We start from the raw sequence: 72,089 nt of genomic DNA on the forward strand, positions 1-72,089 counted from the left end.
TGCACGCAACACACATGCAGAAACAGTCCCGGCGCCTACAATCAACATCAGCATCCATGTACAAGGGCCTCTGTTAACAAACATGTTGCCTTCAAACTCACATGCATCATGGCTCACACTGGTCCCATGCACACACATCACCGGAGGGTCATCCATCATGGCTTGTACACCACAGACACAGTGGATAGACACAGTGGATACAACGGTGACGGCACTGCATGAGTGAATCTACACATCATCACAGACATGTGTCATGCATCCTTGGCGTTTCAAAGTCACAAACACACACTTCTCAGACACACACACATGTGCACCATACATGTACATGATAGCAGCACCCATCCCTCACCCCCCTCCGTGTCCAAGAACTGAGACTGGCATGCATTCATGTGTGCATTCTGCATGCAGCTCCCCATGTTGCATTGGAAGACATGCACCATCCATGTGGTTCACACATTACTGGTCTCACATGCATGACCATGATGTCCCTGCACACACACATCCATACATGACCTATGTCACAAATACAGGCAAGTATCAGACTACCAGCACACTGCAACATGCCCTGTCTCACAGAGCAATGCTTGGCCACTTACCGCTCAACTCCAGATGGGTCTGCCTCTGAAGGATCTGGGCGTGGAGTGCTGGGGCTACGTGTTCCAGGACCCTCATCTGGATGTTACTCATGCTGCCCTGGCCCCCCTCCATGAGGTGCCGGGACTTGTAGAGGGTCCTGGACGTCAGGTCCTCCCAGCGCTTCTTGACGTGTTTGATGTTGCGGGTTGCCACCTCCTCCACGTTGATGGCAACCACTGCGTCCTCCCAGATCCTCAACCATCCTTCCTTGTTGGCGCGTGATGTTCCGAAGAAGGCATCATAATGCCCCAGGACATGCTCCACCAGGACACCAACTTCCTTCTCACTGAAGCTGGTGGCCCTCTGCGTGTCTGACTGGGGGTCGCCAGTGGTCTCAGATGGTGTTTGCCCCGGAATGGCGACCCCCAAGGCAGGCGTGGGTGGGCAACTGGGTCCTGGGGCTGGGCTGTGGAGCGATGGTATCCCAGTCGGGAGTCTTCTGTTCCAGCAGGGGTGGACACAGCAACTGGACCCCTTGCAGATGGCTGACGTGCAGGCACCAAATAGCAAGGCACGTGGGCAGCAGGCAGGCAGCAGCAGATGGCTGGTGGGAGTGTGCTCGGGGCTCTTGGGGGCAAGAAAATGGCCTTTTGGGCAGGAGCGTGGTCTTCCGTGTGTATTCACGTGGCCAGCTTGATACAGAGTGACTTGGCACGTGAAAAAATTGCACATCACTGTGTAACTCGAAGAAAGGCCTTTAGCGCGTAAGCGCGTCTGAGACGCGACACGCGCGGGCATTTCCCTCATAACGTGGGCATAGTGGTTCAGCGCGCGTGTGAAAAAACTGCACGTCCGCGTATGAATGCGTGTAATCTGAGGAAAGGGCCTACTTGCGTAAGTGACGTGACACGTGCAGGCGTTTCCCCCAGCACGGGTTAAAGGTGAGTGGGGCCAGCAGTTCGCTGTACGTGCCTTTCGTGGAGACCGACGTGTGTTGCTACTTCGTGTTGTTTTGCGCGCCATCACAACTTCACAGCGGATCAAGGACATATCTCTTCATTTGGCGGCGGTATTAACTACGCGTGTTTTTCATTATCACGCTAGTCAGACGGTGAGTCGCTCATGCTTTTTTTCCACTGCGGGTGCCCCTGTGTGACGCACCTGTTTTCGAGGTCATAGTAGCCTGTGTGTCCCACGCGTACGCGTTTTTCGTGTTACTGGGTGCCACCACGTACTGCGGGAGGTTGATTCCACGCACGTAAGCTGCAGGGTTGCGTGCACGGTTTTACTGCAGTTTTGGGGTGCCTGAGCATTGCGTGACCCGGCACTACATCATCGGGGTCACATACAGCCTTGCAGGTGCAGGGGGGCTGTCAACATCTTGCATCCCTCCCCCTTCACCCCAATTGCCCAGGACAATTGTGGTGTACACCTCCCATTGGCACTCCTCCATCCGTGCCATGGTTGGGAGGCCACCAAAGGTGAGGGACGCCTCAGCTGGGTGTACTCCTCATGGCGGGCGTGGTCAGGGACGTGGCCGGGGTGACCAGGGAGTAGGGGGACTCCAAGGTGTCCAGGGTGGCCGCAGAGGGGGAAGAGGCAGGGGTGCGCCACTTGAGCACGATGTTGTGCCATGTGTCGGTGCAGTCATGCCACCACCCCCTGTGGTTCTGGGAGATGCAGCTTCTGCATCTGGCACTGGCGCCCATGTGACCTGGCAGTCTGTTTCATCGACTGCCACGTGCTCATGGGTAGTGGTAGCTGCAGTTGCAGCTGTGGACACCACCACCCAGGCTCAGGGTCTGCCAGCGCAGACTGCGTTGGCACTTGAAGAACCCTTGGAAAATTTCCTACAGGCCAGGAGGGAAACCGTAGGTGCACACAGGGCTACCCTGACCAAGACACGTGTCCCTGGGGCAGTAATGTCATCTGCTGCCCCGAACAGTCGGGTGTTGGCAAGTGCAGGGGCAGATGCAGCCAACAACACCCCGATTGTGAGTCTGCCAACCAGGACAGTTGCAGTCAATGACCCTGCCACAGCGGATGTTGCTGCGCAGGGTCCATTAGAGGGCAACCAACTGCCACTGACGCAAGTCAGGCCTTTGGTCGTCCCTCCACCTGCCACTCCCTTGGCTCAATCCACCGGTGCTACTGGCCATAGTGATCAGGGCAGCATTTGCCAGCCAGGGTCTGCGCCACAATCCAAGAGGAGGAAGGTTGCACCTGCAGCACAGGCTGTGACCCCACACACAGCCACGACCTCCAGCACGTCGAGGAAGAAGCCTTTCTGCAACCAGGAACTGGACTACCTCGTGGACTACGTGCTGGGCCACAGCCGTGACATGCTAGTGGGTCCTAATTGTCAGACTACGGCTGCCCACAGTGATACCCACTGGAAGCAAGTTGCGGAACATATGAGTACATTCGGCCATGAGGTGCGCACGGCGCGAGAGTGCAAAAAGCGTTGGAATGACCTCAATCACAGCGCTAAGGCTAAGCGTGTCTCAAATTACAACTTGACTCTGGTGACTGGCAGTGGGCCTGCATGTAAAGACTGGTAGGGGGTGTCTGTACTTCCGCTCTCTATATGGTAGAGGAGAGGCACAGAGGACCCCAGCCAAGATTCTCTATTATTGGTACGTGGTCGAGCAATCAAGGCCTAGCTTCTCAGGAGGTGATGCGGGCTGGTTCTTAAGTACAGTGTAGTCCCCGAACCCCCACAAAGGAATGTCCACGCACTGTATTACTGAATACACAGTCTTTATATAATTAATATTCAAAGGTATGTACACGATCACAATAACGCAATTTGTACTTGGAAGTCAATAATGATAAATATATACACGTCTAGAGTGGTACCACTAATGTTATCAAATCTCATTAAAGTGCATCAACTGTACGGTTAAAATGTCACACAGATCAATAACGAGTAAACCAGCAATAGAGATACGCAGGAACGTAAGATGGTTGGAACAATAGGCAGAATACTGACCCCTACCGCTAGGCGCAGTTCTGAGTGGAGATCCCCCCACCTGGGCAACCTGTAAATAAAGATATATAGCACAAGCCCAGTCCAAATGTTCAATAGTCATACTTCTTCCTGTTAAGGTTTTACCCCCCCAATGTACCTGGTGGAGTAGAGTTCTCCGACGATGCGCCGACCGATCCTTCTTGAGTGCCTCCCTTTCAGGAGGGAGCCACGGATCGTTGAGAGGTGTCGAGGAACTTGATGTTTGGTGTCGGGGAATTGACGGCCCTTCTTGAGTGCCCTCCATTTAAGGCCGGAGTCATGGGTCATCGAACGTCCGACGGTGAACAGGGTGAACTATGGCAGGGAAGTGGCAGCTTCGTTCCTAGCGGTGCTCGTCGACGACAGAGCGTTGGCGTCCTGCAAGGAGGAGGCGTGCGGGGCACCTCGATGACAATAGTTCTGGACCGCAAAGAGATGGTGAAGAACTGTGGCCCAGCAAGGGCGTCGAGTCGTCGGCGTCTCTGTGGTCTGTAGGTGGCGGGAAACCCACTGGTGGATGCTCCTCGGCGCGTCGATGGTCGGACCTTCTCTAGCGGGAGACAAGCGGATGCCGATGCAGACAAGAGCGTCCGATGATCAATTGAAGTTCTTAGGCAAACGGGAGCACGGCGGCTCCGGTCGGCGACGGCGGTCGTCGACAGTGGCGGACAACAGTCCGAGTGCTTCTCCTTGGAGTTCCGCAGCAGACCCCGTATCGGGTCGGCAACCTGTCGAAGGTCTGTCTACCAGGGAGCGTTGGCAAAGATCAGCTGTGCACGATGGTCCCTCGTAGCTCGGGAAGAGGGTGCCTTACCAGGTCCTCTCTGGGTCAGTCCTTGGGGGCTCAGCAGCTTTCAGATTGTGAAGTAGAGCAACAGCAATTCTTCTCGTCCAGCAGGGCTTCAAGGTCAAGCGTCAGTTAATCCAGTTACTCGTCGTAGTAGACTTCAGCTTCTGAACACGATTCCTAGCAGTGAGAGGTCCCCAGATATACTGTTGATCTCCCATTCATTCCGCTGGGTCACACTCAAGCATCCAATCATGACTACGGGCATTCATGCGGGCAGGCAGCCAATCAGGCACACAAGGTATTCAGGCCATTCACTTCTCTCCAGACACTCACAACAAGTTATGTGTATTGGGACAAGTACCGAGCCATTCAACACTCCAAGCTGCATTCATACCGGTTTAGGGCAGGGTTGTCTCAGTCATTGTGTCAACCACCAGATACTAGACACCCACAACACAGAATGCATATTCGTCACACACTCTATTCACCCAGGTCCCACCCACAGGAGGAACCCACAACATACATCACCGGGGAGGCTCCAGCTAGTCTGACTGGGCCTTCACAACAACACCATATATGGCACTTCCATCCAACAGCCAGTCAGGTGGAAGGGACAGAGTCAGGGCTTCCCAGGACTTTGGGAAAACAAGGTAATGGGTAATAGAAAGCAAGAGGCCACCGGGGCCATCTTGTTTTCCATCAGGAATCAACTGACCCCAATGGCAGGGCCGGGGTATCCCAAAATGGAGGATACTCTGTGCACCTGTCAAATTCAGCATGGAGCTGCCACCAGCCCATACCCTGCTCTGCGGGCCACCCACAGGTGCCCAAAAACATACACTAGGGGCACAGGGTTGTACCCCCACCCATGGGTGCCATAAGGGTATCCCACGGGTCTATTCACCAAACCAAAAGAACGAGAGCTGCACCACCAGGAGTCCCACATGAACCCCTGTGCGGAAAACATGACAGAACACACGATAAAAAGCAGTAAAGGACAAGGATATGGAGGCCCTGTCCCTCCGATGCATTTCCAGCATCACACTGCACCTGAGGAGGAAGACCTCACTCCGCATGAGTCATTCGTTGCGGAGTTCATACCATGTGAATCGGTCGAAGGAGTGGGAGAGATGCCGGACTTTGATGCCCAGTCCAGTGAGTGTTGCTGCGTGTTTGTTGTGGACATGTGTGTTTTACTTGTGTGATGTGTTGTTCATGACTGCAACTACATGTCACGTGTACATGGTTCTGATGTGCAAGTAATGCAATGCTTCCCTGATGCATGTCTGCTCTGCTGGATGGTGGACATGTGGAGCGGACTGGGACTGTCCACATCACCACTATTGCACCCTACTCACATGCTGGTCACAAGGATGCCCCTCAAGTCCATGTTCCAGCTCACTGGCCCTTCTGCATGTAGCATGGGGTGACTTTCCTCTCAGCCCAGGGACTATGTCATAGCATGACTGACGTGCATGTGTCCTCTGCCTGCATGCGGGTACTCCATGTAGGCATGCTCCCTTGCCCCTCCACCCCCCCTCTGAACCCCAATTCCACCTTAACACTGGTATGCTTCAATTTTGCCATTGAGTACTTCCCTGTTCATGTGTCCTGTGTACATGCTAACTTCCAGCAGCCAATCTGCCAGACATATGCTGTGTGGTACATCCTTTGTACTTGATGAAGGGTGTCTCACTTGGACTGTGCAGAGGTCAGATGCCCGCAGGGACATGAGTGCCCATTCATGCTCCATGTGTATTCCAGTCATGCCACTATGTGTCCTTGACTGGATGATCATTGTAGTAGGAGTCCAGGGGGACCTACATTGCATAGCATTTCATCAGCCTTCCCATTTCCACTGTTGCTCAGTCCTGCATCGCACACATGTTTAGGGTGTGACAGTCTGTGTGGGTCACAGGCCTCAGACTGTTTAATGGCCAATGACTCTGTCCAACTGGTGTAGTGTCTTCTTCACACGTGGGTGTACTCCGGAGGTTTCATAATGTGTTCTGCTTACTGTCCCATCATCATTTGCTGTGTTGTCTCTTGACTCACATGATGCAGTTGATGCTAGTCTACACTGTCTGTCAATACACAGGTCTATGGTCAGCCTTTTGATACCATGCTAGGCATCCCTGCATTTACACCTGGGGGGAGGGGTGGTTTGCTTGTAACCATGCTAGCCATTGAATGCACATTGCACGTGATGGCTGAAGTTGACCTTGCAATGCTTTCACATTTTCAGATACACATCATGAAGTACTTGTACATGTAGACAGTGAGTAACGTACAAAATTGACGCACTTCATCAACCCACTTCTGTGCAAAATGACACCATTCTACATGCCTAATCACATAAGCAGTGTCAAGTTGACCCAGCATACATGGCAGGTTCTCTTTTGTGTGTGACATGTCTGCTTGATGTGTTTGCTGTCTGTGTGATGTCTGTGTGTGTGTGTGTGTGTGTTGTGTACTTCTAACATATGTAGTGACCTTTTTTCTCTCTACTTTTCAGATGATGACGCAATGGAGCCAGAGGATGGTGTTGTCATGCCAGGCACAGGGTTGTTATCACTACAGCAACCCAGCACAAGTGGGGGTCGTGGGGTGGTAGGCCACGACAACCCACATGTGCTACAGTCCATCTTGTCTCTGGCTGGCAATGAGTCCAGCCCTGATGACCACTCTGACGTCCATGTCGAGTTAGATGAGCATCAGGTCCATATGTCAGGGGTGAGTGATTCTGATGTGGGCACTCCTCTGTCCGCGACACCTGCACTGAGGGGTCAAACCATCTTGGAACCTCCGCCTGTGGTGGATGGGGATGCCGGGTCACCCTCCACACCAGTCACTGATGTGCCTGGGCAATCACGTCGATGGGGGCATGTAGTCGTGCAGCCGCGGGTGGAGCCAACACAACAAGAACACCCAGTCCTTGGGTCCCGCAGGGGTCAAGCCCAGCAACGCGGTCGCAGCGCGCAACCGCTGTATACTGAGTGGGAGAAAGACATGACTGCCAATTCTGAATGCCAGGGGGCAGCAATGGAGAACATTGCTGTGAGCATGGAGCGTGTGGCCCAATCCATGCTCCCCCCTGCTAGACAGGTACTTCTCCAGCAGCAGGCGGCACGGTCCATGGTCCGCTCGCTCAGGCTGGGCATGGCGGCTTCAGACAGGGCACGCCAGGCTGAGGTGGTGTCTTTGCATCGAGCAATTGCTGCTCATGCAGAGGCACACATGGAGGCCCTGAGGGAGGAGTATGCTTCTCTCAGATACACTCTGGGTGTCCTTATGATGTCCCAGAGGGAGCGGGCAGAGGAGAGGTTTGCACAGCTTGAGCGTACCATCTCGGCTGAGCTACGTGCTTGCCGGGAGGTGCAACAATTGTCCAGCAAGGCCTTGCAGGAGGAACTCTGTGTTACATGTGTTACCTTGCAAGAGGAAGCACGCGTATCACGTGAGGTCCTGCATGCAGACCTACGTGTGATCGCCGCACAGATCCAGACTCACCCATCCGGCAGACTTGCTGCCGACGAGGGGCAAGCTGCGGCAAGGCGTGGTCAGGCTCCTGTGCCACATCCTCCTTTCCAGGAAGAGCCAGACTCGGACGACAATCTATCTCCCACATAGGTCGGGCTGTGCAGGCGTTGAGCCCAGGGAGGCTTTTTTCTCCTCAACATCATTGCATGTGGGTGTTGAGCAGTACCCTGTAGCTCCCCCCTCCTGGGTGCACCCCCCCCCAGGTCGTACGTGGCCATTTTTGATTTTTCTTTTAGTTTAGTTAGTTAAGTTTTTATTTGATAGTTAGTTTAATTAGGTAATGTAGGTTTTTCATAGTTAGTGTAATAAGTTAATATAGTTTAAAATTGCTTGTCTATTGTGCTTTCATGTGACGGTGTGGTGCTTTGTGGCTTTTGAAAGCATCCACTGTCTGTTCCAGCTGGGCCCTTCAAGCCTGTCTTGTGTATGTGTTTGCAGCTTGGGGTCCTTGACTCACATATGCCACTCCTGCTTCCCTTATCCATGTGCTCGCAAGTTTGGTTCGGTGTCACAGCCTATTACACAAGGGCTTTGGACTGTCATATCTGTGGCATGTCTGCTGCTGCCGAACTTGTGTTAACACCCTTAGTGGGGATGAAAGGGGTGTTATTGACCGCTGTTCTTCTTTCGCTAGATGGGGGGTTTCATGATTCATGTGTACATTAATTGCTATGCATTGTGTAGTATGTTTCTTATCTTTACTGTACATGTGCTTGTTGCAATTCATGCCGTAGATAGTGTGTTCCACACTTTGCCTGTGAAAGACGGACTGATGGTGAGATTTCTGATGTACGTCTCTGACATGGTCCAGTCATTAAATGCCTGAAGAGACACACATAGATGAATTTAAAGCATTAATCATGTGTTTCATGCCGTTTCTGCAGGGGGATGAGCCTGCAGACCACCTTTGCCAGCAGAAATGGGCCATTGGACGTCTGCAAGCTGGCCACGTTTGGTGGTGCCGACATGCGCATGTGTGCGCAAGCAGAGGCACAGGGATTGCGCTCATACATCCGAAAACAACTGACGTGTTTCAAGGGACTCCAGGCAAGGTGAGCAGCACAGGGGGGCCACAACACAGCAAACCTTCCACCTGGCCAGTTCCACATGCATGCTTATTAGCAGCACTGACTGTGAACTTGGACAAATATTGGTGTTGAAGCGCACAATACAGCTGAGATGTGTTGGTGGACTAATGGCTAGTTGATGTGAAAGTTGTCTGGGGCACCTGCAGGGGCAGTGTCACATACCCTATGGTCCACCATGGTCCATTGAGGCACTTGTATTAGCCATGTAGCATTGTGAGACATGGAAAGAAGCAGCTCACAGGGACAGACATCAAGGGACAGACTCTTGTGCAGTGCATTTCATTTCCATGTCGAATTTGACACATACACTACCTACTTTATTTCGGTCATGGTGGAACACGACTTGTTCTGAAGTCATACCTTGCTATATGCGTCTGGATGCTTACCCAGGGAACATTGCATGTTGTGTAAATTGTGACACATTGGTCTTCCATTTGCCATGCACCCACCGGCGCCTGACTTACTGTATTGACTGTATATGAACCATCACAGGGGTAATGTTACGTATGAGTACGAAGCATCCGAACAAGATTGTTTGTTTGTAGAGTAGTTTGTTCGTTTGGGGCATAGATCGTGGTGTGTTTGTGTGTTACGGGCACGCACAGATTAGTAACTGTGGCTCTCTTTGCAGCATTGAACTGCTCCTGTTACCGGACCTGAGAGTGCGCAGACAGGAGGCCAGCACTCACCCCAGAGATAAGTTTCTCTTTGTCTTCCATTTGATTAATTTGTTGCTATGTGAGTGATGATCAAGTTTGGTGTACTTGTGTATGTGATAATGTGAGTAGTACAGTTTTGTGCATTTCCTACTTTCCCGTGTCAATCCTACTCCCCTCTACTGCCCCGCATTCCGGTTATCCAGTATAGCAATGCCTGTCCCGACTGCATATCCCTGACCCTCCTTCCCACCAGGGTCTCAGAGGCCTGTGTGAGTTTGACCTTGCAGGCACCCAGACCACGGTGGGGGTGGTTGGTTTGTGCCACTCCTGCGCCTGTACACAGGAGCTGTGACAGTACACATCAGTTTGTGGTGCTTCATTCTGTGTTATGTACCACACATGGTACACATCCTGTTGTGACATTGTTTTACTGTGCTACCTTGGTTGTTACGTCATTGTGGTAGTACATGGGCTATGTGACGTACTGCTACTTCAAGTCATCTACTGTAGGCTATTCTGGTTTGTTTTGCTGCCTGCAGGCTTTTTGCTTGGCTTCTGTGTTGGCCTGCTTTGAGTTCTCTTTGATGTGATATTTTTGCAAGTCAAGGTGGCCTATGAGGGTGCTGGACGCTTTTTGCACACAAGGTGGGAGATGGTGACAAAGGGGAAGGGTGATCCTGTGGCCAGGTGAAAATCAAGGATGAAGGTTACATAACCCAGGTGCAGTTGTTCAGTGGGTCATGGTGATTTGTGAGGGAGGGGGGTGTTTTGTTGTTGACAGTTGGCTTGCCCTACAGTGTGATGCACACACTGACATTGTAATTGCAGTATCCTATGTACATGATGTATTCTGCTGATCAATGCCTGTTCATGTGTTGTGTTTACCTTTCAGGTGTGAGGGAATAGTTGTGGCTTGACATGCTGGGGTGTACACATGGTGAATGTTCACATGTGAGGTGTAGAGGAAACTGATGGTCAATTGATTGCACATGCATATATTGAGTGCATGTCCCTACTGACCCACACACTCGCAATATGATCCACTACATGTACAACAACCCTTCCATGTCCACATGTACACTCTGTTTGCCTTCTGGTGCCCACTGTGTCCCTGCAGCACATGATCTACGACCAATTGTGGATCCTGTACATGCGCATTTTGCTTTTTGATGTATTTTGTACGCTTAGATGTGATGCTCAGGGTGTGCGTCACACACAATGGCTGTTCACTATGCTGTGCGCTGAGCAGTGTGTTGCAGGAGGTGGGCACGGCACACAGAAGCTGCAGTGTTGATTTTGCAATGCACAATGTGCATGTAGACAGGCATTCATTGTTATGTTACAACTACAACTGTTGGAATGCATTTGCGTATGACTTCTTTTGGGTGGGAGGTTGTTGGTTAGTCATTTCATCTGATTCCATCTCATGCATCATTGTGTGATGCCACTTTACATTTTTCGCATGTCAATGTGTACTTTATTGGTACTGTGTTGGTGTATAGCTATTGCTTGCCATGTCATGTTGTGGGTTGGGAGGGTTTGCGTGACATACCAGTGATAGTCATGGCCTGTTTTGCAGGTCTGTGTGATTCACACCTTGCATGTGTGCCTTTTGGTCACACAGGATTGCTTATGTTTAAGTAGCTCGGGATGCACACAATGTGGCGCTTCCATGGCAATATTCTCAGGGTGGTAAGGTTGTGACAGTTGAATGTCTCTTTGTCATCATCGATTGTCACCTGGTATGTGCCAGGCCTGTGTGCACTCCGCAGGGGTGGGGGTATAGGTGAAAAATGTGGCCACAAGCTGGATCCGGGCTTCCTCGCCACATGCCCTGTCCCCTCCCATGGGCAGCGCCTGTGCCTGTGGTTGGGGATGTGGGGGCACCACCATGTCCACCGGTACGCCCTGCCGTGTTGCAACATTGTGTAGGACACATGCTGCCACAATGATCCTGCACACTATTGGGGGTGTATAGAGTAGCTGTCCGCCAAAGCGGTCAAGGGAGCGGAAGCGTGACTTGAGCACTCTGAATGTGCGCTCCACTATGGCCCTGGTTGCAATATGGGCTGCGTTGTATCTTACCGGGGTGGTGTGGTGGGGTTCCGGATTGGCGTCATCATGAGGTTGCTCACAGGGTAGGCACTGTCCCCTGGAGAGGTGATGATGGTTGTGATTATTGGGGTTTGTGTATTTGTGTGTGTGTGTGACATGCATGTGCACAGGCATTTGTACTCACCTAGGAGCCATGTGTCGCCATGCTGCCCAACTTCCAGGGCCCGGCTCAGGGTGGACATTCTGTATATGAAACTGTCATGGGTGGAGCCAGGGTAGTTTGCATAGACAGAGGTGATGATTCCCTTTGCATCACATACCACCTGCATGTTGATGGAATGCCAGTGCTTGTGGTTTCGGTAGATGTGCTCAGTGGCACTAGGTGGACGTAGGGCCACATGGGTGCAATCTATGGCACCAAGCACTTTGGGGAAGTATGCCACCCTGTAAAAGTCCTGGACAACGGCCTGCCTTTCTGCGGGGTGTTCTGGGCATGTATATGTGCCTGCAGACTGAGGGGCGCGCTGTCATGATTGCCAAGACCTGGTGTAGGCAGCGTGACTGCATGGCCTGTGAGACCCCACCCCCCACTATGGCAGTTGTCCGCTGAAATGACCCAGTGGCCAAAAAATGCAGGACATTGAGCACCTTCTCCAAGGGGCTCAATGCTTGGGAGCAGAGGGTGAGGGATGTAAGGTCATCTTCCCACTCCCTGACCAGGTCTAGGATGATACAAGGTGGAAACCTATACCTGCCGTAGACCTGGTCATCAGGCATCCCAAAAAGGCTTGTCCGGGGTGAAAAAATGCATGCCCTGGCTATCTCCTCTTCCTTCTGCGGTGTCCCACGATAAGTGCTGCGACACATGGGGCATTCATTTTAGCGGTATATACGTGTTTGTTGTTTGCGCGCACTTTTATACTGTACGCGGGGACGCTTCCACCTGCCTTCCTGTGGCGGACGCGTTGACGCCTATGCGCGTCTTTTGCCATGCGCAGGTTTCCCGTATTGAAATCCATGAATACGGGTTGTTCACGTGCGTGTGGGCGTTCCGTGTAGTTCCCTGCAGTACTTCCCCAGTTATGCCTTCTTTTTCATGTGTTATTCCCCATTCCACGTGTTATGCCCACTGTTCCGCCCACTTTTGTTGTGTGCGCCGCGCTATGTGCGCTTTAGCTGTGCGCGTAGTGCACGCCGTTTGATGACGTGTGCGCCTGCGTGCGCCACGCACGGATTTGGTGCACAACCAGCGGTATACACGCTCAGCGCCTTCCTTGAATCGCACGCGTGCGCGTGCGCTTGCTTTCTCACGCTTGCGCCTGCTTGCGCTGGGATTTTCGGCGCACATTTGTTCCATGAATCGGCCCCCAAATATTAAAACACTGTATAAAAAATACAATTTAATTGTGACCAAAAAAATGCTGTATATAATAGGTAGCTATCATAGTAAGTTTAAATGTTAACTACTACTGAGATTCTGTTGAAAGTCTTAGTGTAGTTTCTGTCCTCAAATTAGGATTCATACCTTTATCTGGTTAACTTTCTAACCAAATTGATGAACTCAACATGTTTCAGTTCTCGTCTACTATTCTAGTTGAGAGTGATTCCAACTCTTGTTGACAGTGAAAAAAAATTCTGTTTTTTACAATGTGACTGTTGATAAAAAACAACAAAAAGAGAAGATAAGCTATTATTGCTTCAATATATCTCTGTGATTGAATTTAATCCATAACTAGAAATACAGGAAATAGATTACCTGGTCTAGTCTGTGGAGGAAGCTTAAGGGAGATGTAGTCCTGATTCAAGCAGGGGATATCATCTCTGGTCCAAGTTAAATAAAAATTGATTCATCTCGAACTATAAAAATGATTTACATAAGTTAAAATCCCTAACATCCATGATTTGAAGCTGCTATTTTCGATTGCACCGGAAAATCGCAGTAACGGAGTCAGGAAATTACCTGCATGTACAGGGGGACATTGTTCCCGTGGCATGTAGTAATAGGTCTAATCCTGGAGGCATATATTGATCAGCATGAAGACTTCAAAAGCTTTTCAAAGGTCAAAACTCTACAGTAGAGGGGGAGAAGAAAGGAGATGAGCGAATCAATGTTCTATAGATTCCCAATCTATAAGGAATAGTAATAAACAGCCTCAATCATTTATGCCTACCTTTGTTTTCATAAACTGTTTGTCGCATTAATAAGTTGCGTCTTTGTGAATCCGGTATTTAGAAACTGGAGTTGCTGTCACATGATTATAGATTATGCCTATCCATCTTTGTGGCGACGACCGCCACCTGTGTCATTAAATGCGAGTTGCACTAAATCACTATGTTCTGATGGGGCTACTACAAAATTCAAAGCATTTTACGAAATAAAGCTAAAGGTATTTAGTGTTCGAGCAGCATCTAGGAATGCCACCTTGGGCCTTACCTTCGAATCTGCAAGCCTTTGTTCGTCAAGTAGAACCGCAATCCTTTAGTGAGCACCTGCCTTCTTCAGCAGGTTGGATGCCACCCAATCTCTGCAAACAGATGCATAGTCCACGACTGCTGTCCGCATTAACATGGTGCCAGCAGTTTCACTATGTTGCACAGTTCTTCTTTACAAACTAAGTCTATCCTGCCAAAAACCACTGATATTCACTGACAAAAAGCATTGTTAAAGGGACGTTATGGTTAAGTTGCACTAGAAAAGACCTATGCAATTCAATGGACAAGATTACATTTGCAATGTCATCTTTGATGTCATGGGTGTTAGTCCTTGCAGTACACGGGGATAGCGTGAGTTATGGTTGCTTAGCTTACCATAACTGGTGAATTTCTGGGGGTTTTTGGTTTTACCTGTAACCATAATGTCCCTGTAACAACTAATTTGCCCGAGTTCTGCTAAACTCTTCCATTAAATTATACCATGTATAATACACTTCATCTGAGTGATGCTCCTCTACAATTTCACTTGATTTTGTGTTTACTTGTCTTCTGTGTTTAAAAATAACATTATTCCTAAGTGAAAACACATCTTCTACTTGTGTATCATTTTTCTTAGTACCTTTCTGCTCTAACCTCAATAGCTTTACTAAAAGATCGAAAGAAGAGAAGAGAGAAAAACAGACAGCCTATTCCTATAAGCACATTTCCACATTTCTACCATGTCTTTTTAACATTATCCATGTTGACAGTAGCCTTTGCTCTGTTAAGTCCAAAACGTCTTACTATCATCCTCTGATAATGTAGTGGTACTCAACATGTGTTGCTTATTCTGATGTTAGAGACAGTTGTTCATCCAAGTTGAGGTGTTTTGCTTGTCTTTTCCTTGTCGCTGTGTTGTAGCTGACGTGGAACCGTGTCGTGGCCCTTCCTCTGGGAGTACTCATGCTTCAGCACGGAAAATAACTGTGCACAGATTGACATACCTTTGACATACATATTACATGAATGCACTATTTCTGTACTGCATTGGCTTTGGACCATTTTGGTGGGTGATGGGACACACCCTCTCTTTTTTTAATACACATGTTTCCCTTGCTTGGGTTCTTTTCCTCAAATGCAATTATATATTCTCTTAATAATTCACTTCTGTGCTTTTAGTAACTTTATTTGTTGGGCTGTGGTAACTAGTACTTTTATTTTCTTTCAGAAAGGCAAACAAGCTGCCTGTTTTTCTGGCTGCATATGCAGTAGCATTTTCATGTGACGCTAAGCCTGCTGAAAAATTATAAAATGTTACATGGGCAGAGCCTTTTAATGCTTCAATGAATCTTGTTAATAAAGTTGCATACTGAACTGAGACCATCTGCTCTTTTGTATCCCCTTTTTTCTTCCATCTTAATAAATTTGAATGTGGTGTACATTTAATGTATGCATAATTACTTTATATGGTAACATCTTCCTATGCTGGCATTTCAACTACTTCAATGAGTAAAATTAGTTATACTGTTTGTGCTGAATACGGTGAGAGCAATTTCTACTGTAGGACTATCTGAACATCTTCCTCCTGGTCCTTCATATAACCTTCTGTAATTGACATATTTTTTACATGTCAGATTTGCACTCAAAAAGTCTCTTCATGGCAAAAATAAATGTCACAATACATAGATAGTAATGTTCCCCTAATCATGATGGGTATGTGGCACTTTTGCATAGACAGGTTATTGCACGCGCGCTATGGTCTTCTACACTTTAAGCAAAAATGAATGTAAAATGTGAAAATGTTGACTCAGATATCTTATTTAATAATTCATCAGCTGCCCAACTTTCTGATTCAGGACATTTCCGGGGAAGCTAGTAACACATTTTACATTGTAACTAAAATTCCCCAAATTGCATTTGAATGCAAGTCATATATACACACCACCTTGAAATTAGCTTTAAATGAAATCTGCCCAATCCTCCAAGTATCATGGTTCAAAGGTTACTCAGTAAAATGACATTTCTAATGTCTACGGCCACACACTTAACATTTGGTTGAATTTCTTCATTTTATGTTACAATGAGGCCATGGAATCTTTTAGTCTGTGGGCCCTAATGCTGACTTATCGCTGGGATAAATATGTTAGCTCTTTGTTCTCTGAATTAATGGGTGCTGAAGACATTCTTATCCTGCAAAACATGGCTCACCTCTGCCCTCTGACACCATGAGACCATATTAGTACCAAAGCTGGCTCTGTTGTCCATCAGCCCATACTAAATACCTAGGTATGTGTGAGCTAATCCTTCTGCCCTAGCCTCAAAGAGATCTGACTTCCAGATACATAGCCAAGCAGACCTGTCAATGGGTAATGTCACTTGCAAATTCTGCCCAGCAACTCACCTGGCTCTGTCTTTCTTGTGCTCATAAGAAATGTGCAAGTGAAGCCTTGTATACCCTTTCAATAACCTGCATCTTGCCATCATTATTCTGAATCAGTGTATTTTTTCTTTCACACAGCATGTGTTTCTCAATAGGACAACTGAAGGTGAGACCCTGCTGTTTGTGTAGAATTACACTTTTATTTTCATTTGCCTTATGCATGCAAGGCCCTTCTACATCAGTGTCTTTTCCTTGCATTGCACCTTTGGTATTTTTTAACGTGGCGCCTGGATTTGAAAGGCTGCCCATCCTTTTGTCATTTGCATTGTTTGTTTTCCATTTTACAATGTTCCTGTGTCACTTTCAGCAAGACACACACTCTGCATTAACTAGGCCCCTTTGCTGTGTTAAGGGTGTGGGCTGGCAGTTCATGTTTCCAGTGAGCACTTTTCCATCAGACCAATGTATTTCCCATTAGAGGCCAAATCCAGTCTTTCAGTTTTGACATTCTGGGGCTGTCATTAAACCCCACAGGTGGAGGCACCTGAACGTTCCGCTAAGTAGTCAAAACATGCATTCTATGCCTATCCTGATCCTTATGTTTGCCAAATTGTAGGCTGTCTCCTGTGGTGTACCAGGGTTCCTCGCTGGTGTCAACAACCACAGTAGCAGCAGATAGACCGAGACACCAAAGTAAGAAGGGAGAGCAGTGTTTAGCATTACACTGTTGCTTCTGCATGCTAATTTCATTCACTATCTATTTTCCCTGTGGCCTTTGTCTGCTGAAATGTGTGTAGGGCTGACTCACTGTAGTGCCTGAGGAGTGGAAGGGTTGTAGTGGCTGTGTGTGAGCACATGCAGGAGTATGCAGTATATTCTCAGGTGCCTCTGTACCCAGCGTTAGTTGGATTTCGGGGCATGGGCTACTGAGTGCCACATGGAATATGATACATGGTACATGGAACATGTAGTTTCCTCACGTGATCTCATGCCTGTCTCCATGTCTGCCTCTGTTCTGTATCATCAGATGCCGTACTTACCCAAGAGCCAGGTATTGTGTCCTCATTGTGTGTCCATATATGCAAAGAGAGTGTCGGGGGGAAATTCTGCCGGGGTCGGCCGGGCCGTCCGCAGACCTCCGGGCAGGGAGGCCCCAACTCATCCCGTATATCCCAGATGAGATAGAGTATGAGACACACACAAGGAGCAAGGTGACTCTGCTGTTTATTTAGACAAAACGGCAGGGATGGGTCAAGGAGCGTACGCGTTCGTCCTGACACACACACAATCGTGGGGCTCGCAGGCCCTTTTTACTGCATTATGACGCGCTACTTGCGTCACTTCAGAAAGTTAACAAAAAACCTATCGCCACTCTTAATTGGTTGCTCGAGTGGTAGGGTTAGTATAGTACACATATAGAGAATGATATTAGTGGACAAGGTGTAGTCAGGTGGTATATCTGGGTTGTCCCTACAATTAGATACATAAGAATTGTTACATGAAGACTCCTGAGGATTGGCTAATATTACTGACGTCTGAGATAAGAGCCCCATGTTCTGATTGGTGCACTCGTGAGCTTCCCAGCCTGGGACCACCGTTGTTCCCAGCTCTCGGTGTACCTGTGATTGCAACAATGTTTCAATATGGGTACGTGCAGACAATGTGAGGATTTATTCATAGGTGGAAGGCTGACCGCTCCCACTGTAGCAGATGTCCATTGATCCTTTCAAGTGTATCGGCCTGTGTCTCGTAGCGAGGGACCCAGACGCCTTTTCTCTCCTGGGTTTTGGCATCTCGTCAGGTTCGGCTTGGTCACGTGGGGAGGGACCGTGAAAGAGGCAGAATTCTGCACAATTAATATTGTTTTTTATACTGCGCGTCTGGTTTAATTTGCCGGCGTGACTTTATCGTTTGGGGCGCGGAGTGCGAGGTTGCAACATCGTGCCTTTCATGATTTGTTCTTGGAATGTGGGTTTGCAACATTGCGACCTTGGCTGGTTGCTCCTCCGGGTTCTTTCTGCAGGATCAGCAACCTGACTCTTGCTTTGTTAATGTCCATGGGAGCTCTTGGTTGAGGCCTACTTGGGCCTGGTGCATAAGTAGTCCGTTTGGTGCATAGGTGCTTTTAGGTTATAATAGCATATATTTCCATGACCAGTATCGTGTTTCCATTATACCTCTCATGGTGGTAACGGGTTTCAAGAGAAGCGTGAGCAAGCGTTATAGATGAGTTCATGATGCGTCTTGCGTTTCTGCATTCTGAAAGCCTATGTAAAAATAATAAAGATGCACGTCAGTGAATATGCCTGTCGCCTACGTCAGAGCACTGAGTATGTTCTTCGTGTAGATTGGTGTGGAGATGTTCAGTGTGTATATTTGTACAGATGTGCTTCCCGTTGTCTAGGTCGTCATGGCATCTCTAACGACGTGTGGATTTTAGTCTAGCTGATCCGAGCCGCAGGTGTCGGCATGGCCAGTGCGGGCTGCTGGGCAGGCAGATGGACACATCCGTATGTTCCTGTACCAGGGTACCTGGTCGTCTGGTAAATGGACAAACTCTTCTCGCGGCGGGTGTCTGGGCCGTGACCCTCTAGGACAAGCGCGAGAGGTGAAGGACGGGAGCCTGGTCTTCCATTCTCCCTCTTCAGTCTCCCCTCTGGTCGACTTGTCGACCACAAACATATCCTTCTCGTTATCTCCTCTTACCCTCCATATCTTAGTTATCCCTCCGAGATGTCCATAATGGTTTACATGATCTTCAAATGACCAATACATATATTCACATGTTCCTCCAGGAGTACAGTATACCCATCTTCCTATGTAGCTCCTGGGGTTCCTTGGGTTCTCGATCTTCACTGATGGTGGGTCTAGATGGTTGGTGATGATTTGGGTGCGCAACTTCTCCCTCTCTTGTATTATCACACCTGTATGCTGGCCGTCATCTGCTGGCATTAAGGGGTGCATTCCCACCATTTCCAGCAACTCGTCAGTCGTGCGTGCCTTCCGGGCCTTCCAAAACCTAATTATGATCAGAGTAGCTCCAGCCAAAATAGTACACCCCACTATTATTTTCAGTCCATCTGACAGCCAAGATGGCATCCATGACCATAATAGTGAAAACCAGCTCTTATCCTTGTCTACACCGTTACTTTCATCCATCATTTTGGAGTGCATCTGGGCCAATTGTGACACTGCTTCTGTCAGTGTACCATTGTCAGCATCGTTGGCAGGTATGAACGTGCAGCAAGATTGTCCTATCTTTGCACAAACTCCTCCTTCCATTGCTGTGAGAAGGTCCAATACATATCTATTCTGGAGTGCTACCATCCTTACAGCTCGCAGCTCCTCTTTAATTGCGTTGAACCCATTTACTGTTGAATTGATGGTCATCATTAGTTCCCATCTGGTTATTTGGAGCCATTTTGCGTTTGCGTATGCCTGCAGTCCCGGATGTATTATTGAGGAGAAGAACATTGCTGCTCTGCTGAATAGTCTGTGTTCTGGCGGTATTGATGTTAGTTCCGTTTCCGACCTTCCCCACAGGTAATTTCCTGTCAGTGGCTCTCCTTGTCTTTTTCTCCTATTTAGGACAGTATCACTGCTGTTCTCTTGCTCCTTCTGAAGTGGTGCAGATCTCTTTCTTCTCTTATCCCCTTCATCCATTTTAGGAAATTTCGCCACATCGACATTCTTCTTAGGTACCACTAGTGAGGGTACATTGACGTGTACCATTGTGCACACACCATTCCACAGGGGAGGCAGTGTATGATATGCCTTTTCTCCACAGGCCCAATAATGGTCCATTATTACTGCTGTTCCCGCTCCCCCCTCAGGTAACTCCATCACGCTTGCACAATTGGTGTTATATCCTACGTCCACCTCTCCTTTATGCTGGTAGCATACTTTGGGCGCCGTCAATGGTAGTATTGTTATTGGGTCTTCATCTTCTTCTACCCACGTGAGCATTGGTACATACTTGATCCACGTCGTCCAACATCGATGATTGTGTGTCTCGATGGTTGAGATAGTTTCTTTTGTTACCATGTTGCTGCCAATCACTCCTATCTCCCAGCTGTTGCCCAGATACATCTTTCCTGTTATCGTCAGTAGCGGCCTCTCCCAGCATCCTTGTTTACCCGGAACTTCAGTGGCGTACCAATCACATGGTAGATACTGCAGTGTTACCTTCTTTGTTTCTCCTTTTGCAGGGCCACTTGTTACGTATCTGAATGCTTCAGCATGTAAACTGGTCTTGTGATAACTCAGATAGGTCTTGAGGAAGTTGTTTTCATATGGGTATGAGTCTCGTGTTTTCCATGTCATGTGCACTACTGTTCCTTGAAATCTTCCTTTCGTTTGGAACAGGGCCAAATATATTATGCACTGTGCTGTCTTTTCATCTATTTCTGTGGCAACAAATGTTCGTGAAGCGCTCATGGCGTATGGTATTAATGAGCAAACGTAACAGCTATCCTCAGTTGTCTGCTTTTCAATGCGGGTCATGTGCTGGTACCATATGTTGTTTGCGACGTGTGCTGAATCTTGTACATAATTATCAATACCTTTATTGTCTGAGTATGTGCTGCGTTTAACTCTATTTTGCTTGGGTGCAATGTTACTATTACCACCTGACGTAACACCTGTTGCAGCAGGGAACGGGGGTATATTATGTTTGGGTGCAGCAATAAAATTGATAGCATAGCTGTAATGCCAGACAGAGGCAGCCAAGAACCCGGTGATCATAAAAATCCCTATTATTTTTATTACATATGCTAATCTCACCGGCATTTTGCTCTTACCTTGCTGCAGTCCTGGCAGCGTATTCTTGTGACGTTAAAGTTGCCCGCCTAAAAATTCTCAAAAGTGCTCGTTATTAAAATGTTAGTTTTGTTTCCTTTAAGCTCTCCCTATCAAGTAGTCATTCAGTGCCCAGGCGAAGAGCTGCTCCCACGCTACTCTAAGTGATCGGTCTCTTAGGACCGGCAAGTATGGGCGGAGGTGGGGCATGTAATATTCTATGGCCAGGAGGAAGGCTGTGTAGTAGACACGTACCCTTCTCCTTTTTAGGTATGTTGGCCTTTTTATTTCGTATACAAATTGGTGTGACAATTCTTCTGGGTAGTTATCGTCTGGCAACACCATCCACGCCTGTACACTGAACTTGTTAATTAGCTTTTCTTAACAATACAATATTACGCAGTTCCTGTATGTGCGAGAGAAAAAAAAGAGAACATTCACGTGTTTACATGTGTATTGGTGCAAGCAATGTCCTTCAGTTTTAGTTACAACTGTACTTAGCAGTCAATGGGGGGGGGGTTTGCGCTCAGATGGCGGAAGTATTTTTACTCTTTGAGCGTGTGACCATGGGGTGGGCAGTATGGGGATCACCCCTTTCTTCGTCAGTTATCGTCTCCGAGGGAACAATTGGGTCGTTGTCTGTGGTGGAACTTTCTTCCGCTGTCGGGGATGTTGTTGCTGTTCTTCCAATGGACCTGTCGTTGGCGCTGGGGTGGGTCTGCAGTTTGTAGATCTTTACGTCATGTAGGTGGTTCCAGGCACGCTTATCCTTTAGTTTTACTGCTCTTGTTGATACGTCCTCTACCAGATGGGGGCCAGTGAACCTCTTCTCGTTCCACTTTCTATTGAAATTGCGAAGTAGTACGTGGTCACCTTTGGCAAGTTTGCACAAGTTCTCCTTTCCCAATTCTGTACTTGCGCCTTTTTCTTTATTGATGGTAGACCCGCCCCGTGTGCGCTCGAGCTGTTGAGACACAAACACGACACTAGTAATCAAAGAAGACACATATTGATACATTTCATCACCTAACACACTCGCTGAACTTTCGTGGTCTGTGAATGCCCTTGACGTTGGGGTTAGGGGAAGGCGCATTTGACGTCCAGTAACCACTTCGTGAGGGGTGAGGTGGTGGTCGGACCCTGGCCTATTTCTCAGTTCAAATAAAGCTAACGGAAGGCAATACAACCAACTTTTCTTTGTTGTTTGTTGTATTTTTGCAATTGCCTCCTTCAATAAGCCATTCAGGCGTTCACATACACCATTAGCCTGTGGGTGGTATGCACATGCAAATTTGTGTTTAATGTTCAGCAGGGATGTGATATGCTGGAACATTTTGTTTGCGAAATGTGGGCCGTTGTCTGATCTTAACACCTCGCACACTCCCCACCTGGGGAAGACCTCCCTTACTATGAATTTGGCTGCTCTAAACGCATCAGGGTGTGAACAGGGCCCTGCTTCAATCCACCTGGAAAATGGGCATACTACTACAATCATATACCTATTACCTTGACATATGTTGATCATATCAACATAGTCAATGTGAAGGTGCCGAAAAGGTCCTTCTGGCCGGGGTATGGTACCTCTTATCACTTTTAGAGTATGACCGGCCGTAAACTGTTGACATGTGAGGCAATTGCTGATAAAATTTGACACATGAGAGTTTAACTCAGGACAAAACCAATCTTCTCTAATTCGTGCTGCTATTATTTCCTTGCCTGTATGGGCAGGGTGATGTAATTGGCTCAGGGCGGTATTTAACAGTGCTAACGGTATTACAACTTTCCCAGTGCCACCCTGGCGCCATAGTGCGTCGGTTGGTGACATTGTACATCCTCTTTTCACCCATACTTCTTTTTCGGCCATTGGTGCAGCCGCTTGTAGCTCCATAATCTGTGTGGCTGGGAGATGGGTGTACCCTTCTCTTATTAACATCTCCCTAGCTATTCCCCTCCCTCTCCCTCTCTGTGAGTCTGTGGGGTTCCATATCTCACCAAAGTATGCAGCATATTTCGCATGTGCGTCTGCTGCTGCATTCCCTTTTGAGACGTAGTCTTCACCATTGGTGTGTGCGGTGCATTTGACTAGGGCTAGTTCTTGGGGGTCGCTTATTACTTCAATTAGTTCAGCCAACAAGAGGGCATGTTGTACTGGAGTGCCATCAGCTCTCCTAAACCCTCTTCTTCTCCATTTTGATAACCCTGAGTGGACAGTGGATGTAACATATGCACTGTCGGAATATATGGTTACTCTTTTATTAAAACTTTCCTTTAATGCCAATATTAGTGCAACCAGTTCCGCGGCTTGAGCAGAGTAATGCTGTGGTAGTTGTACACACTTCATAGCCACACACACCGGCGCCTCCATCATTTTTACTACTGCTGCCCCAGTCCTTCGTATCCCATCTCCTTGATCAATAGTTGATGACCCATCAATAAACAAAAGCTCACCTCCCTCTAGTGCGTTTTCTTCAACTTTTCTAGTACATGAGTACATTTTAGTTATTTGGGTGCAGTCGTGGGCGTAATCTCCCTCTTCAATTACTTCTGCTAGGAACCTTGCAGGGTTAACCGTGCTACATCTAACAATTGCTAGTTCAGCTTTAGACAAAATAATCTCATAACCTGATGCCCTCTGTGTCGTTAGTGTGGACTTAGGTTTATTCAATATCGCAAATAGTGCATGTTCCACAAACAGTGTAGTTGGACACCCCATAGTTATTGCTGATGCTTTTTCTACTGCAAAAGCAGCTGCAGCAAGACCTTGTTCACAAGGGAAGTGGCCTAACATCACAGGGTCTAAGTATCGCTGTAAAATGCTACTGGTTTATAGCCCATGCTCGTTTTTTGTGCCAATACTGCTTTCATCACTGCTGAGTCGCAATGTGAAAATATAAAAAAGCGTCGCTCATAGTCTGGGGATGCCAGTACTGGAGCAGTTGATATCGCATCTTTCAATTCGTCAAATGCCTCCCTCATTTCCATAGTCCATCCCAACTTTTTCTCCCCTTTATTTGCTTCCTTCAAACCCTCAAGCAGGGGTCCTATGTATGAGCTGTAATCAAATACCCATGCTCTACAGTAGTTGCACAGCCCCAGAAATTGCTGCAGTTCTCTCACAGTCTGTGGCACGGGAGTGCTTGAGATGGCCTGTGCTCTTTGTGGTGCAATCCTTCTTCCATGTTGGGATATCAGTTGGCCAATGTAAAGTACCTGTTCCTGACAGTATTGTATCTTTTCCATGTCTACCTTGTACCCCTTTTCAGCCAATATTGTCAACATTTTTAAGGAGTCCTCTCTACATTTACTTTCGTTTGTACTGCAAATTATTATGTCATCCACATACTGTAACACTGTGCTTTCCACCTCAACGTTACCCAAATCCATCTGTATTACTCTATTGAAAATTGAGGGTGATTCACAATACCCCTGTGGTAATCTGGTATGTTTCCACTTTGTATTTCGGTAAGTGAAGCTTGTCAAATCTTGTGAGTCTGGGTGTAATGGTATTGAGAAAAAAGCATTTTTAAGGTCAATCACTGTAAATCGTGATGCTTCTGCTGGAATGCCACACAATATTGTGGCCGGGTTTGCTGTTACTGGATACTCTGCTTCTACTATGTTGTTCAAGGGTCTGAGGTCCTGTATGAAGCGCCAAGACCCCCCTTTAGCCTTGCGCACCGGGTACACAGCTGTGTTACATGGTGATTCTGAGGGGACCAATATGCCATTGTTTATAAGGGCCGTTATGGTTTCATATATGCCCTCATCTGCCTCTTTTGACAATGGGTACTGTTTCACTCTTGGTAGTATGGCACCTTTTTTCAATTTTATCCTTACACCCCCTATGCTTTTTATGCATCCCACGTCATAAGGGCTAATAGTCCATAATGATTTGGGCACCTTTGACATATCCTCCTTAAAAAATGGGACTGGGGTGCCTGCGGGTGCCTCAAGTGCCATTGCAATTTTCTGTGCTACTTGTTTGTGAGCCACTCTTAGCCATTCTACACTCATCATGAACACCATTTCATCTTCCTCCTTTTCTTCTGAGAACAGCTCTTCATCTGACACCTGGGTCAGCCTACATCCTTCTGCTAGTGCTATCACCGCCCTCCATGCTCTCCCTTCTTTATCTTGGGCGTGCACAGCAACATAATCAGCTGTTGCAATAATGCTCTCAATGTCCATTACAAACACCTTCCCTTCCAGTTCATTAACTGGTGTTTCTGGTCGGAACAGATAGGCTGCTGGCCTCCTCCATATTTTCCCTTCTATCCCTGGCATCCATGCAAATGCCATGTCTGTGCCATACTGGAATAGCTCGCCATCTACTGGCTCCGCCCTAATCGCTGTCTGTCCACAGTATGCTTGCAAAATCTGTCGTGCTGCGAGCATGTTAATCCCTGGAGTAGAGCAAATTATGCCATCCTCTGTAAAGGAGATCGTCATATTCAACCTGTTCATTATGTCTCTCCCCAGTATATTTACTGGTGAGGCACTATAATACAAAAGTGGGACTGACAGATCATAATCTCCAATAGATAAGGGAACGTTATCAGTAAATGGAACCAACCCTTTAGCCCCAGAAAATCCTTGGGTGTTCATGGCTTCGCCTGACATCTTAAATTTACCTTCCCTTATGCAAGACCGGGTTGCCCCGGTGTCAACAAGGAATGATAATTTTTTGTCACCTATCGTTACCTCTATGCGTGGTTCCTCCGCACTATTAGGTGTTACTGACAGGATGGGACACACCAAGGCCGTCTGTGGGCTGACCTATTGGGGGTACAATGATTGGCCATTCCCTGTGTAAGGGTTGTGTCCCAACACCGTCACCCTACCCAATTGCGTTTGTTGAGTTTGGGGTGGTGGTTGTATTAACGCTACTTGTTGTTGTGGCGGTGGCAGTTGCTGTGTTATTTGTTGTTGTGGCAGTGAATAGGTTTGTGGCTGTTGTGTTGTTTGTTGTTGTGGGTCACTCCCTTGTTGTGACATCTGCTGTCGTTGTATGCCCTGCTGTTCTTGTGAGGTCCTAGGTTGTGCTTGTTCATTCCATGCTGGTGTTCCTGGCCTGACCCTACATGTACGTGACATGTGTCCTAATAGTCCGCAGCTCCAACACACGGGTGGTTCCCTGCTTTGCCATGGGAAGCTCCCTGTGTTGTCCTGGTATACGGGTTGCCCTGTGGGGTAGTAATTTCTAAGTCCCCCAGCCTGTTGTTGGGTATTATATCCGTATCCTCTCCCCCTCATAAACCCTCCTCTCCCTCTGTTATAACTATAATACCCAGTTCCTTGCATTGGGTACCCTCCTCCCATGTTTGGTGCGTGTAATTGCAGATGCGGCACTTGCTGTATTACACCTTGTTGAGGCGCTATTTGAGCGGGATCTTGTGCAGCCACTACTTGCGTTGGGCTTTGGGCCACTGGTGTGGGCGTAGTTATTAGTGCCCCTTCCATTGTGTATTTAGTAAGTTTTTTCTGTACTAGTTTGGCCTCTTCTGTTTTCCTGTCCTCTTCCTTTTGTTTCATTTTTCCTTGCCATGTCCTGCAGTGATGTACTATAGTCAGTTGTATTTCTGGCCATGGTTTTGCTTCCATCCCCACTACTTTCTTTAGTTGTTTCTGAACTCCTTCTGGGAGCCCTTGTACTAGTATATGATAAAATATGGCTGGTGTTTTGTCCCATTGTTCTCTAGTTTCCATGCGCCACTTCTCTTGAATATCCTGGATATAATCAACAGGATCCTCATTTTCACCCATCTTACGGGAAGTAATGGCTCCTATGTCTGATGTGTCTGGGTACTGCACTCTCAGTGCCTGCCATAGCGCATGTCTGCAGTTTGCAAATGGTGCCCCATCATGCGATGTGTTCGTTATTGTTACCCCATGGAATCCCGCTCTTTTCCAAATGTCATCCGCTCTATCCCCTAATATTGATATTAACAGGCCCTTCACATCTCCTACTGCTAGTTTCTGTCCTGCGGTGTGTTTTTCCATTTCATATATCCACTTACCCGCACCTCCACTTAGTGATGGGAGCCTACATTTTATATTTTCTTTATCCGTATGTTTCCAAGGTACATACTGTGGTCTAACCCCTCCTCTCTCCAACAGTGGCATTAAATTCTGTCTTGTGTCACCCTTTACGCTCCATAATATTGAGTCTTCACACCCCTCCTCTTCCCCCGTTTCCTTTACTACTTCAAATTCTTCCTTACTACCTCTGCTCCTACCTCCCTCTTCTTCCTTTCCCCTTTTTTCGTCAATTCCTGTGTTCAATATGGGTATGTTTATTTGTCTGTCTTGCCTGCGACTAGGGAGGTCTCTAAGCCGACATGCATAAGGTGTAAGTTCGTTCATGAAGGGCGCGAGCTTTATTCTGTGCAGTGAGCGTGCGGTGGTTGAACATGTAGGGTGTGACGTGGGAGGGCGTGATGGGGATGTGGGTGGCGTGGTTTCATGGGTTTGTGTTTCCCCTATTCTTTTCACTCCCTCCTTACTTCTCTCCAGCTCCTCCCATCTTCTACTCATCCAGGGCGAATCTATGTTTGTTCTAGTGAGGTATAGCTTATCTAAGCTTTCCCTTTCACTCTTTCTTCCATCCTTCTCCACTCCTTCTTCCTCCTCACTGCAAAAGTCATTCATAAATGGCACCCCCCACTCTGCCTTTTTTCCTTTTATTGTTACTGTTTTTAAGTCTATTAGGTCTCTTTCTCCCCTTTCGTTGTTACCAACTGTTCCCCCTAGTGCTGATGTTGTTGCTACCTCTCTACTTTTATATACATCTCCCCATCTTTCACTCTCCCTACTCCTCCCCTCTCTTCCCCCTTCACTTCTCTCCTCCATTTCCCTACTATTTTCCTCCCTTTTCCTTTTCAATTCCTCCATTACTTCGTTGCTCATCTGTTCCAATATTCTTTCATCCTCTTTCTTCCTTTCCCATTTCACCCTTTCTCTTTCTACTATACTCTCTATTACCTTCCCCTCTTCATATTTCTTAGCTGTCTCTGATAGTACTCTCCTCCTCCATATTTCCATTTCCTTTTCCTTTTCTTCTTCTTCTCTCTCAGCACTACTCTTGATACCCTATCTGCTGCTGCTTTTACCCTTTCAGCTTCTCTCTTTTGCTCCTCATTTCGTTCCCTTAATTTTTCCAATTCGTTCTTACCTTCTTTCCTTTTCCTCACTCTCTCTCTTTCCTCCCTCTCAAGTTGTTTGATCAATTCATTCTGCTCATCCCTTAGTTTTGCTAATCTTTCCTCCAAAATCTCTTCCTTCTGCCGTAGTAGCTCCTCTCCCCTCATTTCACTCTCTCTGGCACTATCCTCGTTTGTTCTCTTTACCGCCTCCCTTTCTTCTCCAGTTAGTGAGCCTCGTAATTTCAATAATATCTGTGCAGCTACCCACTCATCGTTTCCTATCTCTACAGTCTGCTCTTCTCCAATCCTCCCTTCCCCCATTGGTATCTTCCTATGAGCCACATATGGTGGAGGGCTGTATGCCGGGTTCGAGTATCCTTCAGCCGCCCTGAACTGTCCTTCTATTTCTCCTAATTCTCTTAAAGGGTACAACCCTCCTCCCTCTGTTTTCACTCCCGGTGTTATGGGTATCTCATTGTTCGGTTCCTTTTTTATGTCGTTTGATTTATCAATCTTTTCTCCTCCCTGTCCTTCATTCCCCGTATTCTTTGTCCTTTCACACCCCTTTTCCCCATCCGTTCCTTCTTTCTTAATCTCCTTTTCTTCCGGTGTTTCCCCCATAGTGAACATTCCATTTGGTCCTGGTCGGGACCCCTGGAACATCCTCCATAAGTTAAACACTTCCACATGGTTTGCCAACTTCTTCCCCTTGTACGTATTGTGCAGATGGTTTAGTAGTGAATGTTGGGCATATGGATCGAAACTACCATTAGGCGGCCATGGTGTTAACATTTTGTTGTCCGTCCCCTGGGTCCACTCTATGCTGTACTTAATTAATTTCTCCCTATGTGGTGGCAGTGTGGTGCATATGTGTTGTAGTGGGGTAGTGAGGGTATTCCCCCACCCTCCCGACCCTCTCCCGTATGACATAATGGCACTCCCCTTGTTACCCTTCCCTTTACTAGCAGTTTACAATATACAACCTTATATTGCTTACCTTGCCCCGCAAGTGTGGGGACTTACGACAATCCTTTGACAAATTATGCAATACTAATAATAAAAAAAATAAAAATAAAAAATAAAAAATAATAATAATAAAAACAAATATATATGTATATATGTATGATGTTAGATTATATTCCTTCCCCTACGGCCCCCTGCGGCCGAAGCGCACGCAGCCCCCCGCGGCTGCGTACCCCTTACGACGATCTTATACAGTCGTCCTGTTTCTCCGTTCTCCTCCCCCTTTTACACTTGCCGTGGCCGGCGTTCTCCGTGCGCAGCCACGCCCCTTTCCCCTTCTCCTCTTTCGATCCACTCGTTTATCGTTTATCTCCGTATCCGCTCCTTTATCATGTTTCTCTTCCCCACCACTCTCAAACCCAAAGTTTCTTGTGCTCGCGATATCTTATTAAATCCCTACTGGTGACGTCACCGATTTCTTCGAGCTACTGGTACATTCTTGTTATGTTCTTTAAGTTCAAAATACACTTGCAATCTACCCCGCTAACCCTACAGCTGTCTTCCTGTTTCTCCTGGAACAAGGTAATCTCATCAATAATATAACCGGACTGCGCACGCTGCGTCGCCTCGCGTGTGATACGCCCCTCAACAGGAGGGCTTAACCAGCCAATTATCTTCCGTTTTGGGCAACTATGTAACTAGCTACCGTCCACAGGGAAACGTCATCTACCTATCGAGTTTCTTGCTCGAACAATAGGGAACCTCATCTACTCATTGATCAATAAATGTCAAATCGTAGGAAACCACACACACCCACCCTCACACGTAGTCGCAATCTAGGCCATCAGTGTCTTACGAGCGGCTGCACGTGATGTTTTCGTGCCCCGCCCCCCTCTTTCGCGTAACTTAGCCGACTGCTCTCGCACTCGTCCGCTACCATTCATTCCATTGGCAACCCTCAGTTAAACCTTCGCCGCACATCTGTACAATACCTCCCTCCTCCCTTATTTACTTCCTCCCCCTCCCTCACAATTTCGCATTGCTTGTTGTGCGTGTCATGCTCACCAAGTTCTCTCGATGCAGGGCCGCTCGACTGCGTGCACCCCTCCAAGCGGCTCGCCACCTCCCCTCGTCTGGACCACGTCTGGACACTCGCCGACCGCGGGCGGGATACTTCTCAACCGGCTCCCGAGGGCCAATATCCGGATTGCGCTGTCCGGTCTTCTCGCAGCTCCGCGATGGTCCTGTAGTCCTCAGAAGGGGGCAACGGCAGAGGGGGCCGCGCCGCCGGGCCTCCTCGCAACGGGAGTGCCTGGAAAAATTAAAGATAAAAGTCGATCTTAAACAGATCTCAGCAGTGCCTCCAACTTGTCGGGGGGAAATTCTGCCGGGGTCGGCCGGGCCGTCCGCAGACCTCCGGGCAGGGAGGCCCCAACTCCTCCCGTATATCCCAGATGAGATAGAGTATGAGACACACACAAGGAGCAAGGTGACTCTGCTGTTTATTTAGACAAAACGGCAGGGATGGGTCAAGGAGCGTACGCGTTCGTCCTGACACACACACAATCGTGGGGCTCGCAGGCCCTTTTTACTGCATTATGACGCGCTACTTGCGTCACTTCAGAAAGTTAACAAAAAACCTATCGCCACTCTTAATTGGTTGCTCGAGTGGTAGGGTTAGTATAGTACACATATAGAGAATGATATTAGTGGACAAGGTGTAGTCAGGTGGTATATCTGGGTTGTCCCTACAATTAGATACATAAGAATTGTTACATGAAGACTCCTGAGGATTGGCTAATATTACTGACGTCTGAGATAAGAGCCCCATGTTCTGATTGGTGCACTCGTAAGCTTCCCAGCCTGGGACCACCGTTGTTCCCAGCTCTCGGTGTACCTGTGATTGCAACAATGTTTCAATATGGGTACGTGCAGACAATGTGAGGATTTATTCATAGGTGGAAGGCTGACCGCTCCCACTGTAGCAGATGTCCATTGATCCTTTCAAGTGTATCGGCCTGTGTCTCGTAGCGAGGGACCCAGACGCCTTTTCTCTCCTGGGTTTTGGCATCTCGTCAGGTTCGGCTTGGTCACGTGGGGAGGGACCGTGAAAGAGGCAGAATTCTGCACAATTAATATTGTTTTTTATACTGCGCGTCTGGTTTAATTTGCCGGCGTGACTTTATCGTTTGGGGCGCGGAGTGCGAGGTTGCAACATCGTGCCTTTGATGATTTGTTCTTGGAATGTGGGTTTGCAACATTGCGACCTTGGCTGGTTGCTCTTCCGGGTTCTTTCTGCAGGATCAGCAACCTGACTCTCGCTTTGTTAATGTCCATGGGAGCTCTTGGTTGAGGCCTACTTGGGCCTGGTGCATAAGTAGTCCGTTTGGTGCATAGGTGCTTTTAGGTTATAATAGCATATATTTCCATGACCAGTATCGTGTTTCCATTATACCTCTCATGGTGGTAACGGGTTTCAAGAGAAGCGTGAGCAAGCGTTATAGATGAGTTCATGATGCGTCTTGCGTTTCTGCATTCTGAAAGCCTATGTAAAAATAATAAAGATGCACGTCCGTGAATATGCCTGTCGCCTACGTCAGAGCACTGAGTATGTTCTTCGTGTAGATTGGTGTGGAGATGTTCAGTGTGTATGTTTGTACAGATGTGCTTCCCGTTGTCTAGGTCGTCATGGCATCTCTAACGACGTGTGGATTTTAGTCTAGCTGATCCGAGCCGCAGGTGTCGGCATGGCCAGTGCGGGCTGCTGGGCAGGCAGATGGACACATCCGTATGTTCCTGTACCAGGGTACCTGGTCGTCTGGTAAATGGACAAACTCTTCTCGCGGCGGGTGTCTGGGCCGTGACCCTCTAGGCCAAGCGCGAGAGGTGAAGGACGGGAGCCTGGTCTTCCATTCTCCCACTTCAAGAGTGCTTTTCCTTAGGACCATGGAATCATGTGTGGAACCAGGGAATCGTGTACAGCATCAGCAGATGGTGACATCTGCATCACAGGTAATCTGTACGTTCATAGAGTGGTACTGTTTGTGATTCCTGTATGCAGGCTAAACTGCCTGGGGGTCACCAATGCCTCATGTGTGCAGTCAAGTGCTGCTATGACATTAGGCAAATGGGCTATAGAATATAATCTTGCCTTTGCTGCATGCATCTGGGCCTGGGTTGTGGGCAGCGAGATATGTCGATGGGCATGTCTCATGATCACTTCTAACACCCGTGCAAGCACTATTGAGAAAGCTGGCTGGGACATGCCAGAAACATCTCCACAGTCTGTTGGAATGCATCTGTGGCACAGAATTAAAGGACAGACACTAGTTTATGAAGTGGTGGGATTGCAGTTCTGATGTGTACAGCACTCGGGAGCTCTGCCTCTATAAGGGATAGCAGCGCTCCTATGGCGTTCCTGTCCAAGCGATACAGCAAGACCAATTGGCCCTCAGTCAGAGCCCGGGGGTGGGAGGGTTGACAGACACGTGGTATTGGTGCCTCATCTTTGTGCAGTCTGTAGAAGTCAATGTGGTTGCCCTGCCTGCTGCTGGAGCCCAATGAACAGCAGCAGGTTGTTGTTACCGTAATTTACTTCTGGTTGTCGCTGCATGTTGCTTGGAAGTCTGTTTTGGGAGGGTATGCGCCATAAATACTCTTTAAAAGGCTATTATTGGCACCTGTGCTTGATTTCCATCACCTTTATGCTTTTCCTGCTACTTTTTGGGTGGAGGTAACTGCACTGGATTTTTGGCAGAATTACCACACTTTTTTGGCTGTATTTTGGTCGTAATTTCATCTGTAATTTGGCAGAATCAGCATGTGTGTTTCTGCCAGTAATTCTGCTTATTGTTGGGTGAATTAGCAGCAGCGGAATTAACACCCATTTTCGGTGTCCTGTAATTCGGCGAACCAGTAATTAAGTTCTATGTGCCAGAGATTGCATGTGCATATATAATGTGGGTGTACAAATACAAAGTGTACTATCCCAATTGCATGACCCTCGCTTCTTCATAACTAGATTTCTCTGACACCACAGTAACCATACAAGCAGCTGCTGTTCAAAGTTCTCCTGCCAGAATAAATTATAAATATCATCTGTAAAACACTTCTCAGTGAGGGACTTGTGCTAAATCCTCTGCTGGAAACTGCGATCAGTTACACAACATCTGTACTGCATCCACTTGCTGCTTGTGGGGGGGGTCCACATTTACTGAGGTGCTGTGGAGAAAATTCCAGTTGATGCAAGTTTTATCTGGGAATGTTGTTGGCCTCTATTGGTATTTTTATTTAGCCAGTAGAATTTAAATAGTTTTTCCTCCGAAGGATAGTCTTAAGATACATTATCCAATTTCTAAAAAATCTATATTTTGTAACTGGATACAGTAAAGCTGATCAACTGAGATTCCCAATACAGACGCATTTTAAAAACAACAGCAACTGTCCTCTGCCATTTTTTCCACAATGCTCTTATTTCCACTTACTTATTTTCATCAAGTCGCTCGTCTTTCAATTGTCAACAGAATGATTCTGCAGTTGAAAACCAAATGTTCTGTTTTTACATGTTTTTCAAAAGATAAAAAGAGACCTTAAGCAGTGCGCTCTCTGACCGAGCACTGGCTTTGATGCCTGCTTGGGTGAAGAGAATACAATGATAACAGTTTCATTACTGCGGCCTCTCTTCATCATGTAAGACATGATTGGAATAGGATGTTTTAAGAAAGGCCAGTTGCGTTGCCGCAGAGCATGTAAGGAAGCATTACATCTTATCTTCAAAAGTGCACTGTCAAGTATTTCAAAACAAACCCTGGCATCTCTTTAGATGTCAGCTATACACAGATTGTGTGAAGTGCTTCTAATATATTTAGTCTGTCAGTTGGCTTACAAAACCAAGATATGTTTTGTCACATATGTATGCAAACTGATAAGGGATCCCAATATTTGTGTCAAATGCAAGGTTCTTCAAATGTCACTAAACTTTGTTTCCCGGTGCCATTTTGCTGTAGATTCTTCGGTTAGGGCAGCAAACTGCACCCTGCAAGAACTGAGCGAGCAGTTATTTGTGTCATGTTTTTTCTGCATAATCGGAACCAAACTGTTCAGTAGTGTACAAGTGCAACGCTAGAATACACGCACTCTTTCCTAGTGAGACATTATGACATCTTTGCTGTAGAGTATGTGACTTCCAAACAGATATTCAATAGTTTACAGGGAAAGTGAAAGAAGGTGGTGACTTTTGATATTGCACGCTTAGGGCCTGATTTACAGAATCGTTTTATAATGGTGCAATCTCATTCAAGAAAACTCTGTGAAGTAGGCCCTTAATGTCCTCACAATATACGAAATGCTTCACAAATCCATGGCAATAACATTAACTCATTAGTAACAGTGGGTTTAGGGAACTGCTATGCACGCACGAGGCTCCCAGGTTTCATTATTTTGAGTGTGGTGGATTGGTGTGGAATTGCACAGTAGCCTGGATGTGACAGCGGCCACTGTGACCTTTTTTGCTTTTTTGAAGCAGAGTGAATTTTTGCAGAGTGCCTGGGAATGTTCTATAGGGCAATAGGACACTGCCTAAAGTGCCAGCTCATGAGTCTATTATGGGCCAGTATTCTAGCCAGAATGGGCCATATTTTGGGCCAGACTGGACCAATGTCATATATTACTAAGCAAATATGTTTTCAAATGTATTATTTCCACTATGGGTCCAATTCATGGAATTAGCTGCGCTAAAAATAGGTTAATTCCGTGCAAAATCGCACGCGAGTCCCCGTTCGTTGATTCATGGAACACAATGTGCGAGGCTTACCCAGGACTTGCAAGGAATCTGCGCTGGTCCACCACGTCACTGCAACCCGACAAACGCCTTGTGCGAGACTCCAAGTGAAGGGCCGGCCTGACCTGTGCAGCCATCTAAACCGGGGGCGGAACACGTGGAAAGTGGAAGAACAAGCGAAAATGTGGCCGTTACAAGGGACGTACCACCGTTGAACAATCGCATCGCCCATACACGCGCAAAACAAACATATTCATGGAATTGAACAGGAAACGCAGGCGTGCAAAAAATCACGCCTGAATCCAGAAACAGCTACGCCACGTTATAGCAGGTGTAAACATCAACGTGTACACTAACAAATGCAGAAAAAGCACATGCTATCAACAAATGCACAGATACAGCCATGATGAATGCACCATTTTTTGCAGCAATCATCCAGGGACACCAAAGGAGGAGGATGATGGCCAGGGCCCGGATCTTCCACCCAAGGACCAGCCTTTTTGGGATGCCTGATGACCAGATCTGTAGCAGGTAAAGGTTCCCCCCATATCATCCTCAACCTGGTCATGGAATGGGAAGATGACCTCACATCACCCACCATGTGCTCCCAATCACTGAGCCACTTGCAAAAGGTGATCACAAATTCACTGCTCTGCATTTTATTCGCCACTGGCACATTCCAGCAGACCACCGCCATAGTAGGTGGCATCTCCCAGGCCACGCAGTCTCGCTGCTTACACCAGGTATTGGCAATCATAACTGCACGTCATTCTGTCTAACCGGCATATCTATATGCCCAGAACACTGGCAGAAATGCAAGCAGTGGTCTAGGATGTCTATGGGGTAGCGCACTTCCCAAAGGTGCTAGGTGCCATTGATTTCACACATGTTGCGCTACGTTCACGTCGAGTAACAGTGCACATCTACCACAACCGGAATACATTGGCACTCCATAAATGTTCAGGTTGCGTGTGATGCCCAAGGCATCATTACTGAAGTGTATGCCAACTAACCTAGTAGCACACATGATAGTTACATCTTCAGGATGTCCCTGCTACACCGAGCCTTGGAAGCTGGGAAGCATGCCACCACATGGCTCATTGGTGAGTATGAATGGCCATGGACATGCATGCATGTTTCACGCAGACCAATAGACACTATCAACAAATGACAATGACAACCATTCTCACCTCTGCAGAGGACATTGCCTACCCTGTGAGCACATACATGATGACGGCCATATGCAACCTCAACACACCCGTCAAGGTACAACACTGCTCATATTACAACTCGGGGCATAGAGGAGTGCACATTCGGATTGCTCAAGCCACGTTTGCGCTCCCTTGACCACTCTGGTGGTGTGTTGCCATATGTACCACCAGTAGCCTGCAGGATCATTGTGGCAGCATATGTCCTGCACAATGTTGCAACACGGTGTGGAATCCCGGTGGACATGGTGGTGGCATACCGTCCACACCCACAGGCGCACTGCTTGCATATGGTTGGGCAAAGGGCATGTGGAGAAACTGCACGTACCCAGCTTGTGCAATCTTTTTTCATCTAAAATCCTTCCTCTGGGGAATGCACACGAAACCGCTAAAACCATGGCGCCATTCAATGATGACAATGGGCCAATCCACTGTGCCCACAAAACCACCTGAGAAGTGCACTTGGAAGTGCAAATTTGTGTGCATCCCTTAGAACTAAAAGACATTTCATTTTTTGTTTCCAAAAGAAACACATTGAAGACGAGACTTGGTGCTCCAACATTCAGGCAGCCGTGTGTAACAAACTTGAAAAGATAAAAGCCGGCATTGAAGAAAAGAAATTTCTACTGAGCAATAATGACCTCAAAGCTAATGACCAGGTAGCATTTAAAGAGGGCAAGGAGTCTCAGATCTTTAACATTTCTCCCGTGTCAGAACCTGAATTGGCAAAATAATTGCACAGTTAAAATCCACCAGCTGTAAGGGGGATCCCTGTTCTGCTATTGTGATTAAGGAGTGCTCTCCTATACTTATAACAGCCATTACTAAATAGTGTCAAAGCCTCCTTTGCGCCAATCCATGTCCCTGATATACTCAAGAATGCTTGGATTATGCCTTTATTGAAAAAGCCCAATCTCTACCCAATGACATTCACTAATTACAGACCCATTACTAACACCTCGTTCCTGTTGAAGATCCTGGACAGGGTTGCATATAATCAGTTCTCACTTTTTCTGAATAATTTGCAGATTCTGCAAAAATATCAGTCGGGATTCCGTCAATGTCACGGGACAGAGACTGCTCTCCTGGCCCTTAAATCACAGCTGCATAGAGTTCTGGATGAAGGCCAAACAGCCCTCCTTATAATTTTAGATCTTTCAGCATCCTTTGACCTGGTCGACCATTGCATTCTGTCCACCAGGTTAAGGGATGTTGCTCACTTTGCCACTCAGGCCACTCAATGGGTCATCTCTTTCTTGAGCGGCAGATTGATGAGAGTGGCTAGCAAGTTGGCAGTGGTGAGACCAAGACCATTGCTGTTTGGGGGCCCTCATGCGTTTATGACATCTTTATGATTCCATTCTTCCATATGCTGGAAGCAGAAGGAATTTTATTACGCCAACTACGTTGATGACACGCAATGTGTTATTCCCCTGCCAGGGTTACATAGTGAGGATGAATTAAATATAAAAAAAAGCTTATCGGGCAATTCAATGTTGGATGATCGCGAATGGTCTGGCACTAAATAGTGTCAAGACAGAGCTCCTGATCACTGACTCAGATGCCAGTTTCGCAAAGTTAGGCTCAATTTACAAGCATTTTAACATAGACAACTGTAATATCGAGGTCAAGATGAAAGTGAAGACCATAGGCTTCTTTGAGGATAATAACTTAAACATGAAAGCTCAGGTTAATAGTCTAGTCTACTCTTCTTATTATTTCATCAAGCTGCTTCGGCACCTGTGTGCACTGATCACGGAGAAAAATGCAGAAATTCTGACCCAATCCATAATTGGCTCTAAGCTGGATTACTGCTGTAGTCTTCTCGTTGGCATCACGCAGGCAAACCTGCACTGTCTCCAAGTCATCCAGAATGGAGCAGTGAGGGTCGTGAATGGACTAGGTCACAAGGACAATGTGTTAGAAGCGAGACAGAGCCTGCATTGGCTACCTGTACATGCCAGAGTCCACTTTAGGATGCTCCTCATCACCCATAAATGCCTTAATGGCAGGATGCCGCTCTATTTAGTAGAAGCGATTATGAAAAAGAAAAATGTGAGATCCCTCCAATCCCATAATACGAACATCATAAAAACCCTGCGCTGTAAATCTACTAAAACCCGCAACAGAGCCTTTAACATTGCAGCTTCATTAGCCTGGAATGCACTGCCTCGCGACATGAGAATCATCAAATCCATGGAAACATTTAAAAAGAAACTCAAGACTTTATTATGCTGCTAGACCCCTAGGAACTTGCCTGGATACATACGTTTGTCGACTTAGGTCTCGGATCTCTAGAGCACATGAGAAGTACCATTCTTGACTGTTAATTGTTTTTTTGTTGGTGCCCTTAACCCCGAGGGTACCTCTTGCGCGATATAAATTAACAAACATAAACATAAACAACATAAGAGGGAGGACACCACTAACACCATGACAACCATTTAATGAATTCACCTCTTCGGTACCAGAAACATGCCATATGTAATGTTAAAGGATATTTATACAGCGCACTATCACCACTGTAGTGGTCAAGTGGCACTCTGGCGTATCTGACTAAATAACATATCTGTCCAATGTGTAAGCAGCGACAAAGCCTGAAACATCATATCCAAGCTGCAAATTAACATGGACACAAAATACAACAAGGACAATGGCGTATAGCTGCACACATGTCCTAGAATGTACATGATGCACACAAACATGTCCCTATTGTGAGGTGTAGAAAAAGTGCAGTATCGACCCACATGTTACTCAACCTGCCAACATGACCACAATAAACCCCATCCCCAAAACAACAATTAACAAGAGGTAATAGAGAAATGTGACAATGAAGGCAGCCCGCCAGAATTGCCACATCCAGATATGCATCAACTAAAACAGCCATTCCATAACAATCAAAATAAATACGCATTTTACCTGTCCCCTTGGCATGCAGTCGACCGTCTAATTTCATCCCATGAAATAGCCATCTTTCCCTTACAGAAGGCCTGCAGACAATGAACAAAATGAAACAGAGTGCAGCTAACATATCCATGCAACCAAAAACTCAAGAACCACAGTCCCCCCTCAGTGACATATAACACATGCAAACAACAACTCACAAGGTAACCATCAACAAGTGCCCCAGCACACATGCAGCAACACCTGCACACTGCATGCAAGTCAAACACACAAAACACACACACTTACAAACAACAACCCTCACACTGCCTGCCCCCAGAATGACAGTCAGCAAATGTGCATGTCACATATCCCCATGCACAAGATGATGGCACATACACAATGCACGCATCAGTCAACATGCTGCATGAAAAGGAGAAGATATCAAATATGCAGATAATTGAGCACCCAAAAAAGTAGGGACACCCCTGGTAGACTACCAATGACATGACAAGGCTAGCCGTCACCAGCATAGTATTGGGACCGTGCACTGAACACAGTCATGGTATCCCATGATGCAAAGCACAGGAATGCATAGGCACACATACTCAACTATTGCACTCCAGGCAAGATCATGCTTGATGCAGCAATTTACATAGGCCAACGCCAGACTGGAAGGCTGGCCACTGAGGCAACTGCCACGGTAGACATAAGCAGCCAAGACAAAGCAATGAGATACTGCAAGCAAGGATAAATGCGTGCTAAACGTAGGATGCAAAGTAAAAGTGCAAGGTCAATGCAGACTTCATTTGGTACAATAGTGCATTCAATTGAATACAGCAGTACCATGCACCCAGCTGCAGTTACCTTGAAGCTGTAAACACCATGGTGCAGCAGCATGGGAAATGTATGTGAAAACACCAACATCGCAAAATGTAATCTGCTGGTACATAACATAGCATCCCAAAAATGTGCATCAATGGTTCCATGGTTGTGGCTCATAACTGGGACAGTACACCATCATTTTTCAACCCTGAGCAAGTCAGGCCAAATGTGCCATCAAACCATTACCCCACAAACATTGCAAGGGATGTGAAGTGTCACTCAGTACACATGGTCAAAGTGCAATGAGACACACACCATCACAACCATCAAAACCTGTAACAGGCCACAAACAGCCAGCCCTGCCATGCACTCCAACCACCCAAGAAAGGCCCACAAAGTTTGAACTCCCACAATGTTGAATATGAAAACAGTTGCACCACCAATCCATAGAAACAACACCAAGACCAGACCGCACCCCGTGAAACATGCACCCATGAAGTAGTACTGGTGCCCTACAAGACAAATCTATCCAAAGTGATCACACACCGTGCAGGACTCCCAGCCAAACCCACACAAGCGTCTGCAAATGCCTTTCACTTTCCTGCACAGGGTATCCTCCTGCATTGCATATGATACAACCCATTGAGAGACACATCCCTAAATGCAATGACATCCATAGTAATAACAGAAGATCCATGACAACACATGAATGGATACTGAAAATATGCCGAGAGCACCCACTGCAGAAGCACCACATGTTGCAAGAGGGTGACAGGACACAGATAGTGATCTGCCCATGAGTGCAGTGTACCACAACAGAGAGTGGGAGAGAGAGTGACAGTGAGAGGGAAGTCCAAGTGAAACACACACCAAGGAGTAGATTGCCTGGATTGGAGATGGCCAATGACATGCCCTACACTACAGTAGGTGCAGGCATAGATGAGTTTACTGAGGGAGCTAACACAGTGACAGTGAGTACCACTGGTAGCATGCAAAGCTCATATAAGTAAAGTTACACATGCAGCAAACATGGGGAAACAATGACGCACTAAACATGCAATACAGTTCTCATGCTTAACTGCTTACTGCTCTGGCATGGTGTGAATCACGCATCATCTTCACCAGGTACTGGGTCTCCAAATTACAGACAGGAGGGCCAGTGCCTGATGGAGGGCATGGGCAGCATGAACGTGAAAGGGTGCAGGGTGTATCCCTCAGGACAGCAGTCACTGACAGATCACAGATTACTGAAACAACATGGCAGAAGATGTTACGACAGGCATAGTGAAGTACGTACCATCCACACAGCACACATGTGCAAGGATACACAGGAACCCATATTTACCTGCACAGACATCCAAGTTGAGTTCACTATGCATGCTTGCATGTCCACCATTGCAAACGTCATGCCTTGAGAGGTCAAATGCACAACTCAAGGTTCGGATTGCTACATGAAAGAAGGGGAAGACACTGGGCATATACATGGATCAAACTCTGAGCATGCGTGCCCAGGTAAATAGCCTAGTCTCTGCGTCAGCTTACTACATCACATTGGTATCACATATTCATACATAATTATCTAAAAAAAGCTGTGAGACAGTAGCAAGAGCCATCATTAGCACTAAAATAGATTACTGTAGCAGCCGTTTGGTTGGCATCGGCAAAGAGGACTGTGCCAGATTCCAACTAATCCAAAATAGTGCAGTGAGAGCAATAGGAGGACTAAAGAGAAGAGATCATATCTCGGAGACTAGAACAAATCTGCACTGGCTTCCCATTGAAGCCATTATAGATTACTGCCTGCTTATGATAACCCATAAATGTCTGGTAGGAATCAGCCTAGAGTACTTAGCTGAAACCCTGAAGAGAAAGCCAGTGCTAAGAACGTTGAGATCCATTGACACTAACTTACTGGCGGTGCAAAGATCAAAAGTGACCCTGGTCAGTAAAAGTGCCTTCTTTGTCCCTGTGTCTAGAGCATGGAACGCAATCCTGCTCGATCTGAGAGAGATGAAATCGCAAGATTTGTTTAAGAAAATGTTAAAAACCGACCTGTTCAGGTAGCACATTGCCCTGTTTTTCTATAACTATTTATATTTACTAGTTAGCTATAAGAAGTCATACTACCAGCTGTACCTCCTCATAGTCATAGGTATTCTTCCTTTCCTCTCCTTCCCCCTGAAGCTAACTGTCTCCAGAGCTCTGGTTCTCTGTAGGCTGGACTACTGCAACATCCTCTCTCTAAATCTGCTTGCATCTACGCCCCGCCCTCTGCAATTCATCGAAAACAGGACTGCGACACTTGTCGTTGGCCTCAAGCCCAGCGATCGAATATCTCCAGGACTGAAATCTCTGCATTGGCTCACAGTGACGGCGAGGATTAAGTTAAAAATATCTGCATTGTCTACAAGACCATCTGGGGCCTTGGACCTCAATACCTTCAAATCTCTCTTCTAAAATATCTTCCTTCTCAAGCTCTTGACTCATCTGCCTCCAAATCCCTCAGGGTTAGTCACTTCTCCAAGCAGCGAGTTGGTGGTAGATCTCTTTCTTCTGCTGGGGCCTCCCTATGGAACAGCCTCCCTTGCTCACTGAAACTTGAGGAGAACCATCTCTGGTTCTGGAAACACCTCAAGACCTTCCTCTTTGCTTCTGCTTTCTCTCCTCCTCTCCCCTGCTGATCTCCTGGCTGAATCTGAAACTGCACTGGTTACCTGACTACCCAGGTCGCCTTCCCACCAGCTGCACACCTGCACTGCCCCCCTGGCAACCCTTGCACTTGAGGACTGTTTCTGTATCCATACAGCCCATACCAGCACTTGACACCTGATGTCTGCACTTACCCTTGCACCTGCCACCAGCTGGCCACACTTTTATTTTTTATGTATTGTCTTTATTGATTTTACTGTTATCCTATGTACTGCACTGCCCCTCCCCTTCCCCCTTCACTTTTCCCCTTCCCATCTCCCCTGCACTTGCGCAATCTCAATTTCACCTGGCCTAGTAGGATCATTGTCTCTGTCTTCCCTCTGTTTCCCCTCCCTTGCCTCATCGTGCCTTGAAACACTTGTGTATAGGCGCGTTATAAATGCCATATCATATCCTATCAGATAAAGTGCTTAGCCCATTTAGCATATCTCACTCTAAAGTGCAATCCATTCAGCATCCAATGATATTGGCGTGATCCAGCTGCTTGAGATGCATACTTACATACTAAAATGCATAGTGCATGATAACAATATTTACGTTTCCATAAAACAGAATTCTCTATGCAATGATGTAACTATCCTATCAAGTCGAAGGTTACACTTATTACAGAAACCACAATACTGGAAGCTCATAAAGTGCCTAATTTACATAGTTAGTAGATCAGGACCATATAAGTCTCATATAAAATAGCATGCTATTGTCTTTGCCATTGTGTTCACTAGATGTTAATAAAGTGTAATCATAATCATCTGTTTTAGCTAGCTTCTAAAAGCAGGCGTTAAGGACGAGGGCGCAAAGGGAACTCAGAATGTGGCGGTAAGGGATTACCGGCACCGGTCTCGTTAACGGTGACCGGTATCCCTTACCGCCATACTCGGAATGAGGCCCATTGGCTTTAATTTACCTCAGATTGCAAACTGTACTCAAAATGAACTACGAAGAACTCTTTGGAGGAAAACACATTATTGTTTTTGGAGATCTCCTACAATTAACACCAGTGAAAGGTGAACCTATTTTTAAAACCTTAGGACACAACAGTGCCGTGACAAACTTGGCAGAATAGGAAATGTAAATCTCTGGTAACATTTCCAATACAGAGAACTAACTCGAAACATGTGTCTGTCTGCAGACCTCAACTATGCTAACATTTTAAAAATCATTTGGATTGGTCTTCTTTCTAAAGATGCACAATCTATCTAAAAAAAGTAGACTCATCCATGAGCTATGTGGGCGTAACTCATCTGCTCCTGATGTCATAGGACAATTAGCACATAAAATGTGAAATGTATGTCTTTAATTCCAGCCCTAGCAAGCGGTATACAATTCAATGAGACAATTTTAAAAAAGAAATGCAACCACTAGTGTATATTAGCTCCACAGACAAACTGGAAGTGCATGGCATGACACTGACTACGTGTCAACAAGCAACAGCATGACTAAAAAGGCTAAGAAAATGTATCTCCAATACAGCTGGTTTGGAGAAAATGCTGACATTGGGCCTCATTACGAGTATGGAGGTAGCCATGGTGCTATTAGCGCCATGGCTGCCTCCATACCGCAATCCGGGCCCGGGTTCCTTGAATGAGGAATTACCGGACCATCGCAACCTTGGCGGACCCGGTAATTCCCCGTCCGAGGAACCCGGACCCGGTCCATCCCCTTTCCCATTCGAGCCCCCATAGGGCTCAATGGGGATGGAGCTAACAACAGACCCGTTAATGACGGGCCCGTTTTTAACTCCTGGTCCCCTCGCGGGACCCGGTAAGGACGCCTGGTTTTTGCAGGCGCCCATTGCGGGTCCCGGGAGGAGACCTCGTAATAGGGCGGAACGGGTTTACCGGCACCGGCACCTTTACCGGTGCCGGTAAACCCGTTCCACCAACCTTATAATGAGGACCATTGTGTTTAAACTGCAGAGTAATTCTGAAACGTAACCTTCAAGTGGAGCAAGGTTTAGTCAATGTAGCAACTGGTACCGTTGTTGGCTTCCAGACGTATACACATGACAACAACATTCAGTTTGTCAACATCCACTTTGACAAAGTTTCAGAAGTTAAAAGGAAAGCACGCTCAGCAGCCTACGGCCACACTGTGTATCATTACTAAACACATATTATAATAATGTTTGTTTCCAATTGCCAGATTCCATTTCTGTGCACATATTATTGCAATGGTTGTGGCCTGTGGGCAGATTCTTGGGTGCACCCAAGAATCTAGGCACTTTCCACAACCACCATAGCATCATACGGTCAAGCACCCAAGAATCTTATAACTGGCCACAACCACCACACCACTACTTGCCCTTAACTTTCCAATTCAAATGCTATTTGCAGACATCAAAATGGACCACCAACCCTATTTTTCACCAATGCCAATATCAACATATCATCTAGATTCCACTGCTCTACTCTAACAAGCCCTCTTGTAGTCACCAAATACCCCCAATGTGGTTCTCCAACTGCCCACTGAAGACTTACTATTACAATGGCTGTGGCCAGATTCTTGCATGCATGGCTGTATTATGCTGTGGTGGTTCTGTCAGTGCCTATATTCTCAGCTGCTTGGCTACGTTTTCACATATGCAAACATCCCGATATCATCTTCATTCCACTCCCCTACCCTAACAATGCCGACCTGCAGTCACCAAATAGGCCCTCTCCATGGACTACTGCGGTGTCCACGGACTGCTGCGCCCCGTAAACTCTTCTTCCACCTAAACAAATAACCCCATATCATCTTTTTTATCATTCCCCCACCCTTCCCAGCTACTCTTTCCAATACCAAATGACCCAAAATATGTGTTCCAGCCCTGTTTCCCACAGTGCAGTCCATGGAGGGCTGTGGCTATCTGCTGATAGAACATGGTGGGCGTTTTGGAATAATATGACACACCTCACTCTTTTCACCAACCAATCACCGGGCACATCGGGTGTCTGTGGACATCATGCCACCCTCTGGACCAATAGCAGGCCTGTCCACGGAGTGAACAGGAAAGTGAGTCCGCGGACCAGACCAAGATATCACTAATTTTTGTTTACCTGCTTTTAGCCCATTTTAAAGAAAACTACTGGATGGATTTACAACAAATTGACCAAGCCGCTGCACCTGCCACAGATCGCAGATTTGGTGAAAAACTGTCCAGCGGTTTGGGCTGTAGGCGTGAGCAACATTTATTTCCATTGCGTCCCCTACAACTTTGCCTACCCCTGACAAATCCTCACCAAACTTGCCAGACGTAATAAGAGCGGGCCATATACTTTTTTTTGCTAATTTTTATAAAGATACATCCAGGTGGAGCGAATTTATAAGCCACCCAAAAAGTGCTCTTCCTATGAGTTGAGAAACTTAACCATAAATACATGGTCGCTACCGCAGGCCCTATAATGTATAAATAGGAAAGTTCATTTGAGACAACTCACACATTCCACAACGCTACCTAGCAGCCATCGCTAGAAGTTCACTCCCAGTTCTGAGCCTCAACAGCAATGCATTATGGGCATGCAAATTAACTCAAATGCAAACCTTTTTCTCCAGGAAATTGTCTTTGTCTATGAGGACAGTGCTATTTTATAGATAGCTTTATCAACCCAAGACAGACATTTTGCAAATAAACTTTCCTACTTTCACATTTCAGGTGAATGTTTTTTTTTCAAACCTTTTTAAACCCATCATAACTGTCTTGGTGTTGTGAAAAGCATGGCCAAATACTCAACCACAAGGCTGTCAGGAGTATATTGCACAGATGATCCCTAATAAGGGTGAAAACGGGTATGTAGTTGTCCTGACAGCCTTGCAAAAAGTCTGTCTCCCATTGATAAAGCTTTTTTTTTTTATAAAATAGCCCTACCGTCATAGGCAATACAATTTCCTGCAGAAAAAGGTTTGCATTTGAGTTAATTTGCATTCAAACCTTTTTAAACCCACCATAACTTTCTTGGGGTTATATATGTATATATTGAATTGGGAAGTTAAGGGCAAGTTGTGGTTTGGTGATTGTGGCAAGTGGGCAGATTCTTGGGAGCATGGCCAAATTATGCTGTGGTGTTTGTGGCCAGTGGCTAGATTATTGGATGCACCCAAGAATATGCCCACTAGCCACAACCATTGTAATAATATGTGCATAGAAATGGAATCCGGCCATTGGAAACAAACATTATTATAATATGTGTTTAGTAATTCTATACAGTGTGAAGCAGTGTATACTTTCTGTGACATAGAGACACAATACCATTGAAATGTAAATGGTACTTTTGATTTATGTACCTTTGGAGTATAGGTTGACGTTGTTGTACATGGTAATTCAGGAGAAATATTTGCTTCTTTCTCTGTGAAAAAAACATAGCATAATATGTTAGATAAGGTACTTCACAATGTTGTATTGCACATAATCACACATATTCATGTACTTTATCAGACCCTCATAATCAGTGCATTGCAAGTACTCTGCATCAAGCAACATTACTGTGCATTTGTGCATCATTTCTGTGTTTTGTTGCATAATCACTGGGTCTGTGGGAAAAGAAATCCATGTAGGAATTAAAAAATCCCTAGTACATTTAATTGATGTTACTTGTCGCACTATGTTTGTTTGAAGTGTACAGTATGTAAAGGAATGTTTAAGGTGCACAAATAAGTGTATTTGTTGTTACAAGCAGTGTTACAGTAGGAAGAATTGTAATGGTGTATGTGTTTTGATTTTCGAAAGTGCTGCTAGTATGGCTGCAGTTAGATTCCTGTTGCTGGATTCTAAGTATTTTACTATTGGAAACTAATATTGCAGTATTATGGGTGCAGTTAGATACCATTTGGCGTGTTGTAACTATTGATAGTTTTACAGTTTTGAAGGGTATGTTTTGAAGCACTTTATTCCTATTGGTGGATTTGAACTTTTTGACTTTTGGAAATTAATATTGCAGTTTTATGGGTGCAGTTAGATACCAGTTGGCGTATTCTAACTGTTGATAGTTTTACAGTTTTGAAGGGTATGTTTTGTAGCACTTTCAGTCCTGTTGGTGGATTTGAACTTTTTCATTATTGGAAACTAATATTGCAGTATTATGGGCGCACTTAGATACCAGTTGGTGTATTCTAACTGTTGATAGTTTTACAGTTTTGAAGGGTATGTTTTGAAGCAATTTCATTCCTTTGGTGGATTTCAAGTTTTTCACTATTGGAAAGTGATATTGCAGTATTATGGATGCATTTAGATACCAGTTGGCGTATTCTCACTGATGCTACTTTTATAGTTTTTAAGGGTATGTTTTGCAGCAGTTTCACTTCTGTATGGGGATTGCAATGTTTACACTACTGGAACATATGGGTGCAGTTAGATACCAGTTGGCATATTGTAAATGTTGATAGTTTTATAGTTTAGAAGGGTATGTTTTGAAGCACTTTCACTCCTGATGGTGGATTTCAACTATTTAGTATTGGAAATTAACATTGCAGTGTTATAGGTGCAGTTAGACAGCAGTTGGTGCATTCTAATGGTTGATAGTTTTACAGGTTAGTGACTAGAGTTTGTAGACTCTCATAATCAGGACATTTTAAGTACTATGGTTGAAACAACATAAGTGCGTGTTTTGCACCGTTGTTGTTTCTGTGTGCATAATAATTGGGTCATTGGGAAAAAAACTGTATAGCATTATCAAACATGTACAACATGTTCATCTGTTGGCATATTGATACTATTTTCCATTTCACAAACAACATTGTAGCACTATGGATGTGGTTACATACCAGTTGATGTATGCTAGGTTTTTATAGTTTTACAATTCAGCAGGGATTTTTTTTCAGCACTTAGATAACTGTTGGTGTCATTCGTGTACTTATGATCGTTTCACAGGTTAGTGATTAAATTTAGGTTTAAGGAATATTAAGTAGGCATTTGCTAGATTTGCTTGTGATGTATGTTTTGGCGTAATAGAAGTGTCATTGCATTCAAACCAACAGCATCTTTTCTTAATGCATGCAGTATAGTAACCTGCACTGGTTGTTGCATGCGTGTGGTAGATAATGCCTACTGTTGTGAAGGTTTTCTTGCCAAAAGATACTTGCCCGTGTGTGCAGCTAGTAAGTTTGCAGTTGTTTTTGGTACCATCTGCTTTGTACCTTGAAAACATTACTATTACATATTGGCTATGTGGGTTTATTTGCAAGGTGGAACGATTTTCTGAATTGCAAACAGTAAATATGCCATGATTTGCATTTTTCACCAGCTGCTGAAATGGAATGGATTCACAATTAGGTATAGATACATACACAAATCATTCATTAGGGACTTGCTTCTGTGCAACATGGTTGCAGAGAGTGCATGTATGTTTCCACGTATATGAAGTCTGGAAAATGTAATTTATATGCACATTTTTGCATTCTAGTACTTGCAGTAAGTACATTAGAAATTCTTGTGGGTCTGCCTGTGTGTTTATGTTAAATCTTACCATTCCCGCACAGTAGTCCAATTCTTGCCTTATTCCTGAGACACTCTAAGTGTTGTCAGGATTGTTTGTTGTATTTCTGTGAAGGAGGAAAATTTGCAAACGCAACTGGTCTGAGCCTTTCAAGTAAATGTGTTGAACAATAGTGGCAATTGGAACAGAAGATTGATTGCTACATTTTCATAGCAATTTGTGTGGGAAATTTAAATGGACCAGATCATTTTGTGTCTGTGTCATTTGTTGGACCTCCACTTGTTATTTTAGAGGACATATTTCTCTTTGTGCTCTTGGATGTGCATTTGCATTTGCACTACATAGATTTGTGGTGTGCTCCATGATGGAGTAGCAGCTGCTTTCAGTTTCTTTGGTGGTACTCTTGGGAGATCTCTTATAAGTTGTGTTTGCAATACTTTTCTTTTCACAAGATTACATTTTTGAGGAACAGGGTACATATTGAGATGGTGTGTGTAGAGTGCACATAGTCTTTTGTACTCCATGATGCAAGGAATTTTAGCCTTGACTTTGTTTGTATCAAAATTGACTAGAAATAGTCCTTTGAGTGTACGTAGATGTGACAGTGCAACATAACTCATACCTTCTTAAAAGACTGTGCTGCCAATGTTAATCAATACCTGATCTAGTGTTAGATCTTGCAATTCGTGAATAGCGTCTGCATATGCAAAAGACAGAGAGAATTGTTCTCTGCATAAATACATGTCTTTGAAAAAAAGCTTATCGGGCAATTCAATGTTGGATGATCGCGAATGGTCTGGCACTAAATAGTGTCAAGACAGAGCTCCTGATCACTGACTCAGATGCCAGTTTCGCAAAGTTAGGCTCAATTTACAAGCATTTTAACATAGACAACTGTAATATCGAGGTCAAGATGAAAGTGAAGACCATAGGCTTCTTTGAGGATAATAACTTAAACATGAAAGCTCAGGTTAATAGTCTAGTCTACTCTTCTTATTATTTCATCAAGCTGCTTCGGCACCTGTGTGCACTGATCACGGAGAAAAATGCAGAAATTCTGACCCAATCCATAATTGGCTCTAAGCTGGATTACTGCTGTAGTCTTCTCGTTGGCATCACGCAGGCAAACCTGCACTGTCTCCAAGTCATCCAGAATGGAGCAGTGAGGGTCGTGAATGGACTAGGTCACAAGGACAATGTGTTAGAAGCGAGACAGAGCCTGCATTGGCTACCTGTACATGCCAGAGTCCACTTTAGGATGCTCCTCATCACCCATAAATGCCTTAATGGCAGGATGCCGCTCTATTTAGTAGAAGCGATTATGAAAAAGAAAAATGTGAGATCCCTCCAATCCCATAATACGAACATCATAAAAACCCTGCGCTGTAAATCTACTAAAACCCGCAACAGAGCCTTTAACATTGCAGCTTCATTAGCCTGGAATGCACTGCCTCGCGACATGAGAATCATCAAATCCATGGAAACATTTAAAAAGAAACTCAAGACTTTATTATGCTGCTAGACCCCTAGGAACTTGCCTGGATACATACGTTTGTCGACTTAGGTCTCGGATCTCTAGAGCACATGAGAAGTACCATTCTTGACTGTTAATTGTTTTTTTGTTGGTGCCCTTAACCCCGAGGGTACCTCTTGCGCGATATAAATTAACAAACATAAACATAAACAACATAAGAGGGAGGACACCACTAACACCATGACAACCATTTAATGAATTCACCTCTTCGGTACCAGAAACATGCCATATGTAATGTTAAAGGATATTTATACAGCGCACTATCACCACTGTAGTGGTCAAGTGGCACTCTGGCGTATCTGACTAAATAACATATCTGTCCAATGTGTAAGCAGCGACAAAGCCTGAAACATCATATCCAAGCTGCAAATTAACATGGACACAAAATACAACAAGGACAATGGCGTATAGCTGCACACATGTCCTAGAATGTACATGATGCACACAAACATGTCCCTATTGTGAGGTGTAGAAAAAGTGCAGTATCGACCCACATGTTACTCAACCTGCCAACATGACCACAATAAACCCCATCCCCAAAACAACAATTAACAAGAGGTAATAGAGAAATGTGACAATGAAGGCAGCCCGCCAGAATTGCCACATCCAGATATGCATCAACTAAAACAGCCATTCCATAACAATCAAAATAAATACGCATTTTACCTGTCCCCTTGGCATGCAGTCGACCGTCTAATTTCATCCCATGAAATAGCCATCTTTCCCTTACAGAAGGCCTGCAGACAATGAACAAAATGAAACAGAGTGCAGCTAACATATCCATGCAACCAAAAACTCAAGAACCACAGTCCCCCCTCAGTGACATATAACACATGCAAACAACAACTCACAAGGTAACCATCAACAAGTGCCCCAGCACACATGCAGCAACACCTGCACACTGCATGCAAGTCAAACACACAAAACACACACACTTACAAACAACAACCCTCACACTGCCTGCCCCCAGAATGACAGTCAGCAAATGTGCATGTCACATATCCCCATGCACAAGATGATGGCACATACACAATGCACGCATCAGTCAACATGCTGCATGAAAAGGAGAAGATATCAAATATGCAGATAATTGAGCACCCAAAAAAGCAGGGACACCCCTGGTAGACTACCAATGACATGACAAGGCTAGCCGTCACCAGCATAGTATTGGGACCGTGCACTGAACACAGTCATGGTATCCCATGATGCAAAGCACAGGAATGCATAGGCACACATACTCAACTATTGCACTCCAGGCAAGATCATGCTTGATGCAGCAATTTACATAGGCCAACGCCAGACTGGAAGGCTGGCCACTGAGGCAACTGCCACGGTAGACATAAGCAGCCAAGACAAAGCAATGAGATACTGCAAGCAAGGATAAATGCGTGCTAAACGTAGGATGCAAAGTAAAAGTGCAAGGTCAATGCAGACTTCATTTGGTACAATAGTGCATTCAATTGAATACAGCAGTACCATGCACCCAGCTGCAGTTACCTTGAAGCTGTAAACACCATGGTGCAGCAGCATGGGAAATGTATGTGAAAACACCAACATCGCAAAATGTAATCTGCTGGTACATAACATAGCATCCCAAAAATGTGCATCAATGGTTCCATGGTTGTGGCTCATAACTGGGACAGTACACCATCATTTTTCAACCCTGAGCAAGTCAGGCCAAATGTGCCATCAAACCATTACCCCACAAACATTGCAAGGGATGTGAAGTGTCACTCAGTACACATGGTCAAAGTGCAATGAGACACACACCATCACAACCATCAAAACCTGTAACAGGCCACAAACAGCCAGCCCTGCCATGCACTCCAACCACCCAAGAAAGGCCCACAAAGTTTGAACTCCCACAATGTTGAATATGAAAACAGTTGCACCACCAATCCATAGAAACAACACCAAGACCAGACCGCACCCCGTGAAACATGCACCCATGAAGTAGTACTGGTGCCCTACAAGACAAATCTATCCAAAGTGATCACACACCGTGCAGGACTCCCAGCCAAACCCACACAAGCGTCTGCAAATGCCTTTCACTTTCCTGCACAGGGTATCCTCCTGCATTGCATATGATACAACCCATTGAGAGACACATCCCTAAATGCAATGACATCCATAGTAATAACAGAAGATCCATGACAACACATGAATGGATACTGAAAATATGCCGAGAGCACCCACTGCAGAAGCACCACATGTTGCAAGAGGGTGACAGGACACAGATAGTGATCTGCCCATGAGTGCAGTGTACCACAACAGAGAGTGGGAGAGAGAGTGACAGTGAGAGGGAAGTCCAAGTGAAACACACACCAAGGAGTAGATTGCCTGGATTGGAGATGGCCAATGACATGCCCTACACTACAGTAGGTGCAGGCATAGATGAGTTTACTGAGGGAGCTAACACAGTGACAGTGAGTACCACTGGTAGCATGCAAAGCTCATATAAGTAAAGTTACACATGCAGCAAACATGGGGAAACAATGACGCACTAAACATGCAATACAGTTCTCATGCTTAACTGCTTACTGCTCTGGCATGGTGTGAATCACGCATCATCTTCACCAGGTACTGGGTCTCCAAATTACAGACAGGAGGGCCAGTGCCTGATGGAGGGCATGGGTAGCATGAACGTGAAAGGGTGCAGGGTGTATCCCTCAGGACAGCAGTCACTGACAGATCACAGATTACTGAAACAACATGGCAGAAGATGTTACGACAGGCATAGTGAAGTACGTACCATCCACACAGCACACATGTGCAAGGATACACAGGAACCCATATTTACCTGCACAGACATCCAAGTTGAGTTCACTATGCATGCTTGCATGTCCACCATTGCAAACGTCATGCCTTGAGAGGTCAAATGCACAACTCAAGGTTCGGATTGCTACATGAAAGAAGGGGAAGACACTGGGCATATACATGGATCAAACTCTGAGCATGCGTGCCCAGGTAAATAGCCTAGTCTCTGCGTCAGCTTACTACATCACATTGGTATCACATATTCATACATAATTATCTAAAAAAAGCTGTGAGACAGTAGCAAGAGCCATCATTAGCACTAAAATAGATTACTGTAGCAGCCGTTTGGTTGGCATCGGCAAAGAGGACTGTGCCAGATTCCAACTAATCCAAAATAGTGCAGTGAGAGCAATAGGAGGACTAAAGAGAAGAGATCATATCTCGGAGACTAGAACAAATCTGCACTGGCTTCCCATTGAAGCCATTATAGATTACTGCCTGCTTATGATAACCCATAAATGTCTGGTAGGAATCAGCCTAGAGTACTTAGCTGAAACCCTGAAGAGAAAGCCAGTGCTAAGAACGTTGAGATCCATTGACACTAACTTACTGGCGGTGCAAAGATCAAAAGTGACCCTGGTCAGTAAAAGTGCCTTCTTTGTCCCTGTGTCTAGAGCATGGAACGCAATCCTGCTCGATCTGAGAGAGATGAAATCGCAAGATTTGTTTAAGAAAATGTTAAAAACCGACCTGTTCAGGTAGCACATTGCCCTGTTTTTCTATAACTATTTATATTTACTAGTTAGCTATAAGAAGTCATACTACCAGCTGTACCTCCTCATAGTCATAGGTATTCTTCCTTTCCTCTCCTTCCCCCTGAAGCTAACTGTCTCCAGAGCTCTGGTTCTCTGTAGGCTGGACTACTGCAACATCCTCTCTCTAAATCTGCTTGCATCTACGCCCCGCCCTCTGCAATTCATCGAAAACAGGACTGCGACACTTGTCGTTGGCCTCAAGCCCAGCGATCGAATATCTCCAGGACTGAAATCTCTGCATTGGCTCACAGTGACGGCGAGGATTAAGTTAAAAATATCTGCATTGTCTACAAGACCATCTGGGGCCTTGGACCTCAATACCTTCAAATCTCTCTTCTAAAATATCTTCCTTCTCAAGCTCTTGACTCATCTGCCTCCAAATCCCTCAGGGTTAGTCACTTCTCCAAGCAGCGAGTTGGTGGTAGATCTCTTTCTTCTGCTGGGGCCTCCCTATGGAACAGCCTCCCTTGCTCACTGAAACTTGAGGAGAACCATCTCTGGTTCTGGAAACACCTCAAGACCTTCCTCTTTGCTTCTGCTTTCTCTCCTCCTCTCCCCTGCTGATCTCCTGGCTGAATCTGAAACTGCACTGGTTACCTGACTACCCAGGTCGCCTTCCCACCAGCTGCACACCTGCACTGCCCCCCTGGCAACCCTTGCACTTGAGGACTGTTTCTGTATCCATACAGCCCATACCAGCACTTGACACCTGATGTCTGCACTTACCCTTGCACCTGCCACCAGCTGGCCACACTTTTATTTTTTATGTATTGTCTTTATTGATTTTACTGTTATCCTATGTACTGCACTGCCCCTCCCCTTCCCCCTTCACTTTTCCCCTTCCCATCTCCCCTGCACTTGCGCAATCTCAATTTCACCTGGCCTAGTAGGATCATTGTCTCTGTCTTCCCTCTGTTTCCCCTCCCTTGCCTCATCGTGCCTTGAAACACTTGTGTATAGGCGCGTTATAAATGCCATATCATATCCTATCAGATAAAGTGCTTAGCCCATTTAGCATATCTCACTCTAAAGTGCAATCCATTCAGCATCCAATGATATTGGCGTGATCCAGCTGCTTGAGATGCATACTTACATACTAAAATGCATAGTGCATGATAACAATATTTACGTTTCCATAAAACAGAATTCTCTATGCAATGATGTAACTATCCTATCAAGTCGAAGGTTACACTTATTACAGAAACCACAATACTGGAAGCTCATAAAGTGCCTAATTTACATAGTTAGTAGATCAGGACCATATAAGTCTCATATAAAATAGCATGCTATTGTCTTTGCCATTGTGTTCACTAGATGTTAATAAAGTGTAATCATAATCATCTGTTTTAGCTAGCTTCTAAAAGCAGGCGTTAAGGACGAGGGCGCAAAGGGAACTCAGAATGTGGCGGTAAGGGATTACCGGCACCGGTCTCGTTAACGGTGACCGGTATCCCTTACCGCCATACTCGGAATGAGGCCCATTGGCTTTAATTTACCTCAGATTGCAAACTGTACTCAAAATGAACTACGAAGAACTCTTTGGAGGAAAACACATTATTGTTTTTGGAGATCTCCTACAATTAACACCAGTGAAAGGTGAACCTATTTTTAAAACCTTAGGACACAACAGTGCCGTGACAAACTTGGCAGAATAGGAAATGTAAATCTCTGGTAACATTTCCAATACAGAGAACTAACTCGAAACATGTGTCTGTCTGCAGACCTCAACTATGCTAACATTTTAAAAATCATTTGGATTGGTCTTCTTTCTAAAGATGCACAATCTATCTAAAAAAAGTAGACTCATCCATGAGCTATGTGGGCGTAACTCATCTGCTCCTGATGTCATAGGACAATTAGCACATAAAATGTGAAATGTATGTCTTTAATTCCAGCCCTAGCAAGCGGTATACAATTCAATGAGACAATTTTAAAAAAGAAATGCAACCACTAGTGTATATTAGCTCCACAGACAAACTGGAAGTGCATGGCATGACACTGACTACGTGTCAACAAGCAACAGCATGACTAAAAAGGCTAAGAAAATGTATCTCCAATACAGCTGGTTTGGAGAAAATGCTGACATTGGGCCTCATTACGAGTATGGAGGTAGCCATGGTGCTATTAGCGCCATGGCTGCCTCCATACCGCAATCCGGGCCCGGGTTCCTTGAATGAGGAATTACCGGACCATCGCAACCTTGGCGGACCCGGTAATTCCCCGTCCGAGGAACCCGGACCCGGTCCATCCCCTTTCCCATTCGAGCCCCCATAGGGCTCAATGGGGATGGAGCTAACAACAGACCCGTTAATGACGGGCCCGTTTTTAACTCCTGGTCCCCTCGCGGGACCCGGTAAGGACGCCTGGTTTTTGCAGGCGCCCATTGCGGGTCCCGGGAGGAGACCTCGTAATAGGGCGGAACGGGTTTACCGGCACCGGCACCTTTACCGGTGCCGGTAAACCCGTTCCACCAACCTTATAATGAGGACCATTGTGTTTAAACTGCAGAGTAATTCTGAAACGTAACCTTCAAGTGGAGCAAGGTTTAGTCAATGTAGCAACTGGTACCGTTGTTGGCTTCCAGACGTATACACATGACAACAACATTCAGTTTGTCAACATCCACTTTGACAAAGTTTCAGAAGTTAAAAGGAAAGCACGCTCAGCAGCCTACGGCCACACTGTGTATCATTACTAAACACATATTATAATAATGTTTGTTTCCAATTGCCAGATTCCATTTCTGTGCACATATTATTGCAATGGTTGTGGCCTGTGGGCAGATTCTTGGGTGCACCCAAGAATCTAGGCACTTTCCACAACCACCATAGCATCATACGGTCAAGCACCCAAGAATCTTATAACTGGCCACAACCACCACACCACTACTTGCCCTTAACTTTCCAATTCAAATGCTATTTGCAGACATCAAAATGGACCACCAACCCTATTTTTCACCAATGCCAATATCAACATATCATCTAGATTCCACTGCTCTACTCTAACAAGCCCTCTTGTAGTCACCAAATACCCCCAATGTGGTTCTCCAACTGCCCACTGAAGACTTACTATTACAATGGCTGCGGCCAGATTCTTGCATGCATGGCTGTATTATGCTGTGGTGGTTCTGTCAGTGCCTATATTCTCAGCTGCTTGGCTACGTTTTCACATATGCAAACATCCCGATATCATCTTCATTCCACTCCCCTACCCTAACAATGCCGACCTGCAGTCACCAAATAGGCCCTCTCCATGGACTACTGCGGTGTCCACGGACTGCTGCGCCCCGTAAACTCTTCTTCCACCTAAACAAATAACCCCATATCATCTTTTTTATCATTCCCCCACCCTTCCCAGCTACTCTTTCCAATACCAAATGACCCAAAATATGTGTTCCAGCCCTGTTTCCCACAGTGCAGTCCATGGAGGGCTGTGGCTATCTGCTGATAGAACATGGTGGGCGTTTTGGAATAATATGACACACCTCACTCTTTTCACCAACCAATCACCGGGCACATCGGGTGTCTGTGGACATCATGCCACCCTCTGGACCAATAGCAGGCCTGTCCACGGAGTGAACAGGAAAGTGAGTCCGCGGACCAGACCAAGATATCACTAATTTTTGTTTACCTGCTTTTAGCCCATTTTAAAGAAAACTACTGGATGGATTTACAACAAATTGACCAAGCCGCTGCACCTGCCACAGATCGCAGATTTGGTGAAAAACTGTCCAGCGGTTTGGGCTGTAGGCGTGAGCAACATTTATTTCCATTGCGTCCCCTACAACTTTGCCTACCCCTGACAAATCCTCACCAAACTTGCCAGACGTAATAAGAGCGGGCCATATACTTTTTTTTGCTAATTTTTATAAAGATACATCCAGGTGGAGCGAATTTATAAGCCACCCAAAAAGTGCTCTTCCTATGAGTTGAGAAACTTAACCATAAATACATGGTCGCTACCGCAGGCCCTATAATGTATAAATAGGAAAGTTCATTTGAGACAACTCACACATTCCACAACGCTACCTAGCAGCCATCGCTAGAAGTTCACTCCCAGTTCTGAGCCTCAACAGCAATGCATTATGGGCATGCAAATTAACTCAAATGCAAACCTTTTTCTCCAGGAAATTGTCTTTGTCTATGAGGACAGTGCTATTTTATAGATAGCTTTATCAACCCAAGACAGACATTTTGCAAATAAACTTTCCTACTTTCACATTTCAGGTGAATGTTTTTTTTTCAAACCTTTTTAAACCCATCATAACTGTCTTGGTGTTGTGAAAAGCATGGCCAAATACTCAACCACAAGGCTGTCAGGAGTATATTGCACAGATGATCCCTAATAAGGGTGAAAACGGGTATGTAGTTGTCCTGACAGCCTTGCAAAAAGTCTGTCTCCCATTGATAAAGCTTTTTTTTTTTATAAAATAGCCCTACCGTCATAGGCAATACAATTTCCTGCAGAAAAAGGTTTGCATTTGAGTTAATTTGCATTCAAACCTTTTTAAACCCACCATAACTTTCTTGGGGTTATATATGTATATATTGAATTGGGAAGTTAAGGGCAAGTTGTGGTTTGGTGATTGTGGCAAGTGGGCAGATTCTTGGGAGCATGGCCAAATTATGCTGTGGTGTTTGTGGCCAGTGGCTAGATTATTGGATGCACCCAAGAATATGCCCACTAGCCACAACCATTGTAATAATATGTGCATAGAAATGGAATCCGGCCATTGGAAACAAACATTATTATAATATGTGTTTAGTAATTCTATACAGTGTGAAGCAGTGTATACTTTCTGTGACATAGAGACACAATACCATTGAAATGTAAATGGTACTTTTGATTTATGTACCTTTGGAGTATAGGTTGACGTTGTTGTACATGGTAATTCAGGAGAAATATTTGCTTCTTTCTCTGTGAAAAAAACATAGCATAATATGTTAGATAAGGTACTTCACAATGTTGTATTGCACATAATCACACATATTCATGTACTTTATCAGACCCTCATAATCAGTGCATTGCAAGTACTCTGCATCAAGCAACATTACTGTGCATTTGTGCATCATTTCTGTGTTTTGTTGCATAATCACTGGGTCTGTGGGAAAAGAAATCCATGTAGGAATTAAAAAATCCCTAGTACATTTAATTGATGTTACTTGTCGCACTATGTTTGTTTGAAGTGTACAGTATGTAAAGGAATGTTTAAGGTGCACAAATAAGTGTATTTGTTGTTACAAGCAGTGTTACAGTAGGAAGAATTGTAATGGTGTATGTGTTTTGATTTTCGAAAGTGCTGCTAGTATGGCTGCAGTTAGATTCCTGTTGCTGGATTCTAAGTATTTTACTATTGGAAACTAATATTGCAGTATTATGGGTGCAGTTAGATACCATTTGGCGTGTTGTAACTATTGATAGTTTTACAGTTTTGAAGGGTATGTTTTGAAGCACTTTATTCCTATTGGTGGATTTGAACTTTTTGACTTTTGGAAATTAATATTGCAGTTTTATGGGTGCAGTTAGATACCAGTTGGCGTATTCTAACTGTTGATAGTTTTACAGTTTTGAAGGGTATGTTTTGTAGCACTTTCAGTCCTGTTGGTGGATTTGAACTTTTTCATTATTGGAAACTAATATTGCAGTATTATGGGCGCACTTAGATACCAGTTGGTGTATTCTAACTGTTGATAGTTTTACAGTTTTGAAGGGTATGTTTTGAAGCAATTTCATTCCTTTGGTGGATTTCAAGTTTTTCACTATTGGAAAGTGATATTGCAGTATTATGGATGCATTTAGATACCAGTTGGCGTATTCTCACTGATGCTACTTTTATAGTTTTTAAGGGTATGTTTTGCAGCAGTTTCACTTCTGTATGGGGATTGCAATGTTTACACTACTGGAACATATGGGTGCAGTTAGATACCAGTTGGCATATTGTAAATGTTGATAGTTTTATAGTTTAGAAGGGTATGTTTTGAAGCACTTTCACTCCTGATGGTGGATTTCAACTATTTAGTATTGGAAATTAACATTGCAGTGTTATAGGTGCAGTTAGACAGCAGTTGGTGCATTCTAATGGTTGATAGTTTTACAGGTTAGTGACTAGAGTTTGTAGACTCTCATAATCAGGACATTTTAAGTACTATGGTTGAAACAACATAAGTGCGTGTTTTGCACCGTTGTTGTTTCTGTGTGCATAATAATTGGGTCATTGGGAAAAAAACTGTATAGCATTATCAAACATGTACAACATGTTCATCTGTTGGCATATTGATACTATTTTCCATTTCACAAACAACATTGTAGCACTATGGATGTGGTTACATACCAGTTGATGTATGCTAGGTTTTTATAGTTTTACAATTCAGCAGGGATTTTTTTTCAGCACTTAGATAACTGTTGGTGTCATTCGTGTACTTATGATCGTTTCACAGGTTAGTGATTAAATTTAGGTTTAAGGAATATTAAGTAGGCATTTGCTAGATTTGCTTGTGATGTATGTTTTGGCGTAATAGAAGTGTCATTGCATTCAAACCAACAGCATCTTTTCTTAATGCATGCAGTATAGTAACCTGCACTGGTTGTTGCATGCGTGTGGTAGATAATGCCTACTGTTGTGAAGGTTTTCTTGCCAAAAGATACTTGCCCGTGTGTGCAGCTAGTAAGTTTGCAGTTGTTTTTGGTACCATCTGCTTTGTACCTTGAAAACATTACTATTACATATTGGCTATGTGGGTTTATTTGCAAGGTGGAACGATTTTCTGAATTGCAAACAGTAAATATGCCATGATTTGCATTTTTCACCAGCTGCTGAAATGGAATGGATTCACAATTAGGTATAGATACATACACAAATCATTCATTAGGGACTTGCTTCTGTGCAACATGGTTGCAGAGAGTGCATGTATGTTTCCACGTATATGAAGTCTGGAAAATGTAATTTATATGCACATTTTTGCATTCTAGTACTTGCAGTAAGTACATTAGAAATTCTTGTGGGTCTGCCTGTGTGTTTATGTTAAATCTTACCATTCCCGCACAGTAGTCCAATTCTTGCCTTATTCCTGAGACACTCTAAGTGTTGTCAGGATTGTTTGTTGTATTTCTGTGAAGGAGGAAAATTTGCAAACGCAACTGGTCTGAGCCTTTCAAGTAAATGTGTTGAACAATAGTGGCAATTGGAACAGAAGATTGATTGCTACATTTTCATAGCAATTTGTGTGGGAAATTTAAATGGACCAGATCATTTTGTGTCTGTGTCATTTGTTGGACCTCCACTTGTTATTTTAGAGGACATATTTCTCTTTGTGCTCTTGGATGTGCATTTGCATTTGCACTACATAGATTTGTGGTGTGCTCCATGATGGAGTAGCAGCTGCTTTCAGTTTCTTTGGTGGTACTCTTGGGAGATCTCTTATAAGTTGTGTTTGCAATACTTTTCTTTTCACAAGATTACATTTTTGAGGAACAGGGTACATATTGAGATGGTGTGTGTAGAGTGCACATAGTCTTTTGTACTCCATGATGCAAGGAATTTTAGCCTTGACTTTGTTTGTATCAAAATTGACTAGAAATAGTCCTTTGAGTGTACGTAGATGTGACAGTGCAACATAACTCATACCTTCTTAAAAGACTGTGCTGCCAATGTTAATCAATACCTGATCTAGTGTTAGATCTTGCAATTCGTGAATAGCGTCTGCATATGCAAAAGACAGAGAGAATTGTTCTCTGCATAAATACATGTCTTTGAAAAGAAGGAATCGTGTTGTTGAGCCTCCTATCCTCTTAACTTCTGAAAGTTTGTCAAAGTGGATGTCGACAAACTGAATGTCCTTGTCATGTGGATACATCTGAAAGCCAACAACTGTTCCAAGTGCTCCATTAACTAAACCTTGTTCCACGTCAAGGTTACGTTTCAGAATTACTCTACAGTTTAACCCTTTAAGTGCCAAGGACGAGATAGCTCGTCCTTTTTGGCACCTTGTTTTGAGCGATCCCTGCAAACTTTAGAAAACCATTTATATCTAGATCCAAAATCGTTTTGCCAAATGCTGTGCAGATTCGTCAAATGACACCACATTTATATACCTTTACAATATTTTGGGACTCCCCCTCTAATTTTGCCCCCTCTTGACAGAATCCCACAACACTTTGCAAAACCATTCAGGATTAGGTCTAGAATTAAATTGCAAAATTACATGCAGTTTTATTGAGTGTCGCTAAAGTTATAAACCATCCAAAAACTGCTTTTCCACAACCCTGTAATGCAGAAATAGGTACAGGTGTCCTAGGACATCTGAAGTGTCCGTGGACTGTTGGGGATGACAAAACCTATTTTTTTTGCTTCTTTTGTTCATATCCCATCCCATCCTCATTCCCCCCACCTCCACAGAGATTGTTTGTTGAGTTTGACAAGTGAAATGTTGCTTTTTTTAATGTTTTCTCTGCGCTGTCCGCTTACCCCAAAAAAGTCTGCAAATCCAACATGGCGGGCATTTCGCAGAAACAGACGCAAATTTTCTGGGCCAATCAGAGGCCAGTCCACGGACCGAACAGGGAAGTGAGTCCGCGGACCGGGCATAGATATCACACATTTTTTTGCCTTACGTTTTCGTCATTTTAAAAAAAAATGACCGGATGGATTTACACCAAATTAACAAAAGCACGCTTTCGGGACCAAGCTGCCACTCCTGCCACAAATTTGGTGAAAATCCGTCGAGCGGTTTGGGCTGTAGGCGTGAGCAAAGTTTTTTCCCATTATGTCTATGGGAAAAAAAGACATTTTGGGACCCCCCTATAACTTTTCCCCCCCTTGACCAAACCTCACCGGACTTTGCAAAACAATTCAATTTGGGCCATATACTTTTCATGCAAATTTTGGTGAGGATTCGTCCAGGGGGAGTGAAGTTATAAGCCACCCAAAAAGTGCTCTTTCTATGGGTTTAGCAACTTAACCATAACTACATGCTCGCTACCGCAGGCCATGTAATAAGTATTTTAAATATATTTGTATCAACCCACCAGGACACCCTCGCCCCATCCTTGCCATAGGCGCCCGCCCTGCGCCTGGTCCCGAGTGCCCCCCAGGCCACCACATGCACGCACAGCAGCGGGGCTGGCGAAGGTCCCGGCAACATGGAACGGCGTTCACTGCCAAATGTTCCTGAACTTTTGCCGGCACCTGTATAAATAAAGTCTGGGGCACTCTATCCCCGACCTAGCTCGCTGGCTGGGTGCAGCGCTCAAAATCTCCCCCGGGAGCAACGCATACCACATGCACCTCAGGGCCCCCCTGTTGACACAGTTTCAAAGGTAAATTCGAAAAGAGCTGGACCTTTGAAAAAGTAGTGCAGTTGCTTCAATGTACTTGGTCATGCACACACTATGAGATTTATTGAACAGTTAAATAATGAGCATATTGGTCAATTTAGGAAAACATTTTTAAGCATTGTTTCTGATTGTTAAAAACTAAAACCCATTACAAACAAATGAAGACATTACATTTGTTTGACACGATAGTGGTCTTAAGTGAGTTGTTCATGGTATTGATCTTTCTTTCCTTCATGTTGTTTACATTTCTAACACCGAAATACAACTTCAGAGAAACGAGTTTATATATTTGTGTGAGTTGTTTTATTTTCAACCTTTACAAGTGGAATCATGGTGATGAAACCCAGGGGATGTATGGAGGAGGAGGGTAACATTGATGTTCATATTTTGTAAAACGGGCACATCTTGTCTTTGTATTGATACGACTGCCATTTTATGTAGGAAGTGAATGAATTGACATGATGTTAGTACATTTAAATAAGAGAAAATGCCCACTTTGCACTTAGAGTCTTTTCATTTGACTTGTGTTTCATTGCTTCTTTACTGCATACTTGATATTGCTAGTTTGTCATGTGTTATTTGCGTATAATTGTATTGTACAGTTGTATTATAATATTTGGTTGTGTTGCATTAACCTTGATCGCATGATGTTTAAGTCTGTTTATTAATGTGTATTTTGAATGAGAGGCGGCACTCAATAGTAAAGCCAAGACATTTTGCACTGGGTGAAAATTGAGGCATGAATCCATTGAACCTGATTTAAGTCAGCCAATTCTGGGCTTGCCATGCTTGATTGGCTCTCCCACGAGAATGAATGTAGTCTATGTTTGGTTGAGCTGCAGGTATGTGCTTGCCATCCACGTTCGGATGAGGGACAGACATTGTTAGAGTGATGGATATTGAAGATCCTTATGTAAAGCTGTGTGTCACACGTGAAGTGAATAATCTTGACATTGATATTGTATAAGAGGTTCCCCAGAGGTTTCATGTGGTGGTTGAAGGTGACAGGGTGCATGACCTATCCTTGAGGGTGGTACTCCATGGGATACTGGGAAGTGCTGTGGATGAGCTGGCCTATGTTGTAGCGGTAGGGGCTGAACCAGTGTAGGACTGTACTGTGGAAGCCGATTTCTCTCTCATTCTCCCTAACTCTCTCGATATCTCTTTATCTCTGCCCTTCTCTCTCCACCTACACACCTCTCTCTCTCTCTCTCTCTCTCTCTCTCTCTCCCTATCTCTTCTTTTGCCTAATTGGTTGGTTTTTCAGTTTAGAACAGAGAATTGGAGGGACGATGCCCGTGTGCTGGGAGCAGGTCTGCCAAGTACAAACCGCATCATTTCCCTCGATGGTGCCGCCTTCTTGGAGCACAGAGTAGTCGGCTTTGTACAATTGCCATTCCTAGGGTGCTCTAGAACAGCCAGTGAGCTCTGGAATCAATAGGTTCCCTTAGAGCAGGTTTCTTGGTTTTAGATTCCAAACCCGAACCGACCCCAACCTGCTTTGATGGATCAATTGCCACTCATTTTAAATATACAATTTCAAGGGGTGTCGTTAGCTATTGGTTATAGAGTAGGATTGAACACGTCATTCTGCTCTTACACACAAAAGTGTATACTATAATGCAGATGTATGCAACTTTTGTCTCTCTAGATACTTTGGACTGCAACACCCATCAGCACATATCAGTATAGCAAAGGGTGAGGGACCATGGTTGTTGTAGTCAAAAACATTTGGCGAGGCTCGAGTTGCAGACCTCTGCTCCAATCTCTCTAGGCAAATCCCTTGCAGAGGTCTTTTAAATCATGTGTGTTAACAGTAGGAGTTTGGGGAATTATTTAAACGTGCAAACCAAATATCTCATTTTTAATTTCCCAGAGCGCCACATCCAAGCTGTCAGCACCTTTCGGGAAAAGGAAATGGGAATTGATTTATTTAAAGGTGAAATGTGTAGTCTAGGATTCTTAACCTGTGATTAATATCGCCTTTTTGTCCATGTTTAGTGATGGATACGTATAACTTAACATGAAGTGATGACTACGCCTTTGAAGTTTGCCTGGACTAAGCATAGCTTTGTACAGCTCCTCACCAGAAACTGGATTGTTTCACAATAGTATTTGAGCGAACCCTAGCCATGTTGTATGTTCAGTTGTGTGAATGTGCTGCAGCAACAGCCGTGTCTTCTCTGATGACTTTTAAGCCAGAGCAGATGTCCACAGGACCAGTTCGAGTTTCAATCATCTCGAGTCTTTCGGCTAACCGCTGATTGCCTCCATGTGGGGTTTATCAGGAGTACAGTGGGGGGCACTGCCGTGTCAGCAGGACAAGTAGCAGGTCTGGAAGTTGCGTGGTGCTGGCAGGAGGTGCAGTACTCTACCTCTCGTCGCAGAACAATTAGACTGTCGGTGTAAGCATCCACATCTACGGCTGGGGGGGAAGGGGGTGGAGCGTGAACTTCTCTGTGCAAGAAATTCAAAAGAGGTGCTCGCATGCAATGTTCAGACTGGGAAGTGTTGACACTCTTGGCAACTTTGGAAGTTTCAATGAGAGATTCATCTGAGTGCGTCTAGATTTTATATTTTCCAACCACATGACCTAATTTTTAAATACATTTGTTTGAATGCCACGTCAGAGTGTTGCTGATTTGTGTTGTGTAGGGTAGTATTGTAAACACACGTGCGTGCAGCAAGATTTCAGAAATAATTGGACGCAATTATTTTCGGTGGTAGATACAAGCCCAAACAATTGGGTAGCTTGATAGACAAATTGACATTGATGGGGCATTCTCTGCTCTTTTGAGTGAACCTTTCTTTGGACTCTTTTATGCCTTAATAAAACGGCAGAACTAGAAATGAGGGGCTCATTAAAAAAATGTTTTGCAAAAAATGGAAATTGTATTCAGCAGACAGCTGGCATTTGCACATGAGTGCTGTGGGGTCTTCTGTTTCACTCTCTGCTTTGAGATGTATAAAACAACTGTGCAGTCAGGAACAGCTCATTTTGCTCTCTTACGTAATTTGGGGGCGGGGAGCATGTACGACACTTGCTGCCCTGCACATGTGCCCTCCATCATGAAAATGAGTAAACGCTGCCTACCATGCCCACATCGTAGGCAGTGTTTAATAGTAAATGCTGCCTGCTATGCTTGCATGGCAGGCAGCATTAACAATGGATTGCTATGGATTCCGCCTGCTTTTTGCTGATGTAGAAACCCAGTGGACTCCATAGAGATTCCCATCATTTGCGCTTGCATGAAAATACATGTGGGTACACATTTTTCAATATTTGTATGGCAGAGAGGAAGGTAGAGGCGGAAATGCAAGTTGAGTTCCACCCATTCTCTCCAGTATACACATGCAGTAAAATGAGCATAGTGTAAACGAGCTCCCAATCATCCACACCAACTAAAATAAGCAAGCAAGTCAAGGTGCACGAAGAAACCAGCTTTATTTACTCCACTTGGCCCGTAGAAGGTCCACAGACGTTCTCAATTATTTCCTGTCAAACCAGGGGTTATAAACTAAACAAATGATAATGTCATATTCATAAAAAACACAATATTCACAAGTTGACATCAATTGCTAAAATAAATCATCTATACGGTTCTATACACCAATTCCTTCTACTTGGGTAATCTTTGAGCCTACCTAGGGTCCCTTCTACTATGAAAGGCTTAATGTCTTGGCATCACCAGCCGTGCTCTAATTGGTTGGCACCACAACATGCTGACATTGTTATAACACTGGTGCCTTTTACTGATGTGGCTTTGGGTGTTTCACTTATCCACAACAGTTCAATTAACTTTTGGTGGGGAAGGAGAGATCAAACAATGCCCTGGCCAAAGAACTATCAAATTCACTTCCATCTCATTGTTCCACACCGGGCCACAATTTCCCAAACAGTTTGCGCAACCATGGACAGATAGTCTGGTACTTCCTTCTGATACATATTGTTACTTAAAGGTATTTGATCTAATTGGGTCTTTTGGAGATTTTGTCTTTGGGGCTAATTCCTGATTTGGTGGTATTTTAGTATTGTGGTTTTTTGGTGGTATTTTGTTGGTAAATTGGCCTTACTTTTGGTGGTAGTTGAGTATTACCCTATTTTGGTAATAGTTCAGAACTATCTTGTTCTGGTGAAAATCTAGTATTAGCTTACTTTGGTGGTAATTTTTAGTGGTATCTTATTTTTGTTGTATAGTGGTACTTTTAGTGGTGAGCATACCTTCCATCATACAGCACTATGATAAAACAAACCTTCCCTCTTTATAATTATGACCCACCTTAGGCTGACGATAAAGAACCTTTGGACCTGGCACACTTTCAGGGAACAAAGTAAGATTATACAGAATGCAACTTATTGCACGTAGCTCATGTTACTGATTTATTTACCAAATCAAAAGGAGGACTATTTTAGGGTAATATAACTGTGTATTGCCCAATTTCGTTTTCACACTAATAATAACACAGTTATATCGATTTGTAGAGAGTTTTTCAAAGAAAGGCCAGTATGCCTAATTGCGCTTTCCGAATAGTCTCTTTTTGCACTTGTGGTGTGCTAAAAGACACATGCTCTATCACCTTGATTTAGGCATGTGTTAACTGCCCCCCAAATGAAGATAAATATTAATTTTATTAGGTTTTCTCTGGGTAGGCAGGTGCAGATGCAAATTAGTTAAAATTGTGGAGAATTTTCTTCAGCGAAGGTCTCTCTTGAGGTAGGTCGCTTCAGATAAAGAGAGGGTCCCTGGATACTTATAACAGGGTAACCCTGAATGGAACTAACAAAAACTGAGCGGTACGTTTTTTGCACTTGGTTAGAGTCGTTCTCCTAGCCGACCGGTTTCTGTGGTGCAAATAAGTGGGCCACATTCATCAGGGCTTATACATGACATCAGGTGTGTGCCAGTTGTTAGTCTCGTAAAGCAGCTCTGTCTCCATTTCTTGAAGTCCTCTCCCTGTCGGGGTGACAAGAGGGAGGGAAGAGAGAGAGAGGGAAAACAGCTGTAAATATCACATGCTGTCATTTCGAACTATTCGAAGACACTGCATCAAGAGGGGAAAAAGGCTTACCCGCTCCGTGTGATTTGGCGACTTAATCATAAACGGTGAGACGGCCCGATACCTGGGGGCCAAAAGGACAATAATTAATGTCTTACTTGATATCTGAATACTTCAGATCAGAAAGGTGACAGTACAAAGCGTTCCTAAATGTTATAACCAAATTGAGTAAATCTCCTGTCTAGCGCGACACGCACTCGGCGTTGTCGCTACACGTTTAGCAAACATTTATTGGGCGTTATGGGGGAAGTACGGGAGGCAAATGATCGCAACGCCCAAACGCGCGCTAACAACACATATTCATGGAATCGAACAGGGGAAATCCGTGCGCCAAAAAATACGCTCACAAGCCTAAACATGTCTGCCACACGAAGGCAGGCGGTAGCGTCCCTGCGCACAACAAAAGTGTGCGCAAACAACAAACACGTATATACAGCTACGATGAATGTCCCATTCTGTGGCCCCTAGGAGAAATTACATGTCATGCAATGCACAGGCATCCCATAAAAGCAAGAAAAAGAGATAAGCGACCCCTGTAGCCCATGTGCGTGTAAAAAAAACCACACACAGTACGCTGTGGCAGCCAGGAACCCCAAAAATACGTATGTGACCAACATGCAGGCTAGTATGGGTGGAAAAAAAAGGGGTACACGACAAACAGCGGCACCCGCAGTGGGAAAAATAGTGCGTGCGACTCACCGTCTGCCTTGCATGTAGAAGAAGAACACGTAACCAACACCCACCTGTTGTGAAGTAATTGCGTGTGAACCCCCAATGCCTGGAAAACACATGCACCACTTTCCACGAAAAGCACGTATAGAGCAATGGAAACCCACGTGGGACCCTCAACCCGTTGCAGGGAAACGCCCGCGCATGTTAAGTCACATACGCGCTTACGCGCTAATGGCCTTTCCTCGAATAACACGCTGACGTGCAGTTTTTTCACAAGCCAAATCACTCCGTATCAAGCTGGCCACGCGACAACACACGGAAGACCACACTCCTGCCCAGAAAGCCGATTTACTGCCCCACAGAGCCCCGAGCAGCCTCCCATGAGCCAACTGCTGCTGCCTGCCTGCCTACTGCCACCGTGCCCTGCCGTTTGCAGGGGTCCAGTTGCTGTGACCACCCCTGCTGGAACAGAAGACTCCCGACTGGTGTTCCATCACTCCATAGCCCAGCCCCAGGACCCAGTTGCCCACCCACACCTGCCTCGGGGGTCGCCATGTTGGGGCAAACACCATCAGAGACCACTGGCGACCCCTAGCCAGAGAGGCAGAGGGCTACCAGCTTCAGTGACAAGGAAGTTGGTATTCTGGTGGAGCAAGTTCTGGGGCATTATGATGCCCTCTTCACACCATCGCGCGCCGACAAGGAAGAATGGGAGAGGATCTGGGAGAACATAGTGGGTACCATCAACGCGGAGGGGGTGGCACCCCGCGACATCAAACACGTCTGGAAGCGCTGGGAGGACTACAAATCCAGGACCCTCAAGAAGGCCCGGTGTCTCTTGGAGGCAGCAGATGTAGTGGGGCACCAGGCCCATTTTACCACCCAGCAGATGAGGATCCTGGAGCGCATTAGCACAGTGCTTCATCACCAGATCCTCAGGATGCAGGCCCGTCTGGAGTCGAGCGGTAAGTGTCCATGCATTCACATTTGAAACAGTGCATGTTGAAGCGTGGTGGTAGCTGCATGTGTGACATGGGTCATGTAAGGAGGTGTGTGTGCAGGGAAATGATGGTGCTGCATGTGAGTCTAGTCATGCGTGACCCACATGGATGGTGTATGTGAGTATCATGCAGAATGCACACATGTATGCATGCCTGTGTCTGTACCTTGACATGTTTGTGGTGTGATAGATGTATGCTGCTGTCATGGACATGCATGATGTACATGTCCGTGTGTCAGAGTAGTGTGTGTGCCATGGATGCATGACACATGTCTGTGACGATGTGTTGAATCGCTGATACAGCCTACTCATCCTTGTATCCATTGTGTCTGTGGGCATACGGGGCCAGATGCATGACCCTCCGGTGATGCGTGTGCATGCATGTGAGTTTCAGCCCACCATTGGATGTATGTACTGTGCGGTGGACATGGATGCAAGTTTTTGTTGCATGTGCCATGCTGGTTCCTGCATGTGTGTTGCCTGCACTGACACATGTGTTGTTGGGAGACATGATGGAAGTGATGTTTGACAGTGCCACTCATGTGCTATTGCTTCCTGTCTAGTGGACTATTGTACAGTACCCTGATGCTTAAGTTCTATGTCTCCCTCTACACAGTGGCGAGTGAATAAGAGGGCGGAGACGGCACTGTGGAGCAAAGCGGTGGGTATGCCTCCACCGGCCGGCGACACAAGGCCCAGTCAACCTCCCAGGAATTACCATCATCTGGGAGCGAGGGGACTGGTGTTGCGTCTGCCACTGCGGCCGTAGCGGAAGGGGCAGGTGAGCCCCCACAGGGGCTTGCGATGGCAGAAGATGGTATGGAGCCATCCAGGTTGGTGGTGTACACAGAGGAGGAGGAGGCCACTACTGAGCCCCACATGGGGCCTGGTGGGGGTGGTACCACTGGTGCAAGTGGTGCAGTCCAGAGGCAGGAGGCTGCACAGGTAACCGTGGAGGAGGCTGTGCATGTCACTGTCCCTGACACTGTGACTGCAACAACATGCACCCGCAGGGATGCCCCATCCCAGGCCTGTCCGCAGATAGGGGGGAGATCCACGTTATCTGGCATTCCTCTACCTGCGGACGAGGGGACCCGTGACCGTATGGAGTCTGTCCTGAATAGTGTCACGTTGCGCACGCGTGCTATTCGTGATGACATGCTTGTACATTACATTCTCCATCATACTAGGAGTATAATCACTTAACTTAAGCACCAAAGCTAACACTTCGAGTCTTTGTGCCACGTCCTATCCCACCCATCTTACCTACCCTATAATGTTTGACACACAACAACCCAATACAGGACTTGAAATGAACCATTATCTAGACAGCACTACTCTACAAAGGCCATGCAATACTGTAGACAGAAACATAAGACTATGCGCTCGCCTGTCCAAATTGCATGAGCCACCAGCCAAGAAAGTTGAACTACTAAATCTCAAAAATAAAACACAGTTACCCTTGAAGGTTACTGCAGAACCCACCAGGAAACAGTCCAAGCCCAATGGACCTATAATAAACGGCACCAAACAGACAGCCAAAGTTAGTCATAACACTACTTGCCCTAACTTAGAAGGCCACAAACCTTATCTCAAAGGAGCGCATTTAAACGCCAGGTCTCTAGTCGCACACGCTACAGAGATATCAGACATCATTCTTACAGACATCCTAGACTTCCTGGCCATCTCAGAAT

Source organism: Ambystoma mexicanum, chromosome 4p (genome assembly GCF_040938575.1).
Source record: "Ambystoma mexicanum isolate Mex_15411 chromosome 4p, UKY_AmexF1_1, whole genome shotgun sequence".
Classification (NCBI taxonomy): domain Eukaryota; kingdom Metazoa; phylum Chordata; class Amphibia; order Caudata; family Ambystomatidae; genus Ambystoma; species Ambystoma mexicanum.